Source organism: Lissotriton helveticus, chromosome 11, assembly GCF_964261635.1.
Source record: "Lissotriton helveticus chromosome 11, aLisHel1.1, whole genome shotgun sequence".
In the NCBI taxonomy this organism is placed as follows: Eukaryota; Metazoa; Chordata; class Amphibia; order Caudata; family Salamandridae; genus Lissotriton; species Lissotriton helveticus.
This window is the reverse complement of record NC_136072.1, coordinates 870,669,183-870,741,271: the sequence shown is the minus strand read 5'-3', so window position 1 is coordinate 870,741,271 and position 72,089 is coordinate 870,669,183.

Below are 72,089 nucleotides of genomic sequence, written 5' to 3'. Positions count from 1 at the left end.
TTGGTTAATGAGCCACTTATCTCAATTTTACTCTCACGTGGTCGTATTCGTGGTAGTTTTTGATATATTCAATTCACATTTTCCCAGCACCAATTTTTGTTTGTTCTGGACACTTTCTTATTCTTTAAGGCAAGATGGCTACCAATGGGAATAGCTGGTGAGTACCAATCAGCAAGCTCTATCGGTGGTGCACACGTGAGGTGCCACCTTGCCTGCTCACTATTTTTCTAAGTACACATATAGATTGATGTGACCTGATTTTGATATATCATTCACAGCTATGCTCCTGTATGTTTGATAGGGTTTTTTTTAGCTCAGTGACTGTCATCTGTAAAAATATATTTTAGAAATGTACAGGCAATAAAGAGGGAGGCCACTACTCTGATTGTAAATGAGGGATGTATATGGAGAAAGAGTTATGGAACCCCTACCTACACTTATATATTTTTCCTCAAAAGAGGTGCCTTTGATGAACAGGTCTTGAGGTATTGATATTGCATGTTGAGTGAAGGGTGACCTGTTTGGATTTGTTCGGCTCCCTATTGTTTGTTCACACTATCCACCTGATGAAAGTTGTGGGCCAGCTGTCAGTCGACTGATTCCATGTGCATCACTGTAGATTGTATATCTTTTTCTAGGGTTTTATCAAATAATATCTACAGGTCTTGGCCCTTTAAAATGTTTTAAGACCATTTAGTGGCATCCAACAGTGGCAGTGTTCACCATTTAGAAATCATGTACAGCTGCAAATATTTGTTATCAATTTAACTGCAAGGTATCTGAATGGCTGTGGCCTACAGGTCTCAAAATAGTATATGATGCCACAGACAATGGCAGTTATATAGTCAAGTGGCTACTTCAGGGTTCTGTATTTGGTCCATTGCATTAAACTGGTGGTGCAGTACTTTCTTAAAAGAGAAAACATAGTCAGCAACATTCTGACCACCTGCAGGAGAATCTGCACTCATTTCAGCCATTCTTTTAATGCCCTGCAGCAGTTGCGCATTATTCAGCATGCTTATAGTGTACCAGTTAAAGCCCTGATACAGGAGGTGCCAACCCATTGGACTCGACCTATTACATGTTGCAACAAATGTTTGAGCAGCACAAATTGATCATAGACTATGTCATTCAAAGAGGATGGGATGCAACTGGAAAAGCTATGACCATGGATGCGTGACATAGATGCAAATCCCTTTTGAGGTTTTCACATGGGAAGTTGGCAAGGAGAACTGTATGATGGACCAAGCCATCCCATTGTGGCATCTGCTACAGGAACAGCCAAATAAAGGGGCTCATTAGGATGGCGGTTTTTCCGCATCCTCCGGGCCGGCGGAAGTGTCCGCCGGCCTGGAGGATGCGGAAAAACCGCGGCGGAGACTCCAAAGACCCACCGCCAAATTAGGATGGCTGGTGGGTCTGGAATTCCGTCCGCCGCTTTTCCGCCGCGGTCGGCTTCCGACCGCGGCGGAAAAGCTATAACATGGCAGGCGGTGTCTATGAGACACCGTCCGCCATATTATGATGTTTGTGTAAATATGCTTTTCCACGGCGGCTTTTCCGCCATGGAAAAGCATACGGACATTCACTTTGGGGGCCCGTTGCGGGCCCCCTGGGTGAATGGGGGGTGGGGGGTGCACATGGGGGGTACCTATGGTACCCCCTGCATTTGCGTACACAAAGCAGCAGGCACCGTGCGGTGCCTGCCGCTTTGTGCATGTAAATGCAATACATGCATTTTTAACATTGCGGCGGGTGCAGCTTGAAGCTGCACCCGCCGCAATGTTAAAAATAGAGGATGTGACCGCCACCCTGGCGGTCACATCCTAATTGCCATGGAGGGACCGCCGCTGCCCATGCGGACGGTCCCTCCTACTCAGGGGTGGCGGACGGACGCAAGTCCGTCCGCCATCCTAATCGGCCCCCTAGTGTCTGAAAGGTTTTCCCTGGCAGGTGTGAACGAAAACAGAGTAGCACATGTCTTGGTCTAGAGCTTACTCTTTCGCTTGGCTTCTAAAGGTAGGCTGCAAAATGACATAATCTTCTCCAAATAGTATATCTATGCAACATGGAACAAAAAAAATGGTGCCCACTTTCATTCCTTTTTTTGAAGGGGCTGTTTCAATATACAGGAGGTGGATTTCTGAGCAAGCCGGACACCTGGAAGAAGATTGGCTGGAACTTAGAGCCCCACCCCACAGTTCTAGACTGCTGCCTTCCCAGAGAGGGTAGCCAAATGTGCCATCAACCAGAACATCGGCAACAACAGCAACAAATGGATTAGACCCAAGCTCTGCGTTGTATTGGTATCAAATAGCAGGCCAGTGCAGAGTTGAGGTCAAATAGTTCACAACAAGTGGCAGCACCAATGACCATCCAGAGGATGTTCAAGGATTATCAGTCGATCAAAAGAAGTCTATGTGGAACTAAACCCATTGATTTATTTATATGGGAAGATGTGCCAATGGCCAGAGCTCTGCAGGCTGGCTATAATATATCTAGCTTTCCCTATAGGATCTGTGCCTGCTGAGCATGTTTTCAGTACAACTGGTGCAGTTAATACAGTGAGGATGACCAATCCCTTGCCTCAAAACATGTAGCAACTGGACATGATAAAAATGAACCAACATTTCATACTACATAATTACACCACCTCTGAAATAGCACAGGAGGAGGAGGAAGATTGTTCAGAATCAAGTGTGTTAGGTGACCAACATTTGGGTCAAGTACCTGAGTTTGAGGATGAACTGTACTTCCCGGACTTAGCATGCCAGTGTCACCACAGAACTTTCCAATTATTTCTCATTGAACTTCTTTCTTTGCCAATAAAAGAAAAAAATAGCTTGTGGTACATTATGATTGTGGCAAATGTATTCTGCCTCACCATGTTTAGTCACATACAAGGCCGGATTGCAGTTGGACCAGTGTGCAGTGAAGAAGCCTCCACAATGCCTTCATGACATTGGAGACTATTACTGCCACTCTTGTATGCCTATCCCTTTTTGCATCACTTAGCAAGGCTGCCCCAGTAGATCGTTGATTTACGAGTGCCAATAACAAGTTCCAATGAGTTGCCTGCGTGAAAGAAACAATTGTGTATCTACTATCTAACATACTTGTGCTTGGATTGGAAGAGGTAACTACGACAATTGCAACAATGAGTAAGTGATTGAGAGTGATGATTGATGATTCATGTGGTGGCATACAGTGATGGAGGATGTTCAATTGTAATGTTAGGTGCCTGAATAATCAGTGATAGTTTTAACTGAAGGTGATTGGCCCTTTCACACATACCTAGTGAAAATTGACTGGTAAGGTCCCCTCCAAACGTTTTTTCATCATCTAGAAGGGCTGCCCCAGAAGATCATTATATTTATAAGACTGCCAAATTCCAACCTGTTGCTTGCATCAAAGAGGAGATAAAATTGTGTACCTACCACCGTGCTTGTACTGGGACAGGTAACTTTTGCACCAATGAGTGATATATTATTGAGTGATTGCCAGTGATGATTGACGATTCATGTGGTGGCAGAAAGTGAGGGAGGGTGTGCAACTGTAATTTGTAAAATTGATTTAGATGATTTGCAATGTTTGGGGCCTTAATGATGGTTGATCATTTTTCTCATGAAGGTGATTGGCCCATTCACACTTAATGAGATTTACTTGCAAGGTCCATTCCTTTTTTCTGGTTCTTTAGAGACCAGACCAATCACTTTAGTTAACAAACAAAAACCTATACAAAATACTCCAACAGCAGTGCACTCCAAGCCTATCTTGCTTGGGTCAGGTCAGGATGTGGATGGAATTACTTGGAGTAACGAGGATGGAAGAACTCAGGGCAGGACTACCTCATCAAAAGCTAAAAGAAAGAAGTTATCAGCTTCAAAGAGAAACCATGACTATGGGGCTTAGTACTCAGCTGTGTGCAATGGAGAGAGGTGCGTTGATTTGGGAAATGATGCTAGGTGTGTGTGTTGCACTGGTGGCAAAAGTTAAACTTTGAGTCTTCTTGTTTTTTTATCTGCCTCTGAGTCTTCACATAATTCACAAATTGTTTTTTATTTGTATACTCCTCATGAAGCTTACTTTCCTTGTGTCCTTCTCCTTGACTCCTAAGTACATTTTCTGTTTTACAATCCACAGGCCTTCTCATCTCCTGCATGAAGAAAAGGTGAAAGCTGAGCTCAACACTCCTGATTGTCTACCGGACCAGTCCAGACAAGCACCCAAGAGTGACGGACATTCCTGATGTGAATGCAGATGCTCCACCCAATTTTGCAATACTGTACCACTTTTTTTTAACAATCGTATTTTTAGGACAGAGTTGCTTGCCTCCTCTATAATTAATTTTTTTCAAACCTAGAAGACAGGACATTAAGATATCTGATAACTTGGATCTCTGGGTCAGAAGGAATGTTTGCAATGCATGTAACTGAACTGTGTCATACTCCTTACTTCATTTCCTTCCACAAGAGATTGATGACAGTGATGTTCTGCCTATTGTCCAGATGAATATTGTCCTTGTGCAGTCTTTGTCTTACCTTTCCTCGAATCCCCTATCCTATCAATTTATCAAAACTCTAACCGTGTTCCCCTGAGCTGTGTGATTTATTAATAATAATAATAATCCACATTTGTATAGCGCACAATCACCCGTTAGGGTCTCTAGGCGCTGGGGGGCCGTCGGGAAGATTAAGCAAGCTATTGCCCAGAGTCGCATGGTGCTGGGCTAACCTGCCGCCGGAGCCGGGGATCGAACCCTGATCCCCAGATTCCAGCTTCAGTCGCCCTGGCCGCGGCGCCACACCTCTCCCTCATTTATTGAGGTGTGGCTCATTTTATATCAAAAACCACAAAGGAGTGAGAAGATTTTTTTTGTCCGGGTGGGCCCTCAACTTCCCAAACTCTGAATTCGAAATTGCAAAAAAAAGAGGGTACACCAAATTAGTCCTCTATATAACCTATTGTATTGTGGTGCATGAAAAATGTTCGAATATCACAGGCGAGTGTGCAGCTGGCACCCAGGTAAATTAGTGCCCACAACACATTTCTTGGATACGTGTTTTCATATATATGTAGTTGGGTCCTCACCCACAGGTACCACCTGTGACATGCTTCATCATTGGACCCATACCCAGATCACCTAATGTGACTGGACGGGTCCTGCGCATTTGTAAGTGGAGCTCTTGGAAGGTATCTGCAGGGAGTTAGGTGTGATTAAAAAATGCCTATGGATCCAATGATCCTGTTTTAATGAATGAGGTCTATGGCAAGATGAAAATGATCAGATGTGTTTCAGGATACTATGATCCTTTAACATCTATAGGTCAACATGTTTAGCCGTATGTTTGCCCATAAAGGGTCAGGCTGCTATGTTAAACTTTCGGGGATACAGGAAGACAGACATGTCAAAACAGCAGATTCATTCTCTTGACTAAAGTGTAACTACAGGGACCATCCTCCCCTGTTTCCCTCATGCTATCTTGATAATAATTAAGGTCCCTATGTGACAAAAAGGGAGTTAGGAAGGTAGGAAACAAACAACGAACAATGATAGGGAGAGGGGGTTTCTGAAAAGGGGACAGAACACCCAAAGGATTCCACACCTGGCTGGTTTAGTGGTGTCCCTTGGTTAAAAGATGAGAAGGGTGGGAGACCCTTTTGTTATTATAGCCCTCACTCACTCTAATAGTGACATGCTTCATCATTGAGCTCACCCTGGTTCCTAAAGCTCAGGGTGGCCTCAACCGTTTTTCAGTGAGCACAAAGATATTTTAGTATGGGGATGTAATGTTTAAATAAAATTCCTCTCCCGCTCCTAAAGTATCTTTTAATTAAAGGTTAAAATTGACTGTGGTAGGATGGGAGGATATGATGGCCCTATGACTCTAACTGATCACGAACATCTTTAAAGCCTAATGCTGGCCTATTTATGGTCTTGGGCTTTCATCAGGGTAGGATGCGAAGAGGTCACTTTCACCAGAGACGTGAGTGCAGAGTTATCATGCAATTAAAATGTATCACACTAATATATATGAAGTTATTGTTTAGGGAAAATCTGATACCTGCCACTGTTTTCTTCGAGGTTTTTCCTGAAAGAGAAAGGAAAATGAGTGTTCACACACAGAAAAAACAATTTAAGACTTATGTATAGTTGTGCCAAATGCTGCTAATTGCAAGGAAGCTACATTATTGATGTTCTCCTTGCTGAATAACCTTGAGAGTCACTGGTATGGTATGCAGAGTCCCAGAGGGTAGTATGGTCTGATGGTCACCAATGAGTAATTGTATCTCGGACATACATTCATGGGTTTGTGGTTTTGCCATATATGTTATGGAAATTACGCAGGCAATACTTTTATTTCATTCATGGCATGTGCAATGAGTGTTACCACAACGTGTCACACATACACACACATGCAGAATGTTACCCATATTTGTAGTTGTTTATCCTGTTTAAAATCAAGTTGTGACTGATAAGTAAAAGAGAGTTTTTTGGTGGCAATATGGTTAAGGCGCTCACCCAGGAATGGCGCCTCTTTACTTTCTTTCCGAAGTTTACCTAAGGAGCAAGCTACATTCACTATATCGATTCCCCTGATGAAGTGCCCAGGAGGCACGAAATGCATTGGGAGCATCAGAAAAGTGAATTCAAGACAGAATGTATTGAAAAATGCACTATAATATGTCAAAAGTCAAAAAAGTCAAAAAGTTTTATTTGTATTGGTACTCGACAGAGGACCACAAATATACAGTTTACAGAAAATAAAGCTGATTTCACATTTACATATGTGATTTTCAACATATGCAAAAGAACAAGGAATACATTTGAATATCGTTTTGGGGAAAAATCATCTTCTTCAATTTTCGTTTTTTTTCAAATGGATTAACACTAACAAATCTCAGTTTGAGAGTTTATAAGCAGTGCCCAGAGGGACGAACTCTAAGTTTAGAGGACGCACTCCACAACTATATTTAAACACTTTAAGGTCTACAAAGTGATACCTCCGCGGCACGCTACAAGGTTTGAACTTAATTTCAAAAACATCTCATAAACTTGTGCGCAATCACACCTACGTTTTGGATGCTCACCCCGGTATGACAGGACATAAGGTCCCAAAGGGGGGCATAGAGGGGTAGTGTAATGTGTTAATTGATCACACCGACTCGAATTGCTAAATGTAATTGCCTTTATTTTCCGGAGCGCCGGGAGAAAGCTCCTCTCACTTTCGCGGTCGGCGCCGATATAAAATGGCCGCCTTCCGCTTCCTGTCCCCTGCTTCCTGTTCCGGTAGCGGAACACTAGAGCGCTACCACATATCTCCCCCCTTTATGCAATCAACAATTATTAAAATATAGTCCTTACTTCCAGTTCATTTCATAGTCCTTGAACCTTTCAGGTACCTTCACCATCCTTCCGACTCTGGTTCTCACCACTTCACCATTACCTTCTCCTTCCGGTTCTTCTCTGCCTGAACTTTGTCCTACTTCATCTCTTGTTTTGTCCGTCACTTCCTCATTGCCTTCTCTCTTGTCCACTCTTTGTGTTCTTGCTCTCGTCTCACCTTCTCCTTCTCTGTCTTCCACTTGCTGCACTCCTTCTCCTACATTCTCATTTCTCCGTCCGCTACCTTCTCTCTCTCCTTCTTCTCCTACTTGCTCTGTACTTTCTTCCTCCTCATTTCCCCATCTCAATATCTTGCTGCATTTGGCCATGCGGTCCTGTGACCACACCTTTCCATCGCTAAGCAGGGCGGACCGGGAATATGGTTCCAACACTTGCAATGGTGGTGAAAATTTACTTTCCCCTTTCTTCTTTAGGATGGCCAATTTCACTCTTACCCAGTCTCCCGTTTCTAATTCAACTCCTTGAACGTTGTGTTTCTTGTTGAAGTGCTTCGTATATACTTCTTGTGCTTTCTCCAGATTTCTTCTGACCACGGCCGGTGACCATTTGCTTTGCACCACTAATTTCCTCCATGCCGTGTTGTCCTTCGTGAAGGCTTCTCTACCTCTCAATACCTTAAATGGGCTGTATCCCGTGCTTCCTGGTGTGATGCGATAAGCCCAGATAATTTTTTCCACTTCCTTCTCCCAGTCCATACCATCGTTGATGGCCGCCTGAATGGTGCCCATGATCACCCGGTTGAACCGTTCCACTTGACCGTTACCGGCAGGATGGTAGATGGGCGTATGTTTAACCTCTATGCCGTTCCTTGTCGTGAAGGCTATCCACTTCGCTGATGTGAACTGCGGTCCATTATCACACGTGATCATTTTAGGAATGCCTTCCCTGACGAATGTGGTATGTAAAAATCGCACCACCGCGTCAGTGTCCACACTTTCCATAATCTCTACCTCGGGCCATTTGGAATATTTATCAATGAGAACCACTATATTCTTCGGTGTCCCTTCTTTGTTGAGGACGGGTCCCATAATGTCCACAGAAACCATTTCCCAGGGCCCATCCGGCACCGGAAATTTTCCTAACGGTGGCCTTAACATGCTCTGAGATTTATCAGCCTTGGCGCATGACTCACATCGCCGCACATGTCGTTCTACCTGCGCGTCAATGGCTGGCCACCAGTACGCTTGTCTGGCACGGGCTTTGGTCTTGGTGATGCCCTGGTGTCCTTCATGCAGTAAGTTCATTAGGTGCTCCACTATGCTTTGCGGAGGAATCACCTTGTCGCCTCTGAGCAGGAATGTAGGGTTTTCCGCAAGCGATAGTTCATCCCTTACTTCCCAGTACTTTCTCAGTTCTTCCTTAAGGTGTCGTTTTTCTGGCCACCCATGGACCACGTATCCTTTGATGGCCTCTAGGTCGGCGTCTTCCTTGTATGCTTCTTCCCACTCTTGGGCACTGATCACTTCTTCTGTGTCCTGGATAGTGGCTACCACGTATCCTTCCCATCCTTGTATCTCACTGCTATCCATGTCTTCCATCGCTGCTGCTCTGCTCAGGAAGTCCGCCACTTTGTTCTGCGGACCCGGGATGTGTTCCACCTCGTACACGAAATCCAGCAGTCTAATGGTCATTTTGGCTATTCTGGGTGTTGCGTGAGCATGGCCGCTTGACGTCAGTACTCGGACCAAGGGCTTGTGGTCCGTCCTCACCAAGAACTTCGCTCCCCACAAGTACTGCCTGAATCTCTCCATCGCCCACACCACCGCCAGCATCTCCTTCTCTATGACGCTGTACTTCTCCTCGTTGGACGTGAGGGACCTCGAGGCGAAGCTGACCGTCGTAATTTCTCCGTTGTCCGCCTTCTGCATTAGAACAGCTCCTAGGGCCCGGTCACTGGCATCTGTAGTGAGGATGGACTCCGCTCCCGGGTCGAATCCTTTCAGGGGAATGGCAGTACTCAGTTCTTGTTTTAGGGCGTCAAACTCCGTCTGTTCTTCCTGGCTCAATACGAACTTGTTCTTCTCCTTCAGGAGTTGACGTAGTAGATGCGTTTTCGTAGCAAAGTGGGGAACAAATTTACTGTAGTACTCGGCCATCCCCAAGAATGACCGAACGTCTTCTTTCTTGCTGGGCGTGGGGGCATCTTGAATGGCCTTCATATTCGCTCTTTTTGGCTTGATCCCGTTTTCGCTAACTTCATGACCCAGGTACGTGACAGATTGCATCCCGAGCTTGCATTTTGTCCATTCTGCCGTTAGACCATTTTCCTGGAGAGTCTTCAGCACCTTGTGGAGCTTCTCATTGTGATCCTGTTTGGTCCTCCCCATCACCAGGATGTCATCTTGGAAAAACTGCACATCCTCCACATCCTTCAGCAACTTGTGCATTAGCTTCTGGAAAACCGCCGCTGCAGATGCTAGTCCGAATGGCATTCTCACGAACTCGTAACAGCCGAAGGGCGTGATGAAAGACGTGAGATGGCAGCACGAAGAATGCAGTCGTACTTGGTGGTACGCAGACGACAGATCCACGGTGGAGAACCATTTGATGTCCTTAGTCTTGGCTAGCATCTCATTGATTCGGGGCAAGGGAAATTTGTCGATTACAATGTTTTTGTTCAGTTCCCTTAAGTCTACGCACAGCCTCACTTTACCATTTGGCTTCTGAGCTACAACCAGAGGTGAAAGCCATTCTGCACTTTCTATGGCTCGGATTACTCCTTCTCTTTCCAACCGGTCCAATTCTGTTTGTACTGCCTCTCTGCTGCGGAACGGGATGTTCCTTTCTTTGTGTACCACTGGCTCTGGATGGCCCACCAGGCCGTATGTTTTCCAAATTATTATTGTATTTTTTTTTTTTTCAGTGAGGCCCCTTTGCTCCTCTGCCACGCTCCGGAAGAAATTTTATTTTATTTTATTTTTTTATTTTTTTGGATGTATTCCGATTTCGGGACTCACGTGGTCGCTCCTGTCGTGTGCTGCGCGCGTGTGGTCTAATCCCTGACCCTCGTCGCCATTGTAATGTGTTAATTGATCACACCGACTCGAATTGCTGAATGTAATTGCCTTTATTTTCCGGAGCGCCGGGAGAAAGCTCCTCTCACTTTCGCGGTCGGCGCCGATATAAAATGGCCGCCTTCCGCTTCCTGTCCCCTGCTTCCTGTTCCGGTAGCGGAACACTAGAGCGCTACCACAGGTAGGCCTTATAGTCACACTCTGTAAGTAAAGGGAAAAAAAGACAAAGTTTGACAGTATAGTTATTTAGACATAGAGTCAATGTGAAGGAACCTCCACGTGTTATGATCTTGTGCCAGTTGTTTGGGTGTCAAAAAAAGGACAACAGTTACTTTGTCAAAGGTCCATCCCCATTGGAGACCTAATGCGCTCCGCTCCCCTGCTTGTCTCAGGAGGGAGAGAGCCGGCATTGGTAAAATACTCAGCTGGTGGCCCAGGGAAGGAGGCGTGTCCTAACAGATCCTGCGTCGACCGTGCACCATCTCATTTTGTTATTGGGTGAGGTGAGGGGGCTCGGCACTGCGTTCTCGCCCACGAGATGGAGTGCTGTGATTGAAGTCCCGATTACTATGGTGTGGGAAGGAACACTTTCCATTCTGTTCTAGCGAGGATGCAGATGTGGTTGTGTATGTGTAGAATAAATACAGTTTTTGTTTTAATTTTTCTTGACAAGCTGGTGAAACAGTCCACTCAAATAAAGTTATTCATTCCATCTGGGAATAGTGTGGAAAATTGGTTTGTCAATGCATACCAGATACAGCAGGTCAGTGACTCCTTCCAATTATATTGTGAGATGGAAAACTGGGCATTGTCTTTATTCCAGAGAGTAGTAATACTTGTTATGTTTAGAGAGCGCAAGGGGGCAATAACTTTGAGACATTAAGCTTGATAGTAGGAGGTGGAGGTGGATGGAATAGAGTACAGTAGTGCTATTCCCCTCGGGTAGCATTGTACTTGTGAGTGGTGGACATTATGCGTGGAGTGCCCATGGGGGCAGAAGCTTTGGGACACTTATCTTCATAGTAGCAGGTGGATGTGGAAGTAATAAGGTACTGTGCTGTAATTCCCCACAGGGAGCCACCCTTTTGTATTGCCTCTGTCATAGTGTTTTCTAAAAATATGAACAGGCATACAATAAATCTCTTATGGGAAACCATTAAATATATTTTGGAATCACTTCACATGGCCATAAAATGTGGCACATGCCAAGTATCGATGTTTCAATTTTTTTGGTAGGGGGAGAGAGGAACTTAGGAAAGAATAAAGACGTGAAGTACTAAGAGGTGACTGAGTGGTCGAAGTGAAACACACCTTGTGTGTTTGGTTTGCAGTGCATTGAAAACTTTGTAAAGGCTGCATTAACTGAAGCAGATGCACATTTCACATTCAACACTGCAGTCATGAATTGAGCCATGCCGCACTATGGTCATGGGAGGCAAAATGCCATGGGCAAGGAGGTGACGGTTGAATGATGATGGGTAGGTTACATATATGCCTCGCTTAACAAATACAGTGAGTCAAGGGAATAGAACAAAAATGAAAAAAAAACAACCCCCATTGTTAGCCATATCTTTGATATCCATAAAACAAAGTAAGTGTAGTAGGTGAGAAGCATGCCCCTCTTCAGAAGAGCTCCCCTGCTTATTCATCCAAGCAATCCAATTAGTCATTCATACTTTCATTCTTGTATACCCATAGCCACCATTATTTAAGCTTTAATTTCTCTCAACTAGACTTTCACCACAATTTCTAATCCATTATCTATCCATTCAGTAGCCACCCTTTCAATCATCCTTTCACCCATCTATCCCATAACATTCTGTTCTTTCCTGTTTCCCTCAGGTCATAATTGTTAGCGTTTATTTTGTGAGATTTTGCTGAGTTGCAGGTAGAAGATCCCATAACTCAACCACTGCTGCAGCTTGTAAAGTGGGGGGGTTCTTGATTACAAGTCACAACGATGCCCTTGTAGCTAGTGAGCATAATAGTAATTGTCATTAAATAAGTAATGTGACTTACGACCAACTGTCTCTGCCACTGCTTCTCCCCTCCAACTGACTGTCCTCCTGCAGAGTCACTTGAATTGGCGGCACTGGTGGTCTGCATGACTATAAAAAAATTCTAATTTTTGGGGATGCCAGATATGCCTCCCCTTAATCTTTTTCATAAAATAAAGACAAACGCAATACATCACTTCAGACCCGTTAGCACTGAAGTACCTTTTAACAAACATATCCCTCAGCTATTTTTTTGTTGGTTGACAATGCTAGAAAAGCCAGGTAGTGTAGCCAACAAAAATGTTTCATAATAAAGGGACAGAGCTATAGTCTATGATGATCATGATGGCTTTGAGTAGTTAAAGCAAAATGAAGGGGTGGAATAATGGTCAATGAAAGATACAAAATGTTGGTTTGAAAATGAAATGGGACCTCATACTTTTGAGCCATGTTGCACTGTCATGAAAACTGCTGGTATTCCGTCTAAAGGAATTACACAATTATCAACAATAGGGGCAACCTTGAGATCTGAACCAGGGGCAGACAATAGTAGAATCCTAACAAGAGTTCAAGGCTAACATTTATATATACAAAACATACATCAAAGAAGAATACTTATACTATTCAAAAGGAAAGAATCAAAGAAAGAAAAAAGAATACGTATGTACAATCCAAAAAGCAAATTGCAAAATGCCTATGTATAAATTCAATTCATACAAAATGTCTTAATAGATAAATAATTAGATTTAAAGACATACAAAAACATTGGCGCTAAACACGGTACAGAAACAAAAAGTTAACAATGCTAAGTGTAATCACAATGTGACTGAGGGAATAATTATACACAATGGGAAGTTCAGAACAAGACGAAAAACAACACAAAGCAAAATTGTGTCCTCTCAATTTGGGCCACATGTATGCGTCGATGGTCATCATCAGGACGGAACCACAATTATAGGAGCATCCAAGTTAATTCATGAAAAAAAATTATTTAAAATGTTGATCCAACTGTGATTAACACACACGTATGGAATCCCTTGTATTTCTGTATCTGGGGGAGAGATTTTGCTTGTTTAAAAATGGGGAAACTATTAGAGGTAGGAGCACTTTGCTCCTTTCTTTTATTCTGGACCAGTGAGAGGGGTAGGAGTACGTTACATCAACACTGTTACTAAAGGAGTCCGGACTGAAGAACTATTATATCAATTCAAACACAATCCAGAGGCAACAAAACAGAGTACATGTATGACAGTCAGCACGGAACACGGAAGAAGAAATGAAAACAATGATTCTCTTCTTTCATTTGATTCTGTATATCGTTATTCCATATATTCTGCATCAAATGCAGAATGCGCAGCCAACACGCTTCGCCTGGTTACAGGCTCCTTCAGGGCAAGATTCGGTATCCGGTCAGGCAACTGTATAGTATGGACGCAACGTTGTAAACAAAATGGAAGTATTTCACAAGATCTCTTTTAGCAGTAATCCAACTTTTAGAAAACAATGCAGGATGATGATAGGTAAACGGAGCAGGTCTTATGTCAACTATAGTAACAGATTATATCCATCCAACCAAAACTATGTGGTCTATTATGATGGCGGGCGGACTTTATTCGCCCGCCATCACTCCGGGAAATGGGACCACCCGCTAAGGGTGCGGTGGTCCCACCAGCACAATTAGGATACGCCCGTCACACTGGTGGGTGCATCCGGCATTTTTTGTATTGGGGTTGGTGGTGTTGTCAGCAACACCCGTCGCAATACAAAAAAGGCATGTGTGCATTTGCATGCACAATGTGGCAGGCACCGCGCTATGCCTGCCACGTCGTCCATGCAAATGCAGGGGGGTAACATAGGTACCCCCCATGTGCCCCCCTCACCACCCAACATCCTGGGGGCCCGGAATGGGCCCCCAAATCAGTACACCGCATGCCTTTGCCATGGAAAGGCTGCTTCCCGCTGCCTTCCTAATATGGATGGCGGTGTCCAGCAGACACCGCCACCATTTGAAGCCCCTTTTCCACCCGGTCACAGATGGTCTTTCTGTCCGCCGGGGGCTGTTCTTCATCCACTCGGCGATGTCTTTCATCGCTTCGTGTAGGCTGGTTCTGGCGGTGGCGGGGTCGTTGGTGAGGGAGAGGATCAGCTGGGTGTCATCGGCATAGGAGATGATGTTGAGGTTGTGTTGGCGTGCGATGGCTGCGAGGGGGCTCATGTAGACATTGAAGTGGGTGAGGCTGAGTGATGATCCTTGTGGTACGCTGCAGATGACTTCGGGGGCCTCGGATCTGAACGGGGGGAGTCCCTCAACTGTTTAACATCTTCAAGTGGAGTTGTTTGCGTATCTGAAAACAATTTCTACAAATTCTCCATGCCTCAAGCAGGCAAAAAAAAAGTGCATTTCTATGAGAACTGTCTTCTATTAGAGGACCATGCAGTCATGGGGCTCAAAAAAATGATGGCCATACTAATATGGCGGGGGAAATGGGTGGCGGGCAGGGTATGATGTAGGGTGGATCACCACCACCCGCATGGCGGTGGCGATCTGCCCTACATCATAATGGACCCCTTAGTTCAGTAATGCATCTTCGAACTGCCAGCATACAGCAATCGTGATGTGCGAAAACTATTTTGTAACACTGATAGCAAGAGAGGAGTGATTAGATGAAGAAGGAGGAACAATGGGAAGACAGGGGTGTTGTTATGGTGAAATTTAATCAGGTTTCATTACTGTGGGGCTTTGTGAGGTGTTTCTTTAAGTGAATTTGAATAATTCTATTATGAGATGGTAGAGGACCACCATAAGAAGATCAAGACAAGGGCGACATTTGTAGCTTGAGTAAAAGGAAGATATCCACCTGGCTAGGCAGAATCTTAACACATCAGGTATATGATTATAAGTATAAGATTAGCAATCAAAATATTGAAAACTCAGAATTGATGCTGAAGACAAGTATTAATAAATAAAAGACATTGTGGAATATGGCAGGAAATGAATTAGGAGATGATCCACATTTCACAGAAGGGTACAATAGTTAAATAAGTGATAGACTAGGGGCCGTTTATATAGTTTATATAGGCGATCTGTAAAATAATCTCAACTGTAGACACTAGCCCTCACTTTGGATGGACCGGGAGTTAATTACAACCGGACACAAGGAACATGTCTGTTTTTAAAATTAGAGTGCCTCGTACTACGACATATGTCTATTTATATGACCAGGCAAATTTAGTAATAAAAAATATTTTTCTAGATTGAAGTAAAATTTGAAGACATTGACAGGTATATATACTATAGTCTTAGACCTGAGTTCTCTCTCAGGACACTGGTTTTACTTATTGGGGATCTATGAATAAAACAGACTCCTACCACTGATTAAAATTTTTACTATCAGAAACAAAATAAAATTAATTTTATGTATAACATGACAGGATTACCAAGCTGTATTATTACTCAGGACTAACCATCATTCTGATATTGAAGGACAATAATTATTAATACAGTGTGATTTAGCTCATGGAAATGTGTTTGATATTAGCAAACCCTATGAATGTGCATGAGTGTCCACTGAACAGTCACGGATTATGTATGATTAAAGTGTACAGTAATCGGCCACAGATGTCATCATGTTAAGGGGTTATCAGCAATATTATGAGATGTAACTAATTACATATGAGGCCTTTATCTGTATTCTAGCCCTGATGAAGTAGCGGGTGTATCCCATGCAGTGACGAACACTTGTTGGCTCGGGCTCTGAGGCTAAGTATTAAAGAAACTTGAAGATAAGAAAACTGGAAATCAAAGGATTTTTGTGAGATTGAACTTTGCTATAACAATGTGAAATATTATATGAAATATTGCAAGTGCTTGGGATATAGGATTCGATATCACTAAACAACCAGCCAACAACTACATAAGAAGGAATAGGAAAGAGCTAGAAAATGGGTAACATGAAGAATCAAGGAGGGAACCCAAATATCAGAAGTGAGGGAACATAGGATGTACTGCACTCAAATTATGGCGGATGGCGTATCTGCCATGTTTGCGAAAGAGTAACACATCCCACAAACTCTAAATTACGCACTCAGTGTAGTAGTAGTATATATTACACCCCAATTTCACATCAATTCCTGCCCATTAAATAGGTCCTCAACAGCAGCAGAGAATATTAGTAGGATCTGTTGCCAACCCCCTAATGAGACATGGCTTCATTTTAATCAATCAATCATAGCATTTGTATAGCGCGCTACTCACCCGGAGGGGTCTCGAGGCGCGGGGGGGGGGGTCTGCTACTGCTCGAAGAGCCAGGTCTTGAGTTGCTTCCTGAAGGATAGATGGTCCTGGGTCATCCGGAAGTGGATGGGGAGGGAGTTCCATGTCTTGGCTGCCAGGTAGGAGAAGGACCTTCCTCCGGTGGTGGCTCTGCGGATGCGTGGAATGGCGGCGAGGGCAAGGCTGGTGGATCGAAGCTGGCGGGTGGGAGTGTAGAAGGTCAGGCGGTTGTTGAGGTACCTGGGACCCAGATCATGGAGAGCCTTGTGTGCGTGGGTGAGGAGTCTGAACGTGATCCTCTTGCTGACGGGGAGCCAGTGCAGGTCTCTCAGGTGTCCGGGGATGTGGCTGTGTCGGGGGATGTCCAGGATGAGTCGTGCGGAGGTGTTCTGGATGCGTTGGAGTCTTTTCTGAAGATTGGCTGTGGTTCCGGCGTAGAGGGTGTTTCCGTAGTCCAGTCGGCTTGTGACGAGTGCCTGGGTGACCGTCTTCCTGGTTTCGGTGGGGATCCACCGGAAGATCTTTCGGAGCATACGCAGGGTGTTGAAGCACGACGACGAGATGGCGTTGACTTGTCTGGTCATCGAGAGGGAGGAGTCCAGGATGAAGCCCAGGTTGCGTGCGTGGTCCGTTGGCTTGGGAGCGGTGCCTAGGGCAGGGGGCCACCAGGAGTCGTCCCAGGCGGAGGGCAATGATCCCAGGATGAGGACTTCCGTCTTGTCTGAGTTCAGTTTCAGGCGGCTGTTCTTCACCCACTCGGCGACGTCTTTCATCGCTTCTTGTAGGCTGGTTCTGGCGGTGGCGGGGTCGTTGGTGAGGGAGAGGATCAGCTGGGTGTCATCGGCATAGGAGATGATGTTGAGGTTCTGTTGGCGTGCGATGGCTGCGAGGGGGCTCATGTAGACATTGAAGAGGGTGAGGCTGAGTGATGATCCTTGTGGTACGCCGCAGATGACTTCGGTGGCCTCGGATCTGAACGGGGGGAGTCCCTCAACTGTTTAACATCTTCAAGTGGAGTTGCTTGCGTATCTGAAAACAATTTCTACAAATTCTCCATGCCTCAAGCAGGCAAAAAAAAAGTGCATTTCTATGAGAACTGTCTTCTATTAGAGGACCATGCAGTCATGGGGCTAAAAAAAATGATGGCCATTTTAGCCAAGAATGCAAATGAGAACCAGCTCTAAAGAACGTCTTAAGAAACATACACATACATTTTGAGCATTAACACATAAAGGCATTAGGTCCATCAGTGACCACAAGTTGAAAACCACATCTAACTTCATATCACTGCATTTAAAATGTGAGTTTCTTTCAAGAATCTAACTGCATTTATAATGAACATAGCCAATGGGCTATTACTGTGCAGCCTAAACTTCAGTGGTGGAGATCTGTCCTCATTCGTTAGGGCTTATCCAGTGACTATGTTCTACAAACTCGATTGACAAAGTAGAGGCTTTAACTTAGCAGTGATTGCTAGATTTAAACAAGGGAATCCCAATAGTAGTGATTTGTTCAGATCTGAATTTTTTTTCAACGCAAGCTAGATTAATCCAGTCTGCCATGTCCCAGTATTTTGTCTTGTATTGATGCATAACAGGGACATTGTCAAACTGGATTTTTAAGGAATTACTTTGTACTTATATAGTCAGTGAGCAAAATAAAAACGTTATAGGAATCACAGTAGCTTTTAAGAATGAGAGACATTCATTCCTTCAATGATACAAACCAGACTTTAAATTTTATACAACCTGAGAGGAAGGGTAGGTGGTTAACTGTTTCTATTAGTAGATTGAAATGTCATCTTTGTGGAGAACAAAACATGCTCACCCCTATTATGTTTTACTGCAAAGGAATATGTGACTTGCAAAACAGAAAGTTAAACCCACATCTTTTGGGTTTGCACCTCTGAGAAAAACAGGCAGACAACAATTTTCATGAATCCAAAAATGTGATATATTTGAATATCAAATATACTATTCCTTAACGATTCCAAAGACCTGCACATTTGCCTTATTCAATACAATTTATGTGCTTAATTGTATTTTTGAATAAAGTTTAAATAACAAACATAGTGTTATACTTGGCTCTTTCGAAAGAGTCATTCCCAAACTTTTTGACTTCACACTCCTGTTTTCTCAATCCATGTTTGTTGGCTTTTATGATCCTGTGCACTTTACCACTGCTAACTAGTGATTACGTGATGTGTGCTCTCCTTTAAACATGGTACAATTGGCTTAAAACTATCGGCCTATTTTGTTTACCTGCGAGTCCCCAGTAAAGTGGCACTGCATGTACCCAGGACCTGTCAATTAAATTCGACTAGTGGGCCTCAAGTACATATTGTGCCACCAATTTAAGTATCCCTTTTAACATATCTCACGCCTGCTATTGCAACCTGTGTGCACAGTTTTAACCTGCTGTTTTGACTTGGCAAAATTAACCTTTTAGTAGGCCTAAGCCTACGTTTTTAATATGTATAAGTGTCACATAGGGTGTATCCTGAACAGCCCAGAGGGAAGGGTTCAATGTATTTAAAAAGTTGGACATGTACTTTTAAGTTTTACATGCCCTGGTAGTGAAAAACTGCTATAGATATTTTCAGTACTGCAAGGCCTACCTACCCCATGGGATAACATTAGAGCTACCTTATTACATTTAATAGGCTGTAATTCCAAATGGGAGAATGTAGATAAGTTGAGTTTGTTGTCTAAATATATGTAACTAAAAACCCTCTTTAATGGTAAAGTTTGAAATGTAATCACAATTCTGACAACGCCAAAGCTGACATTTTCTTGTCTAAATGATTTGGCACCTGCAGCCTTATCCTGAGCCATATGACAAGGTACAGGTGGCAGTTGGTTTTCGTGTATTGCTCCCAGACAGTGAGACAAAAGGAAGCTACATGCTAACAGGATGTGCCTTTCCCATTTACATAGGGAGAGGAGTTGTAACATGCCACACTTGCACATCACAAAGACTCTGCCTGAGCACTCTCACAAAGAGTTTGACTTTAGTCTATTGTGACCACAGGCAAGCTGGGGCCAAGACAGTGACGAATGGGATGCCTGACATCTCAGAAGGGTGGACACCTCCGGAAGGTTCCTCTACTATGAAGTGGGCACACGTATAAATGTTGGACATCAGACCTCAACTGCTCTGCTGCTGAAAGGACTGCCACTCTGTTGGACTACAGCTCTGAATGACTGCTGGCCTGCTGTGCTTACTAGTTACCTACTGCCCTGTTGCCTGGGGGCGTAGGATTGGACCTGTATATTTTCAACCCAGAACTTCAGAATGGCTCTAATGGCGTGTTGGCTGGCCACCTGACTGAAGACTCAGGGACAGAAGGCTCTAACAACCTTGAACCCAGCACCTGCACTCTGCTATCTGTAAGTCCTACCCTGCCAAGTGGTGCCACCCCGGTTATGGACCCTTGTAAGGGAGCTTGAAGCTGCTCTGGAATTCCATCTGTGGATCCCGCAGAACTGGTGCATCTCCTCTGCCATGCAGCACAACTCTGAGCAGAACCGACATGTTGCCACTGCTGCATGGAGTTTCTCAATGAAAGGACTTCATAAAGCAGCCCTATCTGAATCGACGCTGCACAATGCATACCCGATGCAGGCCCATGCATAGCAGCCTCGCAGCTCCACAGAACCAACCCTGTCAAACACATCCCAAAGCAGGACATAGCATTGCCTTGGCTGTACAACGCACCCCCGATCCCAACTCTTTGCAATCAGAATTTAAGGTACTCTTCATAGGGTATAGATGGGTCCCTGTAGATGGCCCATTTTCCATTGCAGTCAGCTTGGGCTTGTGACTTTTTCCAAGTGTAGCGCACCCAGGTATCTGCAGATGACATTTTGTGCTTTTTTACATTCTTTTCATGTATATCATTAAAAAAACATATTTCCGGATCTAGTGATAGGATTTTTGTCTTTTCTGCAGAGGTTGCAACCAAGCCCCTGAAACTTTAATTCACATGATTTGTATCCGTTCAGCATCCCTAAATGAGCATCAACACCATTTGCGCCATAGTTTCACAACATTTGGAGTGTGAACATGCCGGCAAACAGTAAATGCATGCTTCAATGGGGGAACCACAAGTCTAAGGGGCATATTTACAAGCATATGACTACGCGCGGTTCAGCCCCAAAATGGCTAGTGCCGCGCTCCGCCACTTTAGAAATTCAGGGATGCACTGTATTTGCAAGAATACTGCATATCCCTGCGTTTCGCCCTGTACTGGTGCTAAATTCAGCTGCCTAGCATCAACACAGGCACCCTTGCACGATTGTGCAAGGGTGCCTGCATTGAGGTAATGTTTGATTATGTGCAGAATGGCAAATCAGAATGGGAATTTGCAACTCCTATGTGTTCTGCATTGTGCAGCACACATAGGAGCTGCAAATCGCCATTTTTAATGATTGTTTACGTGCAGGAAGGGACACCTTCCTACACATAGACAATCATTCATGGTGTTCTGCTGTTTCTATGTGTGCTGTAAAATGTAGCGCTCTTAGAACAGCAAAAACTAGGAGAAATAAAGCATTTCTCCTCGTTCCGCCATGTTAAGACCAGGTTATCCATGGTCTTAATTTCAGCGCTGCCTCCTATTTAAATGGTTTCTTCCATGAAAACAGTGGCTGTAAGGAAAGAAAGGGGGGGTTGCAGGGCCCCTTTGTGCCTTTCACCTTGTGGATGCACACAGTCCCGCCCTGCTGGAACTTCCATCGATGTTCCGATTGCGGTGTCTATTTTATAGGCACTGCCATGGGAGCGCAAAAGGAAAATCCTTCCAATTACTTAAAATGTCATAATAGAGTGTGCAGTCTCTACACGGATTTGTCAGTGTGGCAGCAGGGCGGTCCCACTGCCGCACCATCAAACTCGTAATAAGGCCCTTATTATAGCTTCAACGGGGGCGCTATTTGCAAGGCCACATTAAGCCACTTTAAGTGGCTTACCACCGCATTGTAAATAAAGTGCTTAATACCGCCTTGTAAATAAGGCAAAGTCCCTATTGCCATAGGAACGCCATGAAGAGTGACATTCCTGTGGCGATAGAGGCTTTTAAATATGCCCCTAAATGTGTAGACAATTAAAAAATCGTGACTTGTGTCATACAAGAAATTGCATTGCGAAACCCCGATGACGAAGCTAACTCGCATAGTGAAAACTGCCATCTTCTTCCTGTAACACTATTGTTTTTAATCGTGTGTCTCCCAGATAAAATTCATAGCTTATTATTTACTTTATGTGTATTGTAACCTTTTGCCAGCGACAATGTGCACATCGATAAATGAAACCTTTATAAATATTTTTACTGTCATTTAAAATACAAGCTTTATCTGTGTATTTTATTCAATGGTTGTTAGTAACTAAGCATACAATAAAATTCAAATCAATTTCAATTTGTCATTTTGGTCTTGATTTATTTATTAACACGTCCTCTATCTTTCCAAATTGGTGTGGGGGTTTTGTTCTGTTGTGTTTTCACTTTATTACTGTGCTGCATAGATACTTTACATATTGCCACTCTGTGCAAAGCTAATAGAGGGTTTAGCACACGTTAATTTGACTTCATCCTGACAAGGATTGTGGTTTCTGCTTGTGTAAGGTTTCACCCCCAACTAGTAATTCAGTTTCCTACATTGTGAGATATAATGTGGATGCATCGCAGTGAATTTATTTGAATGTGTTACTATGTCGGTAATTTGGGTTGTTTCTTTGAGGCATATAAGGATATGTTTGAGGATAAGAGTATGTATTTCATCATGGTGGAACTCCATTTGCTCCCCCTGTTGCTGCACAATTTTCAAAAACAGTTACATAATTTATAAAGCCATCACTGCCAGTACCCTGCTTATCTTGCAGACAAGCTCAACATCGCTAGTGGTCCTCGGCACACCTGCAACCACAACACCTTCACACTGCAGACTTAGAAGTGTAAACAAGAAACAGGCATTGGCAAAGCCAATACGTCTCGCATATCAGAGCTACAGGTTTTGGAAGTGTTGGGTAGCCATACTGCACAGCAGCTCTGAAGCTTTGCAGTACAGCTAAAATTAATTTAAAAATCCATAGGACGGACCAGGCCACATACACTTTTTTTTAAGTTCATTAAAACTGGATGCCTCATAGTCCTTTTTGATTATTATTTTGAGCAATGCTGCTACACACCATAGCTACAAATCATTGCTAAAGTCTACAGTAGCCGTTCTGTACAGCATGGACAAAAGGCAATGGCAGAGCCAATAGTCTCAATGGTGAGACCAATTGGCTTTGCTAATGCTGGTTAGGTCTTAGTATAACACCCTTGTGATTCTGAGCAAATCAGTTAATCTCACCCAGGTGTGAAAAAGAAAAGAAAATGTCATTTGGCAAACAATTGTATCACATAAAGAAAGCAATTTTTCCATGTCTTAATGGAAATACATTCGAAGCAGATAACATATGCTGTCACAATAAACATCCATTTCAAAGTAGAAAAGCACTTATTTGAAGTGTGTGGCATAGTTAGCCAGTCACAAATGGCAAGAGGCTCAACAGGGAAGAAGAAAAAATAAAAGTAGAGCCTCAACAGCAGACTAATCAGCTGAAGGACAGCAATCAAGCTGAAGCAACCAGTACTTGGTCTATGCTCCAGCTCAAAGAAGAGGAAGTAATGCCAGCATGCTCTGGCCAATTCGAAGGCGAAAGAAACAAATGATGGACAGAATGCTGAACAATGCAAACATTCACCCCAGTCACAAGGATCTGGGTTTAATCCATATTTCTTTTGCTCACCAAGCCATCCCAGTTTGGACCCAGCCATATGCAAGTTAGTCTTGACCCTGCTGCTATGGGATCAGCCCAGCCCACACTGCCAAGCCAGTTCCTCCCTTGACCAGAAACAAGCATCCTGGGACCAGTTTTGGGGCATCAAGCCTCATCACCCCTCATCAGCCAGGCCAGCTTGAATTCAGTGGCGCAGTAAACATGGGGCCCACGTCTGGGCAGGCCCTTCCTACTTTGGGGGACAAATTCAAAAGAAACAATTGATAGACAAATGACGAACAATGCAAACATTCAACCCAGTTACAAGGATCTGGGTTTGATAAATCATTCTTATGCTCACCACACCACAACAGTTTGGAACCAGCCAGATCCAAATCCATCTTGACCCTGTTCCTTTTGGGAACAGTCCAGGCCAAACTGCGAAGCCAGGTCCTCCCTGGACTGGATGCATAAAAAACGATTGATGGACAGAATGAAGAACAATGTCATATGCATATAAGTCTTGACCCTTCCCACTAAGAGTGACAAATGCAAAAGAAACAATTGATAAAGAGAATGCTGAACAATTCAAACATTCACCCCAGTCACAAAGATCTGGGCCTAAATCCATAGTTTTTTTGCTCCCTATGTGTTAGAAATGGGATTTTTGGTAGGCTAGGGCGCCGGCCAAAGCCAGGCAAAAACCACCGCTCTAGTCAGGATAAGGAAGTTACACGTCTAAAATAACCCCTGCTCACCCCCTGGCAGATTGGCATGAGCAGCCAGGCTTATCTGAGAGGCAATGTGTAAAGCATTTGCACATAACCAACAGTAAGACAGTGTACACACCACAAAAGGACACCACACCAGTTTAGAGAAATATCCAATATTTTTATATAATTAAAACAAGACTAAAAACAAGGAAAGTCCACAATATTATACTTAAAAGTTCACAGTTCAAAAAATACGTTGATTAAAAAGAGTTCCTTGTGTGGATAGCTCCGTCTGAACTTCCACGGTGTTGTGAGCACACAAATCCAAAAACAGTTCTAGCTGACCTCGGGGTCGCAGGCCATCTACGGTGTCGGGAAGACCCGTAAACAGTACCTTTCAGAGATGCAGGGCGATGGGGCCCTTGAAGGCACTCGCGTTGCAGGTCGAGCTCCATTCTGATGGGGTCCAGAGTGCTGGCGTCAACAGGCACCGGGTGCTGTGGTGTGAAGAAGAGCGGTGTGACATGCGGTGCCACCTGGTCGCGGTGCGAGCAGTGTATCGGTGGCGGCATCAGACGGTGGCGTCGGTGAGACCAGGGTCGCGGTGCGAGATGGAGGCGGTGCTCGTCACGGTGCTAGCAGGTCACGGTGCAAGCAACGGCGTTGTCGTTGCTGACGCACTGTTGTCGGCCGACAAATTAGAGTCGATGACACCGGCGTTGGTGGGCCAAGGCTGCGGTGTGGGATGAGCCGTGCCCCCGAACCACAGTGCAAGCAGGTGTGGGATGAGCCGTGCCCCCGAACCACAGTGCAAGCAGAGGTGTTGATTTCGGCTGGAAGTGGCGGCATCAGGAAGGCCACGGCGTCAACGTGTAGCGAGGCGGTGCAGAGTGCAGGCCCACAGGTTGCAGTGTGAGCTGCGGCTCGGTGATGGCATCAGCAGGCGTCGTCAGTGAGACCAGGGTCCCCGTGCGGTGTGGCAGCATTGCCCTCTGTGGTGCCAAAGCTTCGGCGTGAAGCAAGGCAGTGCAGAGTGCGGTGCCCACAGGTAGCAGTGAGCGCAGCGGCTCCCAGGCCATCCCAGGACTAGGCTCCTTGCCTTTCCACTAAGGTCACCAGATTGCCCACTTGCGTCTCTGGCTGCTACCCAGGACCTCAGCGCCTTTTGTAGCTCCTACTTCCTAGTGACGCCTCCGACTTGGACTTTTAGGTTTTTGCACACGGACTTCAATTCTCAGAACAGTGTAGAGCTCCAACCTATCCTCCTCAAAAGCAATGTCCATGGATGCAACGTGTGATGCTATTGATTCCGGCATGATGAAGCAGAAAGTTCACCTGGAAAGATCACAAAAATCGACCAAAAATAAAACGGGTTAGTATGTGGCAAGTAATGGTCTGCGATCGGATGGCTGCCTCATTAAAAATCCAGACCTGCTGCGAGATTGCTGTTAGGTGGTTTCTGCTGCTGTGAAGTACGGAGACCCTGTGCAGTGCTTGTTTCTGGCGCCATGTGGGGACCTGCGGCCTGATTTCAGTGGGATTGTGAGCTGACACCACATTGGGATTGAGAGGAGTGCCCAGAAGGTGGTAAAGATCTACGTGGATCTGATAATGCTGCTGCACTGAAGTGACCAAGATGGCAGCACAGCAGTGGAGGTGAAGGTAGGCCACGGGGATTGCTTTGCGCAACTGAGCTCCTTCAGAGTGTTGAGCGAGGGGGCTCCAGAGGTTCCCAGTGGCTGCTGAGAGCAGGAAGAGCTGAGAGGCCTGCGGCAGTGATACCCTGCTGGGGAACAGCCCAAGTGGAGAGGTGCTGTGGAAAGGGGACAGCATACCAGCAAGGCTGCAAAGAGAGCAGCGCCTAATTGGATTAGCGGTACAGACATTCTGCCTGAACAGGGTGGCAGGGACTGAGCTGCAGGCACTAGATGAAGAGCATATCAGGGAGGAACACCGGAGAGGAGCGACAGCAGAGCTGCAGGAGCTCCGGGTTTCCGGGGAGTTGTGGCAGGGAGTGGCCTGCAAGAACCACGGTGGGGGAGCCCAGGAAACCTGATCACCCACGCAGAAATGAGAGGAGGTTCCTAGGGGACCAGTGAGGCAGACAAACGCCAGCATGTGATGGGCAGCAAGGAAGAGTAAAGACCTCGGAGCCCACTTCAGTGCCCCACAGCTATGATGCATGGGAGACCAGAAATATTAGATGTGGACACGGCTCGCCCATAAAGACACCACTTTTCATAATGATGGGGAGGATGCAGCAGTTGCAATAAGTGTGTGTACAACTAGCCTTCTCTCATTAGTCTGTCCAAACCTGCCATTGTTTGCCATCAATGCTGCGGCAGTCCTGGAGAAATGTGTCATGGGAGTGCTTTTGTGTGTGCGTCTGTGCGTGTATGAGGGGGTGTGTGCGAACACACGTGTGTGTGTGCGCCTGTGCGTTTATGAAAGACTATGTTCACATTTGTGTGTGCTTGTGCTTGTCTGTGCGTGTGATGGTGTGGACATGTATTTGGGTGTTTTTGTATTAGAGCATGTGATTCTATGTGTGCTTGTGTTTGTGCGTGCAGATGTTTCTGTATGTGTGCTTATGTCTGTGTGTGTGATGGTGTGTATGTGTGCATGTATTTGTGTGTACGTCCTTGGGTATTTCTGTTCTGGAGCATGTGATTGTATGTGTGCTTGTGTTTTTGATAGTTTCTGTATGTGTGCTTGTGTTTGTGTGCCTGTCTGCGTGTTTGAGAGTGTGAGTGCATTTGTGTGTGCTTGTGCATGTCTGTGCATGTGATGGTGTTTGTGTGTGCATGTATTTGGGTGTTTTTGTATTAGAGCATGGGATTTTATGTGTGCTTGTGTTCTTGGATGTTTTCTGTCTATGGGCTTGTGTGTGTGCGTCAGTGCGCAAATGAGAGTGTTTGCTCACATTTGTGTGTGCTTGTGCATGTCTCTGCATGTGATGGTGGATTTGTTATTCTCTGGCGGCTGCTGTCCTGGATATTGACTTTAACTGCCAGATGCCTGACCTTAGGATGGCCTCCAGTGTACCAGTGTACAGTACAGTCCGCTGCCTGACCCCAATGATGGCTTCCATAGTGGTCCCCTACACGTTTTTACTTCCCTGGGACAACAATTGGACATTGACCAGACCTTGAACCTATCCTCTAACCTGCCTACACATCAGGACTTGGAACATGCGGAACTTACCCCAGACTGTGGAGACCTAGTGATTTGGCTGATGCCCGGTGGTGCTACCATAAAGCTAAAGAAGAGATGGGTTGTGGACTCCCCCCTGCCGTCACCTACCCAGCCGGATCTTGGGCAGATTTTCTCCTCGTCTCTATGTCCTATCTTCCTCCTACCCCTTTACCCTATCCCCTTATCCTTCCTTGCTCCATTCACCTTGTCCTCTATGTTCTTTAAATGCTTTTCTTGATACTTATGTAACTTTTAACTGATGTAAATTGCAACTTTACTGTTCCTCATGTAAAGCGCTCTGATTCCTTCGGGTCTAGCCAGCGCTATATACTAACTCATTAATTAAATTTGTTCCCATTTAGTACTCTTTCTCTCTTTGTCTACCTTTTAGCTCCTTGCCCCTATCCCCTCTCCCCTGAATTATATCACCTTTCTTGCTAGCCTACCTAGCCCCCTGTCCTTTGTGCCCTTTTGACTAAGCACTCCTTCTCCCCTTGTTGGGGAGGGATCCAATATTTATACTCTGGAGTCTCAGCGAACCCGCTGAGAGAGTCCACTGCGCCAAGGGAGCAACTCACAGCTGAGTATGGTATGGCACCCCTTGCCAAAACACTCCCTCTCCCCTTTTTGGGGAAGGATCCAGCATGTAGGCCTTGGAGTCTCAGAGACCCCTCTGAGAGAGTCCACTGTGTAAAGGGAGCCTCCCGCAACTGAGATAGGGAAGTGATACCACTTCCCCTGGGATCACAGCTTACTGGACTTTGGACGTTACTTTGACTTGTCTACTGGTTTGTGTCCCAGTCGCCCTTCCCCGCTTCTTTCCATGCGGTGTCCTTCACCCTCCCCTCCTCTTTCCCGCCTTCATTACCTGTCTACTTCCCCAGCTCCTTCCCCCTCCCCTGAATCTTTCCCCTTGTGTGCTTTCCCCCTTATGTATGTGTGCTTATTGTTTATCTCGACCTTACAAGTAACTATGTTACCATGCTCTAATGACTGTCTAACCTTTGTAACGATGTAACCTGTAACTATGATCTGATGCTCATATAAAGCGCTCTGATACCTCAGGGTCTAGCCAGCGCTATATAAAACCTTTCAAATAAAATAAATAATTGGCAGTAGTGCACACCAATCACTGTAAGTCAAGTGCAAACGCAAGTCCGATCCTCACCGCTGACAACCAATGTTAGAAATGGGATTTTTAGTAGGCTAGGGCGCTGGCCAAAGCCAGGCAAAACCACCTCTGTAGTCAGGATAAGGGAGTTACACATCTAAAATAACCCCTGATCAACCCCCTGGTAGCTTGACATGAGGAGCAAGGCTTATCTTAGAGGTAGTGTGTAAAGCATTTGCACATAACCAACAGTAAGATAGTGTACACACCACAAAAGGACACTTAAAAGTTCACAGTTCAAAAATATGTTGATTAAAAAGAGTTCCTTGTGTGGATAGCTCCATCTGGGCTTCCACAGCGTCATGAAGCCACCCTGCTTCCTAGCCATCTGTCGTCCAAAAACCAGGCAGGCAATCCACATTCCAGCAGAGGCACGCAGGATGACCGTGCAAAATAATACCCACTTTCTAAAAGTGGCCTCTATGAACGCAGAATGAAAAGGGCACTCTCGCTAAAGGCTGCGTCTTTAGAAGCTGAGTTCAGGCATACCAAACTTCATTCACTTATACTTTTTTGGGCTATGCATGTGGGTGGCACAATCCATGGGATGTATGACGTTACAACGCACACTTTTACAACACACACCTTTACAACGCATTTTTTACAACGCAACATCCATTACAACGCATTCCATTACAACGCATGCCATTACAACGAAAGTTTAAAAACTACATTTACAACGCATTCCATAACAACGCATACTACCTTTACAACGCATACCATTAAAACGCATTACATTACATTGCATGTTTGGTAAGTATTGGATAGTGCAGGGGTATAATTTACTATTCTAAATCCAGGGGGTGCAACAGTAGGGTAAGTGTTGGATAGTGTAGGGGTAAAAATTACTATTCTAACTCCAGGGGTTGCAACAGTAGGGTTAGTGTTGGATAGTGTAGGGATACAAATTACTGTTCCCCGTAACTTACCTTATAATGCGTTGTAATGGCATGCGTTGTAGTGACATGCGTTGTAATAGCATGCAATGTAAAGGCAGTTGCGTTGTGTTGAGTGCATTGTAAATGTGTGTAGTAATGACAGCATTGTAATGGTTGTTTCCCCGGTGACGCTTCTCCGATGTGATGCTGAAACTTAAGGTGGACTACTGGAACAGTCTGGTTAAATTATTTCTGTGATGCTTTGCACCATAAACCACAAACTGCCTGATGGTTTTAGACAGAATATTCGCACCAGATCTATACCACTAGCTGTACCGTCCGTGGCTTGGATGCATTTTGAGTATCAGGATTCAGAAAAGTGTACTTGTTTTGACAGAAACGGCTGAGTTTAAGACACATATTTCAAGCGTTCCCCCCTCTGCTCCAATATTCTGAACCATCTTCTCATTGCAACAGCATCTTAGATTATTTGCAAGTCGTTTGTGAAACAGAAGCATTTTAAATCTTTGCCTTCTAAATGTAATTGAAATTTGATGAGGTTTAGCTGATTTAACTTGCAGTAAATTCCTGCATTAATTTATACTGCATTACTTCTGCAGGAAACCCAGCTACTTGGCTCAGCAGACATTGATTGTGTTCCTTGAGTGTAATAAGGGCACCCAAATTCATTTTACTGCGTGTTAAGGTAAATAGGGTTTAACTAGTACGTTAAATAACAACCCATCACTAATATAAGCAAGCACTGTGCTTCATTGTCTCTCAGTAGCTCAGAATGCCATCGTGAGAAATAAATACAGGACAGAGAAATAAGAACATCTCTTATGACCACACAGCCTTGCCGTTTCATTTTAAAATGTTCTGTCTTACTGTACTTGTCATAGTTTCAAAATGTTGTCCTGTGGGCCGCCGTAGAACTAGAGAAATTAATCCTAAAAGCTTATACTTTACACTCCTACACTGGATGTTAAAATTAAAAATTAAAAAAATGGATGTGTAAACGATGATAAATTCGTCCAGGCAAGACGTGGTATTTACTCTCAGGTCCCAAGCTTAATCATATTCTGGACAGGGCACTCAGATAATGCTGTTCCATTTTACACTGACAGGTCATGTGCCACAGTGTACAGTGTAAGTGCTATAACTCTCTCCAAAACAGGGAGCTTGTTCTCTGGGCCTGGGGGATATCAGTGAGATAAGTAATGCCAATATGCCACAGAGGGGTATTTAGTAAACAGAGACCTGTTAACCCGGTTTCAGTTGATAAAGCATATACTGTGTCTTATAATGATCAATTATATGGGATGGATGAGCGATAATAAGGCATGAATGGAGGGAGTGGGAGTTGTCTCAGAGTACAATCAAGAGAATGGACCATTGTATGAGATGGGGAAAGAGGGTGTGCACATGATCTAAAAGTGGTGACGTACAATGAGTCAGACAGCAGCACACAATCCCAGGCCTCTCTTCTCGCTAGTCCGCGTTCGTTGGCTACTTTCTCCACTCAGTTCAATCCCTAGTTAAGTTCATTCTCATAGGTTTATCCATAACTTGGGGTCTATTGTGCCCCTGAGGGATGTATGACGTTACAACGCATACTTTTACAATGCCTACCTTTACAATGCATTTTTACACTGCAACATCCATTACAACGCACACCATTACAACGCATACCATTAGAACGAATTCTTTGAAACTACCTTTACAACGCATTCCACTACAACGCATACTACATTTACAACGCATACCATTACAACGCATTACATTACATTGCATGTAAGGTAAGTGTTGGATAGTGTAGGGGTAAAAATTACTATTCTAACTCCAGGGGGTGCAACAGTAGGGTAAGTGTTGGATAGTGTAGGGGTAAAAATTACTATTCTAACTCCAGGGGGTGCAACAGTAGGGTAAGTGTTGGATGGTAAGTTATGCGTTGTAATGGTATGCGTTGTAATGACTGAGTTGTAATGGCATGCGTTGTAGTGGTGTGCGTTGTAGTGTCATGCGTTGTAATGACTGCGTTGTAAAAACATGCATTGTAATGGATGTTGCGTTGTAAAAGTTTTGTTGTAATGGTAGTGCGTTGTAAAAGTTGCGTTGTAAAGGTTGTTTCCCGCCCCGGAGTGCCTGGATGACTCGGATCGGGTCCATGGTGATGGGAATCTTCTTGACCTGTGACCTCTGACAGATCGCTGCTAAAAACCAAGACACCCATCACCTGCATACCAGTAGCATCCCGGGAACACTGTCAGGCTCCCCAGCTTACCACACCCATGCAACAAACCACAAAGACTGAGAAACAGCAGAGCGTTATGAGTGAAGCATCGCAGATGGCTGCCATGTTGTACGGATTGCACACAGGGCGACCATATTTTGAGCAGGGAGTTCAGTTAACAAAACAAGTGGCCCTAAAAGCGTCAGAAGCACATCTGTCAAGGGGGCAGCCATGCTGTAAGGTTTGCTAGGGATGCAGAAGACGACGAGTCAAAACAAAGAGTACCTTCCAAATTAATTGTGCTCAACTACTTTACTGTGCCAACTTTTCAGTTTGCTTTTGTTTTACATTTCCATGTTTGAAGTCAGTTTATCTGAGAGAAAGTATGGAATTATATATAGCCAGAGCTGTCGACTTGGGACCTGTAAAAGAAGAACGTTGAGTCCCTTAGCTGAGGGGTCAAAGATCCAACTCATGGTAAGTAGCTGTCACCTTATTTCATACTGAAGTTGATAAACTGAGCACCATTAAGTTGGGTATAATAAACATTTCGAACTGTATCATAGAAGCGCCCCAGCGGTGCAACGGGTATTTGCGCCCGCTTTGCGCACCCCCGGGGCACTTTGCTATTAAGGAAGGGGCCACAGACACTTGTTCGTCCCCTTCTATAATACCCGAAGCACAGGTGCACATGAAGCGCCAGCACTATCTTCGGAGGGCGTTCCCTCATTTGCATGGGGGCGTGCTCTATGCAAATGAGTGAATCCCCTTGCCTCTGCGCCTGTGCGGTATTATGGACGTGGGTGTAGAGGAAAAGAAGCTCTCAGGAGACACACTGATATTGCACCACATGAAAAGTGGCACACTGTTAGTGCGTCCTCTGATGGCAGCCATCTGGAGTGGGGAATGGGGCACATATCCTTGCAGGCGGGTGCAGTCACTCACTGCAATTTGACTGCAACTGCCTGCAAGGTAATCTCTAATCCCCCTTAAAAGTGCAAGCAGGTTGCCCCCTGCACTGTGAAAACACAGAGCGGCTTCAAAGCAGCTGCTAAATTTTTCACATGAATGCGCTGCCCTGAGGGCAGCTCAAGTTTGCGGTTGCCCTGGGGACAACATATTGATCATAATATGGCGCATTTGCCTTCATTGCCGCGGGTGCACCTTTTCAGAGGTGCACCCGGTGCAATGACGGAAAATGCACTGCATGTATCATACGAGGGAAACAATGGAGCATGCATGCATGTTCTGACTACGGAAGCTCAACCACTCTTTCCTTAACCACTCATATGCATTGTTAAGGCAGTGCGCAGTCTAGCTGCTGGCTGCTGCAGGCAGCAGGGATGGAAGCAGGAAACCTCGCCAGGAAGAGAGCAGTTGTGAGGTAAGTGGGGCTGGGCTGGGCAGTTTTCTGGGCTGGGGGGTCAGGGTAGCTTTCTGGGCTTGGTGAATCGGGAATAGTTTTCTGGACAGGGGTCAATGTCATTTTCTGGGCTGGGGGTCAAGGGTAGTTTTCTGGGCAGGGGGTTGAGGGTAGTTTTCTGGGCGGTGAGGTTCGGGGGTAATTTTACAGGTTGGGGATTCAGGGTATTTTTCTGGGCCGGGTGTTCGGGGCAAGTTCTCAGGGCTGGGGGTTGGAGGTAGTTTTCAGGGCTGGAGGGTCGGGGTAGTTTTCAGGGCTGTGGGAGGGTTGTTGTCGTTTTCAGGGGTAGGGGAGGGTTGGGATAGTTATTTTTAATTAGGGGTTAAAGTATTAGGCCTAAGGGTAGTGGAAGGGGATGTGGTAGTTTTAGGGACAGCGTGAGGGTAGGTAGGGGGTCGGGATAGTGTTTCTTAAGAGACTGGGTTTATGGCCTCAGGGCAGGGGGAGGGGAATGGATAGTTGGGGTCATTTTTAGGGCTTAAGGGAGGGTGGGTTGTTTTTAGGGGTCGGGTCGTTTTTTAAAATAGGGGTTTGAATTTTTGGTCTAAGGGCAGTGGAAGCGGTTGGGTTGTTTTAGGGACAGCACAAGGAGGTGGGAGGGGGTCGAGATAGTATTTGTTAAGGGTTAGGGGCAGCCTGGGGGTTGGGAGGGGGTCGGGCTATTTGATCTGCAGGGTGCGATGGGTTGGGGGAGTTTGTAGCTTAGGGCGGGGGTCACGACCTTAGTCTCTCATACCCCTTTACCATTCACGCCGTTACCACGAAATTACGTGGTAAAGGCATGCTGGCTTTATGCATGGTTCAGATGCAGTCGTGGTTTAGGTGCGTGGTAGAGGCACACGTCGTTTAGTCATGCGTGCCTTTATAACACAACCGTAATACGGCCCTTGATATCAGTGTCATAGGGCATTTCTGTTGTGAATGCGTGATTTGTAATTGCAGTGGTTGGAATTTGCCTGCATTTAGCACTACATACCCCTGACGGGTAGTCTGAGCTGATTTTGTGGACAGATAGCAGGCTATTGTACACATTGGACATTTAATTAAATATCAGTGGCATGAAAATGGATTTTAATTCTCTCACCAATTCGAATTAATACATTGGTTGCTTTGTGAAGTGCGACAGAAAATGGTTCCTTCCCTACCTCCCTCTTTCAGGAATGGAGGAGGCTGAAAATCACTGCACCAAAACCGACAATATTCCTAACCCACTGTCGGTGTGCGAATCCGCGGTATGCCAATTTAATTGGAATCAGGGTTCATTCAAATAGACCCTATTTCTCATTTCATTTATGTACCCAGAGCACCATCCGTTACACATAAAAATCGGGCGGCATGCATGGCAACATTTTCTGCCAAATGCTATGTTTAACCTCAAAGCAGCCTGTTCATAATAACACATTAAAGTAAAAGCTGCAGAAAGAGCTTGGCATTTGATCGATAGGCGCTTTAGAACTCATGTGCGTGTCAGAAATGACTCATTGTCTAGTTATAGCCTTTTAACCTGTGAAATATCTTTTCCGAGCACCGAGCACAAAAGGAAGATACAGCACACGGTCCTCCGAGGTGGCAGCCAGGCCTCGCTTTTATCTCTGCCCATTAGCTGAATGCACAATGCAGTGGTAACCCTTTGTTGGAAGAATGCTCCTTTGCGGATATTGTCTTGAGAGATAATTAGCCGCTCCTGGCTGTACTACATGAAACCCAGCAATGGCTCGTAGGATTCCTGCAGCTTTGTCTTACAAACATGCCAGCCCAAAAGCCCGCTTTCTCCAGACTGCCCTTTATGTATGGTAGATCTATCGGAATCCCCAGTGAGTCATCACGGAAAAAACCCAGCAGGGATGAAACCGGCCCTTATGATCCTTCGCACAAACAACATATAAAGATGGTTTCAGTTTTCGCAAATTAACTTTTATTCCAGCGCCAAGCTAATGCTGTCAATTCAGCTCAATGGCAGCAAAGGTCAGACTGCGCGCCACCTCCTATTCTCTGCCCCAGAAGGGATTGTGTCTCGAATTACCCGGAGAAAGGGCCTGACATTGTGTGTGTTCAATGGAAGAAGGATAAACATGGAAGAAAAAAAGGCCGGTTCCGAAAAGTATTCGTTGTTTGATCTGCAGTTTAACTTGCCGTACAAAAGGCAGACATCCCTACTCCTCGAAAAGCAGCGCACACGTTAAAGGGACATTAATTGTCTATTTAGGCGCAAGCCATCGATTTCAGGCAATTTGCTATTATTTATAGCTGTCTTTCGTAGTGTCTTTGCAAGGTAGGCGATGAGGGGGAAGGACGGGTTAATTAAATTAAAATCCTCCCTTAAGATAAGGCAATTATGTTATCGATTGCAAGAAGTGCCTAGTTAATTGAGCGTGCACATTGGCATTTTCACAAATCAATCGACCCTGCACCTTAAAAAAAATCCGGATTTAGCAAGAAAGAGCCAATTTAGGGTGGGAGAGGCAATCCATGTTCAGATCCTTTCATGTTTTTCCAAAAGTATAACATTTAAGTCTGCTTCTCCTTACAGGGCAGGTCTTTGAGCCCAGTGCTACACCGGTGTATTTTCTTTATTGGATGCTCCCAATCTTGCCGGGATGGTTAGTCCAAACACTCAGGATAATTACGAATTACATATTAATATAACAATTAAGAACTGTTGCAGTCTGCACAACTTTTATGAAACTCTCCACGATGGAATGGAACATTTCTCCTGCATGACTCTGGACAGTGTGAGCTCCTGTCTCAAGTTAACCAGAGCAAGTCCCTGTCGGTTTCTGATTTGTTGGTATCAGAATACGTCTCAGTCATTTGTGTATATTGGAGGTCTCTGTGCCATGGAATGCAACCAAGACCAGGGCTCAATGGCCTGAGGAGGCATACAATGTAACCCTCCTTGTCTGAGCATGAATACTGTCTGCTCGCTGGACTGTAGAGTTACAATCTATTGCAGCAGGACAGGCTTTTTTCCTGTTCATGTGAGAGGGCCTTCTGGTCTCACCTATATTTGTAAATTGGTCTGCTAGTCCACTGCAACTGTGTCCCTTACTCCATCCATGGGTGACAAGTTTAAATGTAACATATGCATCTTTTGGAGGATGTGCATGGAATGTGGGCTAAATGTGGCTGTGCCCATCCAGCAATACATTTTGATTTCCTGCGCTAGAGGTGTACATAGAATGGGGGTTGGAGCGAGCTCTGAGAGCAATGTAAAATCCTTTTTAGCAGGCCACACTCTAGACAAATAACGTAAATGGCCTTTGGTAGGTAAGAATAGGGGGTGTCAGGTTGAGAGGTAGTTAAGTAAGGTAATCTCGCTTTCTTTTGCGTCCTTGGTGTGGGTCCCCCCTGTAAAAGAGATTCCAACATCACCCCACCTTCCTGTTCACACTTTGAGACATATAATATGACTGGACCCCTCTTGGAGAAATACAGAGAGGCAGAAGTTACCCAAAACTAATTGCTGAGCCAAAATAAAGGAAAAGATAAAATGGGCTCTGCAAATGTATGTACGAATCAAGCAAAAACAATCAATCACTCGGATCAGACTCAAAGGTACTAATTAGTGGAAACTAAGAAACCCGTGGGTTGGGATGCCAATGACTATCAACTCCATCATGGCCAGAGTAGGGAGCAGGAGCCTGGAAGTTCTACCAACATACCAGGAGAAGAGTTGCCATAACCCTGCTTTGAGTAAAGGACTTAACTGAGGGTGGGTGTGTTGCATGACGATGAGCTTGACTAGAACATGAGGACTGTAAGGTGCTAGGGCATGAGGAGAGGATGATAGCATGCTGCCACCCAAAGAAGGATCTACACTACAAGGTTGTTTGGTGAGGCCTTGAGACCCTGATGCCCCTTCATCATGCCAAAGTGCAGGGGCATATGTGATCAATAGGTGATCATGGAATTCACAAAAGGAACCTGTTATTTCCTCTACAGAATACAAAGTGCCTGTGATGATTGGGAACTAAGAAAATCATGATCACTTTCGGATTGCTCTTGAGAATAAACAAAAGTACCTGGGGTTGAGTGCTCTTCTTTCTTATCGTGCCTTGTAGTCAGTGGCTGATTCGAGCTCTGCTGTTTGATCAAAGCTTAATCACAACTGTAAACAGGTCTGGGCTCCTCTCTTTGTTTGGAAGATGGGATTATATTTCGGCGTAATAAAATGGCCCCTTTGAAGATCTATTTCACCTCAGTTGGAGCAGGAATAGCTCCCCAGTGCGTACGACTTACACTGATATAATATTTGATGTTCTGTTTCTGTACAGCAACTGAATTTCATATTTTTGTATATATTCATGTGTCACATGGTTGGGATAGGTCAGGTTAGAAGCACCACCATTTACATGGTCACATTTCTTCAGTTACCTTCTTTTTTTAAAACAATGACTTTTGATATACTTTTCCATGCGTGACTATGCACGATAACATTCTCTGAATCTGCAATGTTTACATTTCCACTTCGAAGGCACATTATCACAATACCTTGAATAATCAGCACCAGGGATAGAGTTCACTGTGCATATGTTATTTATATCATTGTCCGGTAGGCAATGATGCTATCCAGCTAGAATGAACAATTGTTATCAGACAGAGGCTGTGACATTGCCACACAGTTGCTGTTTATTATGTATACACTGAACCACTTCCTTGTTGATGGAGAGGAGCACTCAGCTGGCACTGTAAGGTCACTTCATCTCAGAATTCCAGCTCAGTTGTATCACGCATGCCAACATGAGGGACCTCCCGCTCCACACCAAAACGGACAGGCTGATGACACTACCCACAGGTATTGAGGAGTTAGACAACCGTGGCAGGGATCTGGTAGACCACCCACCCTAGGCAAGAATAGGTTAGGGAGTGCTAGGCTCAAGTGGTTATGTGCCCCCATATATTCACTGTTTTAGTACAATGGTAAGAATGCTAATCTTTTTCACTATTCTCGTAATGCAAATCATGTGAATCTGTTTACTTCTATTGATTATCGCATAACACATATTCTATACAAGAATCACAATGCTTTAATAAATATTGAAAAGCCTTGCTGAACATTTCTTGTGTACTTCATTGGGTATGCATGAGAGTCCAAACAAAAACGTTTCTAGGTCTGTTAACACAATTATCTTGGGTGATCATTGTTGTCATGTTCTTTTTTTTTTTAATTTGCTTATTGGTTTCAATCATAGCCATACATACATGAATGGACGACTCTTTCAAGGTAATCAACCAGATAATCGAGCAGACAATTAATTCACATTGCATGTTAAACATTCCCCACTTTCCCCGCTTGTCTATGCATCTCTATTTCAACAGTAAGCGACACACAGGGATCATCTCAATATTTATTCCAGTGCGACCACATTCGATCCCATTTCTTGGGGCACCCCCAAACCTTAAAAACCTTGGTCTCTGTCAACATGCATCTATCCATTTCTTTAGCCCACAGGGTGACGAGTGGTGGTCTCGTTCCCCCCATCCGCTAGCCAGCTCTCATTTCACTAACGTGTATCCCAGTGTTGTAAATTGCTGTTCAACTTCCTTGAGATCAGTCGCCTCCCATATGTTCAACATTCCCAGTTGTGGTCTTAATCCTATATCTTTCCCTTAAGCTGTTTGCATGTGGTCTGATGCTCCCTCCCAGAGTGCACATATCTTTTGCAGCTCCACAGGGTATGGTAAAATGTGGCCTGCTGACCACACCCCTTCATACATAGGTCGTGAGGTCTAGCTCCTATTCTCGCCAAAACTTTCCCTGTGATGTATGATCGGTGAGGTATCCTAAGCTGAATCAGCCTGAATCTCTGTGTGATGGCTGCTTCTCGAGGGGACATAAGCGCTGATTGCCAGTCCTCGTCATCTATTGGACCTAAGTCGCCTTGCCACCACTCCCTGAGCTTCAGAAAGGTGTCTGGCAGGTTATTACTCAACTTCTTATAAGTTAAAGATGTGGCCTTCGAACTGAGGGGCCCATCTAGCAAATGGTCTTCCAGTGGGGATGTTTCTGGTATATTTGTGAGAGATGGGTATGCGCCTGTATCACATATCTAATCTGTAAATACCTGTATACTTCTCCTTGCGCCAAGTGGTATTGCCTCTGGATGTCACCAAATGTAAGTATTGCCCCCTTCTTAACCAGGTCTTTCACCGCTGAGACCCCAATGAGGTCCCATTTATCAATCCTGAGCTGATAGCACAGCATGCCCAGCTTCTGGGTGAACCACAGCGGTGTAGCCTGCAAGAGGACGCCCGCCCACCCCAGCCGAAAGTTAACTATATGCCAAATTTACAATGTGTGTTGGGTAGGTCTGAGGAACCTCCTCTTATTCTTCCTATCAGTGGTATACAGGGTCCCCAAATATCCAGAACAATCAGTTTGATATCGCTCCAGGGCATATGAAGGGTCATCCGGGGGGTGGTAAATCCAGTGGTTAACGGTCACTAGTTGCGCCGCCCAGTAGTAACTCTGTAGGTCTGGGAGTGCTATGGCTCCGTCGTACCAGCCTTTTGTCAATTTCTGCAGTGCAATCCTGGGGGCCCTCCCCTCCCACAGCAGCATACAAATCTCACCTTCAACTGCTCTAAAATACGAGTCTGGGGCTCTGTGTGGACAGTTATGCAGTATATAAAGAAAACAAGGAAGGGCCAACATTTTAAAGCATGCCGCCTGCCCCACCAGTGTTAAAGGCAGAGACCTCCAGTGCTTCACATCTGCTCATAGCCTAGCTAAAGGGGGGGGCATATTAGAGTTATAAAACAGGCTGGATCTGAACTGACAAAGATCCCCAAATAGCAAAACCCCTCCGACGCCACCGTTAGACTGCAATCCACCGGAAGGCGGGGAGCCTGGCCCCTCAACATGAACAGTACAGACTTGTGCCAGTTGATCGCATATCCTAAATATTTGCCAAAGTTCGTGAATATGTCTAGCACTACTCTGATTGATTTGTATGGAGATCCCAAATATAACAGTATGTCGTCCGCATACAAGGATATTCGATTCTCCACCCCAGCTGGCCAGCGCATCCCTCGTACCATCACGTCCCTGAGCACCCAGGCTGCCAGTGGCTCCAGCACAAGTGAGAAGATCAGCGGAGAGAGGGGACATCCCTGCCTAGTACCTCTCCGTAACTCGAATGTCCGGGATGTATAGCTAATAACCCTCACCTGTCCCAACACACAGGTATACAGAAGCTTTACCCAGGCTATGAATTTAGGGCACAATCCCGCCTTTCCTAGGACCTCAAACAGATACGGCCATTAAATGGAATCGAATGCCATTGAGGCATCGAGAGAGAGCACCGCCCCGTCCTCTTCAATGTATTTCCTACGAGCTATAACACTGTGTAGACGTCTTATATTCAGGGCCGTATTCCTTCCTGGCATAAATCCAGACTGTCTCGAAGGACCAGTGATGTAAAGACTGTCACCAATCTATTCACCAGGACTTTTGCCGACACCTTTTTCTCCACGTTAATCAGAGAGATTGGCCTATAGGAGCCACATTTATCTGCTGGTTTAACCTGCTTGTGGATAACCACAATGGTGGCCAATCGCTGATCTACCGGTAGTCTACCCATTTCCAGGGTCTCTTCATACATGGCTCTCAAGTGCGGCACCGTTAGAGAAGCAGTGGCCTTCAAAAACTCTACTGGAATGCCGTTAGGCCCCATCGCTTTTCCAGACTTAATCTGTCCCAGGGCCTTGCTTATTTCTTCGTTTGAAAGGTCTGCCTCCAGGATCTCCCGTTCCGCATCTGAGAGGCTCGGCACGCCACTGTTCTGGAGGAGATGACGGGAGTCCTCAGCCGTTTAGTATGTAATAGGAGAGTACACCTTTTTGAAGTGATCAGTGAACTCCTCCGCTATTTCTTGTGGATGTATCACTGTTTCACCACCGGGTGTCGTCAGTTTGTGTACCCATCTGGATGCCTGCTCTCGTCGTTCCAACCACGCCAGTGTCCTTCCAGCCCTATCCCCTAATTTGCAGAGTCTATGGCAGGTGGCACAGTATTTAGCCACCATATGTTCCCTGGTTTTTATCCTGTATTCATCTTGCTTCAGTAGGAACCTATGGCTCGTGTCTGGTGAGGGATCTTGTGAGTGCTCCTGCTCCAGTTCGAGGAGGTCAGACTCTACCTGGCCTAGGAGTGCACGCTTCTTGGCGATGTATCCCGTCTTCAATGACAAAGACTGCCCCTTAAGAACCACCTTGTATCCTTCCCAGATAGTTTGTGCTGAGTCAACCGAGCCCACGTTCTCGGTAAAATAGTTCTCTGATTGTGTGCGGAGTTCCTCCCTAATATCCGGTATTTGTAGGAGCCATGGCTAAGAACAATAGTAGTGCATGCTTGTCGTTCCCAGTGCGTATAGTCCATCCAAACAGGGGAATGGTCCGATATCCCTCTGGGTAGAACTTTATACTGAGCGAAGTTACCTATCGAGGATAGCTGTGTGAGGAAGTAATCAACTACGGTGTACATTAGAGAAATACGTGAATAATTTGCCGGTTGGGTGAAGCGCATGCCCCACATCCGTCAAACCCAGTGCCTTTGGAAAATCAGCCATAAGGTTGTTAGATTTCTCCCTAGACTTGGTGGCAATCAACCGTATCATCCATGGTCATGTTGTAGTCCCCCCCCATGATTAGTGTGCCTTCTCGGAGTCCTGTCAGCCTACTTCCTAGGTCCTAGGCAAATCCGTGAGAGTATGTTGATGTCTCTGCCATCCCATTGGACCTCTGCCCCTACAAAGCGACCCCCCGTATCCGCCCTTGTCTGGTGAACAATAAGGGGTGTACTTTTCTTTACTAATATGGCCGTCCCCCTCAAGCCCATAGTGTGGTCTGCATGTACTAGAAGTTTGTATCCCCACCTAGTGAGGGCCTTGGATTTTTAGCCCACAAGATGCATTTCTTGCAGCAAGACCACATCAGGTGAATGTCTTTTTAGGTACTGCTGCACTATCCCTTGTTTAATCTTATTCCCTACTCCATTGATGTTCCAGGTCCATATAGAAAGCGTTCGGTCTCTATCCCCTCCCATAGCTATGCATCATACAATTTCCCAGTGCTCAGATTATCGCAAATTGAGGAAGAACTTGAATCTGCCCGCTCAGCAGTTCCCGTCCAATATTCAATATGGCTACTTTACCCTTTCGAATCACAGTATCACAGTAGTTACCAATAAAACAACCAAGAAAGAAACATTCCCAAATTTCAGACCCTCTGGTTCCCTCCCCCTTCCTTTCCCTCTGCCCATAGAGCAATGCCCCATCAAACACCCCCAGCCCCTCAACATCCACCCCTTCCCTGCCCCCCTGCCTGTGGATTTAGAACTACCCGCTCCCAAACATGGCAGAGTGCCTCTCTCCCCCCTAAAATGCCGAAAATGCATGGGGTGGTCAGCTCCCTTCCCCGCCCGCTCACGTCAGAATTAACTGGTATTGTAGCCATCCACTGTTTGTCTAGTCCCCTTCAGATCACATCAATTAAACCAATCAGTCTTAACTCTTTCACAGGGTCACCTTTTTGTAAGTCTCACGTCCGATGGGTATATCATCCCCACTAAGCATGGGCGTAAAATCCGTTTCGCGGGCAAATTTGCGAATTTTTGGCAATTTGGCGATCTGCGAATCACGCGAATTTGCCCAAAAATCCGCAAATTCGCAAGGTGCGAAATATTTTGCTTGGTCGCGCTTGAAAAATACAATATTGCGCACACGGCGTTGACTTACCATGATTCTGAGTCCGCCGAGTTGTTTTTCTCCCAGTTTGCGTGTGCTGCGCAATTTTGGATCTTGCTGCGTGATCGCACGTGAGTTTTTCGACCGCAATTACGTCATTGCGGTTTGCCATCATGCTCAGCAAGAGTTTGACAACGCGAGTACGTCATAAGGGCCCGCGATCACGCATTGCGGGAGTAAACAATGCCGAACACGTAGATGCGGCGCGCAGCTGACATCCGGAGGGAGATTTGAACAGCTCGCTTTCCCGAAATTGCAAAAATTGCAATTCTGCACAAGAAATCCACCGCAGGCAGCATAAACCTTCTGAAAATCATGATTTTGATCAGAATAACTCCTCAGATTGAGATTTGGCTGCACTTTTTTGTGGAAGGAGTCCATTTTTGGAAGGGGGGAGGAAGGAAGTGCCCCAGAGTCTCCAACTTCCTGTTCCTGTCCTGCAGGCTCCTCCCAGTGCTTTGTCCATCTCCTGGTCACTTTTCATTTTGGATCTGGAGCTGGAGGGATTACTTTTTGTGGCTGCTGCTGGATATTTGTATTTGAGGACTTTTTGGACTTTGGAGCTTTTGGATCACTTTTGGATTTGAGATTTTACAAGTAAGTTGGTGTTGTTTGTTTGGGGCATTGCAGTTGCTGCAACTACAATTGTAAAACTTTTTCACAACTTTAAACAATATATATTGTGGGTAGCCACAGTATCCAGTAGGCCCAGGGTTAGTCATGGGTGCATGATACAACTGTTTCTGTGAGTTTTGTTGAACTTAAATCTCATTTATGTCATTGAATTTTAGCTCACTATATGTGGATTTTTTTATTTTATTTTGGGGTCCCTGTAAAGCCACACTAGCCAGTAGGCCCAAGGGTAGTGAGTGGTGCATGGACCAAGTCTTTCAGTAGGGCATCTTGAATTTAAACATCATTGAGGGCATGGATGGCATTGGATTGTGGTGATTTGTGTGTGTTCTTTTACTTTTTGGGGAGGTGTTGGGGCCTGGCCATGTGTGTGGGGGCCATTTTGAGGCCTGGTCCAGGCAGGGCCTGGCCATGTGGTGGGGGTCAAGGGGCCATTTTGAAGCCAGGCAGTGTGCTCAGGCCTGCACCCAGGTTGCCTTGCTTTCATCCATTAGGCCCAGGGGTACTCAGTGGTGCATGGACCGAGTCTTTCTGTGGGGTGTCTTGAATTTAAACATCATTGAGGGCATGCGTGGCATTGGATTGTGGTGATTTGTTTTGTTTTTTTACTTTTTGTGGTAGTGTTGGAGCCTGGCCATGTGGGTGGGGGCCATTTTGATGCCTGGTCCAGGCAGGGCCTGGCCATGTAGCTGGGGGTCAAGGGCCCATTTGGAAGGCAGGCAGTGTGCTCAGTCCTGCACCCAGTTTGTCTTGCTTTCTTCCATTAGGCCCAGGGGTACTCAGCGGTGCATGGACCAAGTCTTTCTGTGGGGTGTCTTGAATTTAAACATCATTGAGGGCATGGATGGCATTGGATTGTGGTGATTTGTGTGTGTTTTTTGACTTTTTGGAGGTGGTGTTGGGGCCTGGCCATGTGTGTGGGGGCCATTTTGAGGCCTGGTCCAGGCAGGGCCTGGCCATGTGGCGGGGGTCAAGGGGCCATTTTGAAGCCAGGCAGTGTGCTCAGGCCTGCACCCAGGTTGCCTTGCTTTCATCCATTAGGCAAAGGGCTACTCAGTGGTGCATGGACCAAGTCTTTCTGTGGGGTGTCTTGAATTTAAACATCATTGAGGGCATGGATGGCTTTGGATTGTGGTGATTCGTGTGTGTTTTTTGACTTTTTGGGGTGGTGTTGGGGCCTGGCCATGTGTGTGGGGGCCATTTTGAGGCCTGGTCCAGGCAGGGCCTGGCCAAGTGGTGGGGGTCAAGGGGCCATTTTGAAGCCAGGCAGTGTGCTCAGGCCTGCATCCAGGTTGCCTTGCTTTCATCCATTAGGCCCAGATGTACTCAGTGGTGCATGGACCAGGTCTTTCTGTGGGGTGTCTTGAATTTAAACATCATTGAGGCCATGGATGGCATTGGATTGTGGTGATTTGTGTGTGTTTTTTGACTTTTTGGGGTGGTGTTGGGGCCTGGCCATGTGTGTGGGGGCCATTTTGAGGCCTGGTCCAGGCAGGGCCTGGCCAAGTGGTGGGAGTCAAGGGGCCATTTTGAAGCCAGGCAGTGTGCTCAGGCCTGCACCCAGGTTGCCTTGCTTTCATCCATTAGGCCCAGGAGTACTCAGTGGTGCATGGACCAGGTCTTTCTGTGGGGTGTCTTGAATTTAAACATCATTGAGGGCATGGATGGCATTGGATTGTGGTGATTTTTGTGTGTTTTTCGACTTTTTGGGTGTGTTTAACTGATGTTTCTCCCGATTCCATTGTTTTTAGGTGCACAAGAGAACCACCAGTGCCAGGAAGAAGTCCTTCAGCGGTGTGTGCAGCACAACGTCACGTGACGTCACGTGTGGCCACAGACAAGACAACTCTGTAACTCGTGCAACTACGGCCTGCTGTTCTGACATCTGAAATAGATGGCCAAAAGAAAGGTGACCGTAGCGCCTTAGCGAAAAAAGTTGCCAGAGCCACTGCCCGTAAGAAGGAGCAGAAGAAGCAAGTGGCACCACCTACCAAGGAGACTAGTGTGCCCACCGACACCTTTTTTGGGGGAAAAAACTACGCCTGCAGCAGCAGCGGTGTTCGCCAGGGACCAAGCTGGAAGCAGCACCTCCGCCTCATTGGGCTCAGTGCCACCACGCCAAGTTAGGTCCAAGACCATGAGTGCTGCTGAGGCAGCCACTTTACTTTCTCAATCACCATCGACCAGTGATGTTGGCTCATCACAAGAAAGTACCATCCAATCAACGCCGGGTGTAACTCAGCTGGCGAGTGTTCAACAATCACAGCCGCAAAGATAACCACAAGTGCAACTAGTACAAGCGAAAGTACATGGGCAAGGAGAGGCCAGGCGCAGGTACATGGGCAAGGAGAGGCGCAAGTACATGGGCAAGGAGAGGCGCAAGTACATGGGCAAGGAGAGGAGCAAGTACATGGGCAAGGAGAGGCGGAAGTACATGGGCAAGGAGAAGCGCAAGTACATGGGCAAGGAGAGGCGCAAGTACATTGGCAAGGAGAGGCGCAAGTACATGGGCAAGGAGAGGCGCAAGTACATGGGCAAGGAGACGCGCAAGTACATGCACAAGGAGAGGCGCAAGTAGAGGTGCATGGAGAGGTACAACTAGAGGTTCATGGAGTGGCACAACTGCCTACAACGCTTGTTCCTCCAGAAGTAGGGGCACATTAGGAAATTGATATTCAAGTGGACGTATCATCCGAGGAAGCCACTCCTCCTGAGGATGATCCATTGTCTTCCAGATCCCCAGCAAGAAATAGGTCAAGGAGGGCTGCTACTACTACTACTACAAGTTCTTCTTCAAGCCCCCTTCATTCTGATTACCTTGATTGTGATTTGTACCCAGCAATGCAGTCTGACAGTGAGGCACGCTACGAGCCGACAAAGGTAGCTAAGCCTAAAAGGAAGGTTCCCACAAGGCTTCGACTTATGGGTGATGACGACGAACAAGAAATGGTGTCTTCTGCTGCTGATGAACAGTCTGACGATGACCCAGTCATCACAGATGTCACTCCAGCCCCAGTGGGCATACAGCAGACTGACATTTTCACCCTATCCCGAATGGCTCATGAGCGGGATGTGGGCGGCGTAGCACCAATGCCACCACCAACGCAGTTAGTTACAACACTAACACGACCTAGAGCTTCCATCTTTTTTAGTCAGAAGGGCCGGCAGGGACATCCATCCAGCTCGACCTCCATTACTTCAAGTAGTGGTGCTGTAAGTGAACAACAGAAACAAATTCATCCACGCCCATCCTCCACTTCATCTGGCATTGAAAGTCAAAGTAGCACCTCCACCACCAGCAGACATTTCCAGTCCCCAGTTTGGGACATCATCGTTTGTTCGATTTGTAAAGTATCAGTTAGTCGGGGTAAGCTTGGTACCAACTATGGTACGGGAGGCCAGAGATGTCATCTAAAAAAACTCCACCCTATCCAGTGGTATGCGCACCTAAGTAAGATCCATGAAGTCCAAAGTAGAACTGATCCAAATGTATCCATTCACATTGCATCTGATGCTGACGAGGGGCTGATTGTGCAGGGGGAAGTTAAGAACCCACCGACATTTTTTCTGGTACACCCAGTACCCCTGGCAGCAGTACTGCAGTGGTAGCGCCAACACCCTCTACCCCTGCAACATGTATGAGACACACTAAGAGTCTGGGACAGACACCAATGCAAAAAACTAAATCAATGAGCCTAACTGGTGTGAAGTCCGCATCATCATCATCATCATCACGTAAAACGGTCCAGCTCACCATTAGCAGCATGTTTTGGTCGGATGCGCCATTTGAAGGCAACCACCCAACGGTATATCTGTATAACGCAAAGCTGGCTAAAATGCTAGCGCTGGACCTTCTCCCTTTCTCTTTCGTGGAAGGGGTGGGTTTTCTTGAATTTGTGGCAACAGTCTGCCCTAAATGGAAGGTTCCTAGCCGGTCCTATTTTGCCAGGGTTGCTCTTCCAGCACTACATCAAGATGTGCTGGAGGTGATTGGTGCAGCTTTGCAGAAGAGTGCTGTTCACACTATTCACTTGACAACAGACATGTGGACCAGTTGCCAAGCCCTTGATTACATGTGCATCACTGCACACTGGGTCTCTTTTGCAGGGGTCAACGAACGGTTAAAACAAGCAGGTGTTGACACGGACACAGTTTTTCAAGCTACTAGCAAACATGCAACAGTAGGCATGTTTGCCATGGAGAAATCTCACGCTGCGCCTAACCTTTTGGAGGAGTTTAACAGGAAGGTCAATGAATGGCTGCATCCAAGACATCGCTTAGTTGGTTAGTTGGTTATGTTTCCACGGATAATGGCAGTAATATAGTTAGGGCCATGTCTGATGGTGGATATTTCAGAGTGCCGTGTTTGGCGCACACTATTAACATCGTGGTGCAAGAATTCTTGAAAAAAGAAGACCCAGTCATCAAATTACTGACCATCTGCCGAAGAATCTGCACACATTTCAGCCATTCTTTTAAGGCCCGGAAGCAGCTGAGGAGCATTCAACATGAACGTAAACTGCCAGTCGAAGGACTAATCCAGGAGGTGGCAACACGTTGGAACTCAACCTTTTACATGCTTGAGCGTCTGTCTGAGCAGTGGGAGGTAATAAATGAGTATGTCTATAAACTGGGTTCTACTCAGAAAGAGATGAGGCTAGAGTTGGAGGAATGGAAGCTAATTGCAAGCCTGACAGACATGCTTCGTCCTTTTGAGATCTTCATGCGTGAAGTCAGCAGGGAAGACTGTTCTTTGGGCAAAGCTATCCCATTGTTGCGCATGCTAGAGCACCAACTGAAGGACGTGTCTTCAACGTTCAGAGATGATGGTGAAAAGCGAGAAGCATATGATTTGGCGGAGAAGTTATTAAGGCGCCTACTTCACAATGAAAGGCTTAAAAACATACATACACAACAACATTACATTTGTGCCACTATTCTGGATCCATGGTACAAGAAGGCAGTGGCTAGCAAAGCATTCATTCCTTTTGATGAAGCAGATGTTTCAAAGTACAAACATTGGCTAGCTGTGTCAGCCACTCGGTTCGAAAAAGAGCGGCAGAACCTTCAAGGAGGCAGCACAAGTACAACTGAATCAGCAGGCCATCCGGCGTCAAGTTCCACTTCTGAATCCGTGGCCGAAGGGAGTCACTTTCCCTCACAGCCGTTTACGACACCAGTAACCGTATCATCATCCTCACCTGCAAATATTGTCGGAAGCAGATTGGCTAACTCAGCAAGGGTTTGCTCGGTCCACTGCTGCAAAGGCCACAGTGAAGCAACCCTGGAGAACCTTGAGTCGGTGGTGCAGGCCTATCCGGATGACCCAACAGAGATCTGTCTTAATGAGAACCCATTGGTATGTTGGTATAGGAAAAGCTCTGTATGGTGACTGATCACCAACCTGGCTCTAAATTGTTTGTCTTGCCCACTCGCAAGTGTGTCTTCTGAACGTGTTTTGAGTGCTGCTGGTGCCATTGTAACTTCAAAAAGGATCCGCCTCTCGCCCAAAAATGTAGAGAGGTTAACAATATTCAAGATGAATCAGCACTTCATACCACCCGATTACAAAATACGTGAATGCACGCAGGAAGAAGAGGACACCGACTTAGGTGACGCCGACGGAAGTTCTTCTCTGTCACCTGACCTACTCCCGTCTCAATTCATAGACTTTGAGGATGAGCTCTACTTCCCTGACACCAAGGCCTGAAAATTACTTTCTTTTTTTCGTCCTTAGTCATTTTTATTCCTGTGTGTCTTTCTTTGTTTTGCAACTTTTACCACAACACAACTCTAATCACCTAATCACAACAAGTCCATCATCAGCACTGTCTTCATCTTATTTCCTTATTGATTTGAAGGTGCCGCAGTCTGCATTCCTGATGTTCACAAGTTCACAACTCAATCATGCTCCTCTATCGTCCTCCTCCAGACTCCCCCTATCCATTTCCCTCAAGGCAGATGGATGGATTATGGAGAATGTAAAAACTTTGTCTTCGTAGACGAGTCCCCTCAAGTGGGACTGAAATTACTGACTGACTACATGCTTGCTGATTGTTGACAGACTTACTTCTGAAATTGACAGGAGAGGCTGCCCTGTGGGCCCTCACTTTCCGAAGAAGGTGCGGACAAAAAACAGAACAGGTAATGAGTAGTGAGAAGATGGCGTGCAGTGGACAGCAATGGCTGTCTGTCTCTGTTGAAACCAATTGCTGTTTGTTTTTTGTGTTTTTTGTGAACAGCGCAATTTGCCATGATTTGAATATACAAGTATTGCAGGTTTTTTTTTTTTTTTGGGGGTGTTCTAGATTTGCGGTGCTGGATCGGGGGGTCTTTGAGCAATGCTGGGCATGCCTAATTGTGGTTGCAAGTGGTTTGAAGAAAATGCATGAAAGGGGAGTTAGGGCCTAGCTGCAGAGCGCGCATGGAGTGATTTGGGAACTAGGCCGAAAATATTCTAAGTATGTGATTTTCCATTTTTGCTTTTTGACTGTTTGGGGGGGGTGCTGCTTTTTTGCGGGTGGGTTGGCGGGTCTTGGGGCATTGCCGGGCAGGTCTAATATTGGAATCAAGTGGTTTGGACAAAATCCATGGTGAATTTTGTTTTCGTTTTTGCTCACTTGCCTGTTTTTGGGGGGCTGTTTGGGGGGTTCCTGGTGTTTGGGGGCATGGGGGGTCTTTGAGCAATGCTGGGCATGCCTAATTTTGGTTGCAAGGGGTTGAAGAAAATCCATGGTTGGAATGGGGGGTTAGGGCCTAGCTGCAGAGCGCGCATGGAGTCATTTGGGAACTAGGCCTACATTTTTCTAGGTCCCCGTTTTTGTATTTTGCTTTTTGCCTGTTTGGGGGTCTTCTACTTTTTTGCGGGTGGGTTGGCGGGTCTTGGGGCATTGCTGGGAAGGTCTAATATCGGAATCAAGTGGTTTGGACAAAATCCATGGTGAATTTTTTTTTCTGTTTTTGCTCACTTGCCTGTTTTTGGTGGGCTGTTTGGTGGGTTCCTGGTGTTTAGGGTGGGGGGTTGGGGGGTCCTTGAGCAATGCTGGGCATGACTAATTTTGGTTGCAAGTGGTTTGAAGAAAATCCATGGTTGGAAAGGGGAGTTAGGGTCTAGCTGCAGAGCGCGCATCGAGTGATTTGGGAACTAGGCCTAAATTTTTCTAAGTCCCCGTTTTTGTATTTTTGCTTTTTGCCTGTTTGGGGGTCTTCTACTTTTTTGCGTGTGGGTTGGCGGGTCTTGGGGCATTGCTGGGAAGGTCTAATATCGGAATCAAGTGGTTTGGACAAAATCCATGGTGAAAACCGTTTTTGCTTACTTGCCTGTTTTTGGGGGGCTGTTTGGGGGGGTTCCTGGTGTTTGGGGGTGGGTTTGGGGGTCTGGGAGCACTGCTGGCACAGTCTAATTTTGATTGCATTTGTTCTTAAGGAAATCCATGGTGGAAAAGCGGAGTTATGGCCTAGCTGCAGAGCGTGTTTGGACAGAATTGAAAGAAGGCCGAAAATATTCTAAGTATGAGATTTTCCATTTTTGCTTTTTGCCTGTTTGGGGGGGGTTCTGCTTTTTTGCGGGTGGGTTGGCGGGTCTTGGGGCATTGCTGGGAAGGTCTAATATCGGAATCAAGTGGTTTGGACAAAATCCATGGTGAATTTTTTTTTCCGTATTTGCTCACTTGCCTGTTTTTGGGGGGCTGTTTGGGAGGGTTCCTGGTGTTTGGGGGGGTTGGGGGGTCTTTGAGCAATGCTGGGCATGCCTAATTTTGGTTGCAAGTGGTTTGAAGAAAATCCATGGTTGGAAAGGGGAGTTAGGGCCTAGCTGCACAGCGCGCATGGAGTGATTTGGGAACTAGGCCGATAATATTCTAAGTATGAGATTTTCCATTTTTGCTTTTTGCCTGTTTGGGGGGTTCTGCTTTTTTGCGGGTGGGTTGGCGGGTCTTGGGGCATTGCTGGGAAGGTCTAATATTGGAATCAAGTGGTTTGGACTACATCCATGGTGAAAAAGAGGGGTTAGGGTTAGAGTTAGGGTTAGGGTTCTGAAATCGCTGTTTACACTTTACACATAGCTTGAGGAGAAAGATCCGCAAATTTCGCCCACACTTATTTATCCTTGATAAGGAGACTCAGAGTACGCACTTTCGAAATTATGCTTGTATGTTTTGTAATACTGTCGACTCTGAAACTGAAAGTGTTATTTTTGCACTACACAGCGTACCTTATATTTTTTTCTCTGTGGTGTTTTAATATCACTTCCTGTTTTCTCATCAACAATTACAGGTCGGCTTTTACCCTGTGCAATGACAAAAAGGATGACCTCAGGCTTAGCGACCCGCAATTCAGCATCCGCCAGACAGGCAGTGGGCAAGGTGTCTTCTGGTCCCCAACATTGATCGGCGGAGCGTCAGATGGAATGGAGGAGTACCACGAAAGAGGAATGGCTGGATGCATGCAACTTCCCAAATTCAACAGGACAACTACAACAACATACAGTTACAGTATCCACCTTCATTTCGACTTATCTTTTAAGTCATGTTATTGCTCTGAACTACTGTGAGTGTGACACTGTGCATTTGTTTGCTCTCTGCTTCAATTCATCACTCCAGCCATTGTATACTTTTTTCTTTGCTATTAATTTAATGTACGAAGTGGATCTTCTCACTGAGGGCAGATAGGCAAGTGAAATTGCATAATTACTGCAGCCCTGTACTGTCACATTGTTGTTTCTTCATAGTACATTGTAGAAAGTACTACTTACTTTACAAAAACCTATCCATTTAGCAAACAACTTCATGCATGCAGTAGTGCATGCACTTCCTTTATGTCCCTTAAAAGATTTATGAATAGCTTTGTATCCAAATATTGGTTTATCTTCATTTGTCGTTTGTCCATGCTGTGTTTTTTTTCCTCTCTCCACAAAACTTTACCCACAAACCCCATTCCCATCCATGTTTCAAACCCTAACCCTCTTCCCCCGGGCTGTGTGGTTTTCATTGAGGTGTGAGTAAATTACAACAATAATTCCACACACTTGCTGGGGAGGATAAGGTGCAAGCAACCTCCTCAACTCAATTTTAAGGCAGCTAGATGAATCCTAGGATATTGTAATTCGGGGTAAAAAAACAACAATGAGTATTTTAAAATAAATTTTGAATTTCATGCCCACCATCGATTGGATCCATCGTCAACATCATCCTCCTACATGTAAAGAAGACTTGTTGTGTTACGCTGCTGTGTCACTGTTCTTGTTGTAGCCATAATCATCCATGCAATTCTTTTTCCCCCATACTTATCTTCAGCATTGCTTAGGCTACTGTTCCTTCTAGTACTCTTCTCAGGCCACTCAATGTCTCATTTTTTTACTTTGTTTTTCATATGCTGCTACTGTGGTACCACTCCTACTACTAACACCACAACAACGGGATTTCGGTCCAGGATGGTGTAATTGCCATTTGCCATGCAGCCAGCGCTGTGCCTAGCTCTATTATCAAACACGAATCACAGGTATGATAAGCATTTTGGGGAGTTAGAAAGATGGGCCAGGATGCGGAGGAGAGACTGATAGTAGTACAAGTAAAGTACTAGTAGGCCAATTGAATTCACTAACTCTGTTAGTGGCACTTTTGAACATTTTTGGACGTTTTAGGTAATTCATGCTGGTAAGTTTGAGGAAAACCAAACGTGCCGTAACTCCCGCCCACCACCCCACAAAATAAGATCAAAGCGTACTCTATGTTGAAGTATGTAAAATTAATAATGATGTATTTCCCCTAACAAAAATAAACTAGTCCCACCCCTTCCTAACCCAAACAATTGTTCATTTCAAGTCCAAAAATAAATAATCCCCAACTCCTGATTCCCACCCCCCCAACAGTCTTTAAAAAAGAGGCAAGGGACACAGTCACTTCCGGCGGTGTTTGGGCAGGCGGTCCTTGCGGAGGTCCTGGAGTTGTTTTTCAAGGTTGTCCACCTTGCGCTCCAGGTAGTCCACTCTTAAGCTTAGGCGGCGCATGCGTGCCTTCCAGGCTCTGAGGGGGCCAGCTGCTGATGGTCTTGCAGCTGAGCGGCGGCGGGGAGCTGTCCGAGCACGGCGCTGGGATGGAGGCTGCTGGCTGGTGGACACGGTGACAGTGCTGGAGGAGGTTGTTGATGTTCCCTCTTCGTTTTCCCGAGCCCACAGCCGGCAATATTCAACTCGAATGGCCTCCATCTTCCGGGTCCTGGCCCGGACAGCCATCTCCCCTCTGGTGAGCTTTTTGGGAGCATCTATATGAAGAAAGAAAGAAAAATAATGTAACCAAATAATGTAACCAATACTCTTTAACAATAACACAAAATAATTCAACAGAAAGTTGTCTCACAGTAACACTCTCAATTTGCAAGCACAGTATAACATTTTGGCATGTATCTTTCCGCCGTCTTTGTAGGCCTGTAACAGTGGGAGTTTCAGGAATTCTACTACCAGGCAGCACTATGGACTTAATACATAGTCAGAGAGTACACTAGTATTCGTCTTTTTTTCTCTACTTTTGCGAAAGAAATTACTTGTACGTGAACTTGTGGTAGCCGGCATAATGCCAGCTCAGTCAGCTTGTACCCAAGAAAAAGAGACACAAGCCATGATGACGCAGACTTGCATGCATTACTTTAAGCAGTATATGCAGGTGGGGATAGGGAAGCTCTTACTTTTGTATAGGGGTTGCACTGGCCATACTCGGTTACATCAAGGGCTACTGCTCAATGTAATTTATATTTCGCACTGCCCCCCCCGGGCCTTCAGTACTACAAAAGGAAAATGAAGATTATTCATTTCTGATTGTGTCTCCAGCCGATCACATGATCTCTTTGCTTATGTGATGATTGACTTTAGGTGCTTTATTTTGATAGATTGAGTGAACAACAGCGATAGTCCACCCATGATTAACACAGCAGAAAGAAAATTATGAACATAGGGAGTGAGTGTGGTAACCATAATTGCCGGAGGAAGGGACTTGACTTGATATAATTGTCAACTATACAATACATACACAATATATGCTGTGCTTGCAAAGTAAACTACTGTACTGTTACTTTAGGCAAGGGAGAGTTTCAGAACAATCACAACTTATAGTATTTGGATTTCCTCTGCTTTGCTACTCTGGCACGGACATGCTGTTCGAACAAAGTAATACTCTTCATGCACTGAGCGTCTGCTCGACATACACCTCTGCTATGTATGAGGAAGAAGATACCATCCAGGCTTCCAAAGTAAACCTCTATCATTCTTCTTAATGTCTCAACTGTAACAACTTTACTTTTTCTCAACAACCAAATAACACCCTTTTCATTTTATTTGGTAAACCACCATCTTGACTTACACTTGAGTTTCACCCAAATGATATATTGCAATGCACACCACACATGAATTTTCTGATTAACCCACACAGGCAGTCATTTTTTCTTTCTCCTCCAACCATCCTTGCTTCAAGCAGCCATGCATCTGATTCTTTTCTATCAGCCACCTCTGCCTGCATTCAAAAACACGTATCATTCTTTAGTCATAAATGTTCCGACTCGCTCGTCCTTCCATTGACCCTAAGTTCTTTCCCTTTTTGTTCATCACATCCCTCAAGTTCATCTGATATGACTTGGCTTCACGATAAAAGTTTCCCAGCTGATTTGAAGTCAAATAGAGGGGGCCATTACTTACTCGAGAACTACCGCCGCTAATGCTATTGCTAAGTCAAGGGTGACTGTCTTCTCCGTGATTGGCTAAAAAAAATGTAGTTCTAAATCAGTAATTGTTCTTAACAGTACAGTGAACTTGTAGTAGTGTAATTCTACTGTACAGTACATCATACACTCCTTTGCGAGCCTACTCTAAAATGTCAATAAGTAAGGAGTATAATAATAACTTACCACCGTCCGCCGCTGCTGAGCCATCCCCCTCAGCTCCTCCTGGTGGCACCGCCGCTTTAGTGGACCCCTCCGCGCTGCTGGCCCCGGCACAGGTGGTGGCAAGAGCTGCATCAGATGTTGTGATGCCTTTAACGTGCAACATTTTTATAATTGCAGACAGAACCAACTACTCCTCATCACCACCAGGAGGACTTGAAGTTCCAACAAGGTGAGGGCTCCCAAGTCCCGCACAGTTACTTCTGACTGAGGTATGTGGAAAGTCGAACTGCACCTATCATCAACAATGTCCTATTTCTCTTGTCCATACTTCTGTATGTGCAGAATAGTCCCTGAAACACTAGCGGTATGGTATGTGCTACTATCATATCAAAAAGACAACTACTACCTTATTCTTGGTGGACATTGACATTTTGTTGTTGGAAATTGTCAAGGCACTAACATTAAGAAGACTGGAATAGACAGCAAGGGCAACCCAGAGGACTGCACTGAGTGCCCCTAGAGCTATTGCTGGATCAGAGTTTTGTTTAACACCGTTTGCCGACTAGGCAAGCTTAGCTACCTACACAGACCGACTCATAAATAATAGTAAATAGTAGTAGCACAGAGAGTGATGGTAGAGAGGCAGGATAAGAAGGTAGAAACAGTGTACAAGGAGATCAAAGACTATTTTGTAAAAAATAGAGTTAGGGAAGTATAATTATATTAACAACAGAACTACTTACTGGGGCCAGCAGAAGAGCCTGCAGTGGACCGTTCCTCCTGCCCACTCTGTTCCGCCGGAGTCTGGGGTGGTGCTGTCCTCTTGCCCCTGGGAGGTGCTGATGATCATGAAATAAACACAAACATGGATGATTGTTTTTGGGAAATATTTGATTTCTTTGACCACAATCCTAAATTACCTCGGGGAAACAAATTAGCAAGAATTGCACTACATGTATTGACCTTTCTGATCTGGTCAACTAGGAGGATACTAGTACAGTATTGCTGTATTCGCAGACCGTCTACTTGGAAAGTTATGTAAATCACTAACTAAACCAACAACCAAAAGGTTCTACTACGACTGCCAGCACTCAGCAGCATGCGACGTGACAGACACAGTCCGTCATCATGATTGCAGAGCACTAAAAAATGTCCTACTACTACTACTAATAACAAGTCATAATATACTCAACCTGAACCTATCAATCCATCACTATCTCTTCTTCTTAGTGGCAGCAGGAGTACAAAGGAAGGACTAGACTTGAGTCTCTAGTCTCTCTAGCATTACGCAGTTCTGTAAAGTACTACACTCATACATATTCAGGCCAAATGAGCACAAAGTTGCAAACAAGTAAGCATAGTAGCAACGCCACTGAGCAGGCGAGCACCTGCAATCACAGAAGCTACTTAAACGTTAATTTACCTGCAATGTAATTGAATTGGAAGCATTCTTGCTCTTCGGGAAAAAACATATATTAGCAATATAACACAGAGCAGAAGAAAACAAAGTAGTTATTAAATAGCTACTCACCAAGGCCAGGGATCTCCACACCGAGCAGGTGGAGCAGGTCCTGCTCGCGATCAAGGAGGTCCGACCAACGGTGTGTCGCTTGCTGGTAGGTGCGCCGGACCCCTGACTCCCTCCGCATGGCCCGGCACACCTTTTCCCACAGCGGCGATGCTCCCGGAGGCCATACCCTGCCGCGATCCTGCCCCCTGCTGCCACGGTCTTGGGGAGGTGGCGCTGCACATAAAAGATCACTGCGGCCACCTCCACCGCGCTGAATGTCTCCCTGGCCATCACTTCCTCCCCTCGTAACCGCCCGCTAGGGAGCCGTGTACGGGGTGCGGGACCCTTCCCCTTCTCCTTCCCGGCTCCCTTTGCCATGGTCCTGTACAGCAGAAAGAAAAAAAAGGAAAGAATAGAGAAAAAGTAAAGAAAAAAAAAGTTTAAAAAAGTAGCTTTAAAAGTAACGAAAAGTTGAAAAAAACACAAAATATAGATCTAGAAAAAAAGATGGATAGATATAGAGTAAAAAAGCTCAAAAACAATCCAAATAAACAAAGAATTGCACAGATGAAAGGAGGATTAGAAAGCATGCACAGAATCATAGCAATGAAGGAAAAACAAGATGGCCGCGTCCATTGAGGACCGCGTGGGTAAGTTTGCGCGATATTTCCCGCGCGAGTACGCAAAAACACTCGCAAACTCGTAATAGCGCGCCGCACACAACGCAACATTGCCAATAGCGACCGGAAACGGAAATACGCAACGCGCACAAGATGGCCGCGCAGCGTCCGTTCGGAAACCCCTGTATTGGCCAGTCCTGTCAGAGCGTTCTCGTCTTTGGCTTCCCACCGTGTACCAGCCTTTCATCCAGTCCCAAACTGCCTCTGGTGAGTCAAAAAACCACGATTTGCCCTCCGACTCCACCCGCAGCCTTGCAGGAAAGAGAATTGCGTACTTCACCTCCCGGTCTCGTAGTTCCCTCTTCACCACCTGAAAGCTAACGTTGGGCCTGGACCTTGGCCGTAAAGTCGGGAAAGAAGGCCACTTTGTAGTTATCTATTTTCAGCGGGGATTGGATCTCGCTGTCTGCAGGATAATGTCCCTATCTCGAAAATTGAACACTCGAGCAATAAGGGGCCTTGGGGGTGCTCCCGGTTTTGGTCTACCTCCTAGTACTCTGTGGGCTCTTTCAATGGAAAAGTAGCTGGACAGAGTCTTAGGCTTTAGGTGCTTCGTGATGAGGTCTTCTACATATAGATCTGCTGCCGGCCCCTCAGTTTCTTTGGAAACCCCTAAGATGCGGATGTTATTTCAGCAGGCCCGGCCTTCGTAATCATCGAGCTGCTGTGCCATCTTCTCCTGCTTCTTCTGCATTTCAAACATCTGCGGCTGAAGTTCCAACGTGTCTGTCTGTAGGGCGCTGGTGACTATCTTGAGATCCTTGACTTTCTCGTCCATCTTCCGGAAGTCCACCCTGATTAGAGAGACCCCCACCGTGACCGAGTCTACTGAAGCACGCGCCCCGTTAATCGCCGCCATGACATCATGTAGGGTTGGCTACGGTCCTTGCTTAGAAGCAGCTGCTCCTCCATCTTTCTCTGGCTGCGGCAAACACCCTTTTTCTCCCATTTTGGACCATGCAAATTTAGCCAGCTGTTTTTGGGCGTTTGCCTTAGGCCCCTTCCTTCCTGTCGCCATGGATGCATGTTAGTAAATGACCTACCAGGTGAGAGTGACCAAGTTTGTGGGTATTACTTTTGGAGTCTCCGTCCGGTTATTGCAGCCCCAACACACAGCATATTTTGGCTAGGCTTCTGCACTTGTCACAACTTACGTCAGTATGGTGCAGTCGCCTGCGCCAGTTCCCTTATGGAAGCGTGTCCGTACTCTGGTTGTGACACTCTAGCACACAGCAGGACTGCCGCCTCAACTGTTAATGCCTCTGCTCTGGCGCCTGTGGTCATGTACCTCTCCCCTATCATTCCGTAAGCAGGGGTCTCAATGTAACTCGCTGTGCTCAATCCAGCCCTTGGAGGGCCTCGGCGATTTTAGTTTATCCCGTTCTGTAGGCTATGGCGTTCTGCACCGGGTCCACTGCCCCCCACCTTCCACTGCAAGGGACACCCCTGGTTTGGGGCGTCGCGTGGGCCAAGGCGGTATGTCAGTCCTCAGAATCAATACACCACCAGTTGCGGAGCTCTTAGGCCCCTAAGGCCTTGGTTTGTGACTGACCGATGAATGCAGGGGAGCCTGCGTCATGTTGTAGGGGCTGTGATGAGCTACCTTCAGAGCCTCTTCTGCCGATGCCTGTCGACACCCATGGCGTAAACTGCACAGCCCGAAGTGCCACCCAATTGCTTTGTGTCTGAGCTTCCAAACACAGGGCTCTGGCACTTCCTGTGGTGTCTCAAGTTACTGGTCAGAGTTACATTTTAAGGTCTTTCCATCCAGTCACTTGATATCTGATGCATGCGGCCGCCTAGTATATAGAGTGGGGCCCAGTTGAACCCTTGCGCCCGGGGCATAGGTAGGGAGGGCTGCCTCTTTCTTTCCTTGAGGCTGAACAGCAATGCTCACAGCCAGACCTTTCAAATATTGTCCTTTAGGCACCTTTCCCTCTGTCTCTCCCTCTTTCTGCAATCACAATATGGCGCAATGGGTCCCTTCTCAGCAGCTGGGCTACTTCACCCTGTCCGTCGTCTTGTCTCCAGCGCCCGCTTTCTTAATAGGCCTCGGAGCCGGGGCCTCACCTAGCTCCAAGCAGGAAACCCAGGGCCACCACTCCCATTCCTCCAATCAGACCGCTGGATCGATCGGGCATCAGGATACGGAGAAACTCAGCGCTTAGCCCCCACGTTGCCTCCGCTTTCCGCTGTGTCAGCTTTTCCCCCAGCACTTCAGTACGAGCAGGATGCAGGGCAGCTACCGCCCATGTGCAGGCCGTTAAACCGGGGACTCGGGTAGCCAGCGCACTCACTGGGTCATCCCTTCTCCATCGGCGATGATGGCCGCCAATGCAGTCGGCCGCTCCACTCATAGAGTATAGTAATCTTCCTGGGACGGGCACCACAAGGTTCTTTCTCCACTATCTGGCGGCCAGGCTTCCTCGGCGTCCCAAGGCCATTGTTGCAGTCTCCCCACACTGGGAGAACGCCATTGCCGCCATGCCTGCTCCGATGGGGACGCTCTGGAGCGGGTCGCCCGAGGCACCCCGTGGGTCCCAGCTCCCGTCGAGTACTTCCAGAGGGGTAAGGAGTTAGACACTATGTATTTCTTTTAATTTTTAGTGTGGATGGCATCGGATAATTACGGATTGTAAAGTGGGGAAGCAGGAGCTAACTCAAGCTGCGGCCATTCCCGTTGGCTGCTAGCCATGCCCCTCATTGTTGTCATGTTCTAAGGTTGCACACATATTTGTTACCCTGTAAGATTTGGAGTCCAGATGGTTCACTGTGAGCTAGCAGGGATACAGGCAGACATATCCTGAGAGTGTGCATGGAATCAGTCTGGCACAATCCTGTGTTGTCCAACAAATGCATAGTTTTGCTGAGGAGGTACAAGCCATACAGCACATGTAAATGAGTGCATATTTGTTAGTTATACATGTGTGCTGTATTTCATAACTATATAACTACAAAATACAACATTTACTTTAGAATAATTTGATAGTGCATCAATTGTATATAAATATGATTTATAACATATATAGAATTCAGTGAAGGAGCAACAAGATGAATATGGTAATTCTTGCATTATACATCTTACAGCAAGGGGCAAGCCCTTTTCATAATAACCAGAAAACTCTACTTACGCTTGGTACAGACATTTAATTGGCAGAGAGGAATCTTGAACTTCCCAGGGGTATATATACAAGGAAATGGGATGCATCGTATTTTAAAGAGTTCAACACACCCGTGTTTTCCCTAGTGTAGGTGCAAAATTAGCTGTCTAGCACCAACACAGACACCCTTGTGCTATAGTACAATGGTTCCTACATTGCAAGGATGATTGTTTATGTGCAGGAAGTTGTCCCTTCCTACACATTAGCAATCAATAATGGTGCTTTGCTACTTCTATGTGTGCTACATTCTGCAGCACACCTAGAAGATGATTTCAAAGAGCTTCTTAGGTCAATTTTTAGTGCCGTCAAGCTGAGCCCTGAAATGGTCAGTTTTATCATTGCAATTGGTTTGCTGTAGGAGCTTCTCGCCTTCCTTAACTGCATGAGGCTTTAAGTGGAGGGAGAACTTCTCCAGAGCATCTTTGAAAGCCTAAGTTTGCGATGTTTATCATTAGTAGGCCATTTAACCAGGGTTTGAATTGCATCGTACAATAGTGTCTGTTAGATTTGGGGGTCTCTAGTTGGCACAGGTAGGTACTTGTGACAAATAGGCACCCTTGCCTCTAATCAGGATAAGGGGATTACACCCCCTTGGTAGCTTGGCATGAGCAGACAGGTTTATCTCTGAGGCAGTGTATAAAGCATTATCTGGATATTCCATTCAGGCCCGGGCAGCGGTCAACGCCATTAAAAGACGTATCTACGGAAAAACCATTCCGATTTTTATCCTCCTTCGGTTTCTGAAAAACAACCCTGCCCACCAGAAAATCACACTTTGAGGGGCCTCCAATCTCTAATAGAATTTTACTACATCACGTCCATCTTACTGGAGAAAGGCACTACATTACCAACTTATGACGAAGTAGAAGAACATCCACTATCTACGCCTGCTATGAATATCATTATATACAGAACAATTTGAGGAAGTATCGTTATCCCTTCACAGAATAACTACTGCGTCTCCATTTTAAAGATCAGAAGATTTCTATATCCCTCATAACTTGCCTGTCTTTATATACTCAGGAATCTGTGGCTCGATTCCCAAGAAGAAGGTGCTGGTATAGCGCCGAAACGCGCGTCAGAATTAATCTTAATCTTTAAACACCTTTAACAATATGAAATTAGGCAGTGTCTGAATAATGTACCTTTTAATGATGACTTTTTTATATTCATTTAATGCATACTGTATATTATGACTGAACACTTTATGTACTGCATTTTGAGATACAAAGATTTTTAATCTTGTCTGTTTTTAATACAAATTTCTTTGCTTTTTTATAAATATATAATCAATCAAGAGCTTTTGCATTTAGCTTCGTTTGTTTGACAATTTACTTGCTAGGCCTCTGCATGACATATCTATGTATTGTTTAGACCATCTAGGGAGATACCCACACATTATAAAGCAGTTGGGACCACATACAGTAACCCAGTGACAACACTACTAATGGACACCACACAAGGTTATATATCAAAAATAAGTATACTTTCTATAGATTTACCACAAGACTATAAATGACAAAAATTCACAATACTGTTACTTTAACATGGTTCTCGGTTCGATGTGTGGGACACCACGGCGGTGGGACACCAGCGGCGACACTCTTGTGCAGAAGTGCGACAGCAGGCACATCGACGGCAACACGCTTCTACCTTAGTGCGAGACTCTTCTCTCGATGCGGTGCAGTGCGGAAACTCCAGCGGCAACACCCTTGTTCAGAAGGGCGAGGGCAGGCAGCAACGATGGCGACACAGTTCCTCTTTGCTGCGGCACGCTTCTCTCGATGCGGTGCAGTGTGACAACTCCAGCGGCGACACCCTTGTTCAGAAGTGTGATGGCAGCAGCAGCGAGGGCGACACGCTTCAATCTCATAGCGTCGCGCCTCCAGCTCCTTGCGACATGCAGTTCCTCAGAAGGCCCAAAACAGAAGCAGACACTTCCAAAAGAACTCTGGGGAGCTGGGGGTTAAAGTCTGTTGTCCCTGAGACTTCAGCAGGAGGCAAGCTCTTTTCCAAGCCCTTGGAGATCCTTCACAAGTTGAAAGCAAAGTACAGAAAGTTCCTTTCTGCTTCCTTTGGCAGTAAGGCAACCACTGCAGACTAAACCCCCAAGCAGCACATCAGTTTGGGAACAGTCTCTCCTCAGTTTCTTCAGGTTCCTCTCCTCAGTAAAGGTTTCTTCTTGTAGTCCAAAAGTGATCTAATTTCATAGGGATCAGGGTCCCAATACGTATACCCCAAAATCCTTTGTTCTCTGAGGGTCCTTTGCCCAGTCCAAACCAGTTCTGAAGCACTCTGTTTAACAGACTTCTCCTTTCCTTTCACAGTGCAGGGCAGAAACATCAGACACCCCACAGGAGGTGGAGCCAGCATTGTGGAAGGTAAGTACATCCCTGAAGCACTTTGTTGACAGGACTCCTTCTCTTCTTTCAGTGTGCAGGGCAGAGACATCAGCCGTACCCCAGGAGGTGGAGCCACCATTGTGGAATGCAGGCACAGCCCTATTCAAGGTTCAGGTGCAACTCCTCCCTCCCTTCTAGATGCAGGTCTCTCTATTCATCACCGGGCTGACTCATCCTGTCTATTGGAATCCCCCAGCCCTGTCACTCCCAAGTAATACACAACCTAGCAGAGGCAGGCTTGAAAGGTTAGGCAAGCAAATACCTACTTTCTAATAGTGGTATTTGCCACCACAGAATGTTAAAACCAACTTCACTAAAAGATGCATTTTATCATTCTGAGTCCAGGCATACTAAACTGGAATTTCTACCATGTTCTCTGAGTCAGTTAAGATTAGAAAAATTTAATAATCTGACTGTCCATTCTGGCCTATGGAGAACAGGTAGCCTTGCAATAGTGAAAAACGAAAATGGCTGTAATTCACTATTAGGACATGCCACACACACCAGGGCTTGTCCTTCATACTTACAATGCACCCTGCCCTTGGGCGTACTATAGGGGTGACTGATATGAAGAAAAGGGAAGGTTTAGGGACTGGCAAGTAGATGCACTTGCCCAGTCAGCATGACAGTACAAGGCTGCACGCAGGCTCTGCAATGGCTGACCTTAGACACATTTTACAAGGCTTCTTCTGTGGGTGGCACAACCAGTGCTGCAGGCCCACCAGCAGCATTTGGATTTACACGCCCTGGGCACACTCAGTGCGCTGTACTAGGGTCTGACAAGTAAATCAAATAGTTAAACATGGAACCACTGATTAAGATATCAAGTTACAATAGGGTGCACTTGCACTGTGGCACTGAATAGCAGTGGCACAGTGCCCCAAAGCATCTAACACCAGCAAAAATACATGAGGCAACAGCAAAAATAGAAGGGTGACCCATGCCAATGGTGCCAGGTCTAACACTTGTCCCCTCCAGCTGAAATGTGGGGAGAACTACCCTAACTCCTGAAGGTTCTCAGCACTAAGGTGGAAAGATCTGGACAGACAATCTGCGTTGGTGTGTTCGGTACCAGGGTGGTGTTCCACCGTAAAGTCCATACCCTGTAGGGAAATGGACCACCTCAACAGCTTTGTATTCTCACCCCTCTTTTGCATCAACCATCTGAGGGGCCTGTGGTCTGTCTGAACCATGAAGTGAGTCCCAAACAGGTATGTTCTCAGCTTCTTTAGTGCGCAGTCCACAGCAAATGCCTCATACTCAATAGCACTCCACCTCTGTTCCACTTCTGTTTCTGTGGAAGTAACCTCCTACTGATGAAGGCTACAGGTTGATCTAGGCCCTCCTCATTTATCTGTACCAGAACTGCCCCCACACCATGCTCTGAAGCGTCTGTTTGAACTATAAACTCTCTTGAGAAGTTGGGTGCCAGGAGCACGGGCGCTGTGCACATGGCAACTTTCAGGGACTCAAAAGCTGTGTGACAGGTGTCAGTCCAGATAGCCTTCTTGGGCTGCTTCCTGGAAGTCAGCTCTGGCAAGGGTGCAACAATGTTGCCATACCCCTTGACAAACCTCCTGTGAGTCCTAAAAAGGCCCTCACCTCTGTCTGGGTTTTGGGGGGCTTCCATGTCAGGATGGTTTCAATCTTGGGTTGTAGGCATGCCACCTGGCCGCTCACAACTTGGTGTCCCAAGTACACCACGGAACCCTGCCCGATCTGGCACTTGCTCGTCTTGATCGTGAGGCCTGCCTTCCGCAGCGCCATCAACACTTCCCAGAGGTGGAGCAGATGTTCATTCCAACTGGCATTGAACACTGCAATGTCATCCAGGTAGGCGACACTGAACTCATCCAGTCCAACCAATACCTGGTTGACCAACCTCTGAAAGGTGGCAGGGGCATTCTTCATTCCAACACGGAACTGGAAATTCCCATCTGGTGTGGAGAATGCTGACCTCTCCTTTGCCCCATCAGTCAAGGCGATCTGCCATTACCCAGACATTAAGTCCAACGTGCTGAGGTACCGTGCAGCTCCTAGCCGATCAATGAGTTCATCAGCTCTGGAGATGGGGTGCACGTCAGTCTTCGTGACTGAATTGAGCCCTCTGTTGTCCAAACAGAACCGGAGTTCGGGTGTGGCACCTGGCGCTGCAGCCTTTGGGACCAAGACCACTGGGCTGGCCCAAGGACTGCTGGAGGACTCAATCACCCCTAGCTTAAGCATCTTTGAGACCTCCTCTTTGATGCAAGCACTCACCTTGTCAGTTACCCTGTAAGTTTTATGCTTCACAGGTAAGCTGTCTCCTGTGTCCACATCATGGACGCACCAATCTGTGACACCAGGAACCAGCGAGTACAGATCAGAAAACTGTCCCAGCAACTGGCGGCAGTCATTCTGTTCCTCATGGTTCAGGGTAGAAGAGAGGTTAACACCATCCACTGACCTATCTTGCTCTGAGGCTGACAGGAGGTCAGGAAGAGGCTTAGTCTCCTCCTCCATCCCAGCATCTGTTGCCAAGAGCATGCCCACTTCAGACCTCTCTAAGTGGGTTTGAAGGCGGTTGACATGTAGGACCCTCAAGGGGTTCCTAGGAGACCGCAAGTCCACCAAGTAGGTAACTGAACTCTTGAGCTGCACAATCCAAAAGGTCCGGTCCACTTATCTTGGAGCGCACAGGGCTCCACTTGGGCCATGACCCACACTTTCTGGCCAGGTTGAAGCTCTACCAGAGTGGCATTCTGGTCATACCATCGCTTCATCTCCTCCTGGCTGGCTTCCAGATTCGCCTCAGTGAGTTGCCTGAAACACCTAGTCTGGTTCCTGAAGGCCAGCATGTAGCTATATACATCCTGGGGAGGTTTCCTGGGAGATTGCTCCCAGCCTTCTGTGACTGGACTCAGAGGTCCTCTGAATGGGTGTCCATAGAGAAGCTCAAAGGGACTGAACCCTAGAGTTTTCTGTGGGACCTCCCGGTATGCAAAGAGTAGGCACGGTAAGAGGACGTCCCACTTACACCTCATGAGTTCCTCAAGACCGATTATCATGCCCTTCAGGGTCCGGTTGTACTTTTTATCCAACCCGTTTCCTTGGGGGTACTAAGGAGTGGTGAACTTGTAAGTTACACCGCACTCCTGCCACAGGGACTTCCTATACTTAGAAATGAAGTTGGTCTCCCGGTCAGACACTACCTCATGAGGGAATCCCACTCGGGAGAAAATTGCCATCAGTGCTCGTCCCACCACGGGGGCTGCCACTGTCCTCAGAGGTATGGCTTCCGGGTACTGGGTGGCATGGTCCACCAAGACCAGGATGAACCTGTTGCCCATGGCTGTCTTGGGGTCCAGTGAGCCCACATTGTCAATACCCACCCGCTCAAAGGGGGCACTGACCACAGGGAATGGCTGGAGAGAAGCCTTGTGCTTCCTTCCACTCTTTCCACTTGCCTGGCAAGTCCTGCAATAAGTGTCTGAACTATTGTGCATTTTGGGCCAATGAAAGTGGGTGACAAGCCTCTCAAAGGTCTTGTTCTGCCCCAAATGTCCTGCCAACGGCACATCATGAGCCAGCCCCAGTAGGAAGGCTCTGAAACTCTCGGGTACCACCAGCACACAGGCTGACCCAGGCTCAGCAACCTTAGGCTCACTATACAGGAGACCATTCTCCCAGTAAATCCAATGTGATCCTGACTGATCACCTGCTGCCTGGCTTGCAGCCTGTTGCCGCACGCCCTCAGAAGTAGGGCATTTTCTCTGCTCCCTGCAGAATTCTTCCCTGGAGGGGCCTCCTTTTTGCTGCCAATGGGTCTGCTCAGGCAGGTCCCCCTTGTTCAGTTACCTGCTCCCCGGTAGGCTCCAGGGCATCCCCCTCAGGGTCTACCTCTTCCTGGGCCGTGGGAACTTAGGGGGCCGGTTTACCGCACCCCCACCACTTTTCTCTAAGGCAGGTTCCTGGGCCTCCCTCTCAGGCTCCAGGTCCTCTTGAGCACCCCTACCGGCTGCCATTGACCGGGTGGTCACGCACGCCCAGTCAGGCAGTCCCACCATCTTCAAGTGAGTATTCTTCTCCACCTTCTCCCAAGGTGAGTTCTCTAAATCGTTCCCCAACAAACAGACTACAGGCATGGCGTGTTTCACAGCTACCTGAAGAGTACCGGAGACCCCCCCACTCAAAGGGAACCTGATCCAATGGACAATAACTCTCTGTGTTGTCGGTGGCAATAACTCGGGAAAATGCATGAGGGATAATCTGCTCTTGAGCCACCAGGCGACGGATGTATGACGTTACATCGCGAACTTTTACAACGCGCACCGTACAATGCAATTTTTACAACGCAGATACATTTACAACGAATGCTTTTACAACGCATGACATTACATAGCAGATGCTATTACAACGCATGCCATTACAACGTAAGTATAGGTAAGTATATTATTTAAAAAAAAAATGTAATTTATTAAAATGTAATTTTTAATAAATTAAATTCTTTTTTAATAATTAATTTGTAAATATATATACTTTAAAAAATAGTTTATTTTAAAAAGAACAATTATTATTAAAGACCTAATATTAAAAAATAATACAATTATTAAAATTAATTATTTAATTTATTTAAAATGATTTATTTAAAAACGGAACCCTAAAAATACCCGTTACCCTGAACCCTTAAAATACCCATGTACCCCATAACCCATATCTAGCCCTGAAACCTAAAAATACCCATGTACCCTAAAACCCAAACCTTGCCCTGAAACCTAAAAATACCCCTGTACCCCAAAACCCAAACCTAGCCCTGAAACCTAAAAATACCCATGTACCCCAAAACCCAAACCTAGCCCTGAAACCTAAAAATACCCCTGTACCCCAAAACCCAAACCTAGCCCTGAAACCTAAAAATACCCCTGTACCCCAAAACCCATACCTAGCCCTGAAACCTAAAAATACCCCTATACCCCAAAACCCAAACCTAGCCCTGAAACCTAAAAATACCCCTGTACCCCAAAACCCAAACCTAGCCCTGAAACCTAAAAATACCCCTGTACCCCATAACCCAAAACTAAATATATACTATTACTTAAATTAATTTATTTAATTTACATTAAAAAAAATGATTTAAAAAAATAACATACTTACCAATACTTACGTTGTAATGGCATGCGTTGTAATAGCATCTGCTATGTAATGTCATGCGTTGTAAAGGCATGCGTTGTAATGGATCCTGCGTTGTAATGGTGTGCGTTGTAACGGTGTGCGTTGTAATAGTTGCGTTGTAAGGGTTGTTTCCCCCAGGCGACACCTGACAGCTGTTACACTGGCTCCTCTATCTCTAAGAGTCTCCACCTTTTGGCCATTGATGATCACCCACTGCCCATATTTCTTAGTGTTCCTGGGCAGCTGAGCTCTGAGACCATCTCACAGTCTCCTAAAGAGACAAGGGTCATCTGTGCAGGACCCCACTCACCTTGGACATTAATCTCCTCCCCCAAGGCTACACTAGCCATCTGCCAGGGCGGAGCACCAGTGGGTGCTGGTTTACCAAACAGGCGTCACCTGGTATCATTCGCCTTATGACCCAGGTCACCACACTTGTAGCATTTCAGGGGTCGCTGTGGAACAGGACTACCTGTCGGGACCCCTTGCTTTCTCTCAGGGGGGGCTGGGAACCTTTCCCTTGATTCCCTTGGGGACTACTTTGGGGCCCTTTGCGGAACTCCTATTGTTTACCCTTGTCCCCTCCCACACTTCTGCTGGGGACCCTGCCCACCTTTGGCTGAGTCTCCTATGTGGCCCTTGTGGACTCAGGTGCTCACCCAGCGGTCCGCCTCCTCAGCAAACTTCCTAGGGTTAGTCAGCTTGCTATCTAACAGATGCTGGCGCAGCTCTGGAAAACAATTATCAGACAAGTGCTCCCATGCACAAAATCGAGAAAGGCAGTGGCAGTGGCTCTTATACTCTCCCGTCTTGATTATTGCAATGGTCTGATGGCAGGGGTAAAAAAGCTCACGTTAAAAAAACTACAGAGCGTGCAACACGCGGCAGCAAGACGGGTACTCAAACTGCCTAGAAAATCCTCTGCATCTACAGCCCTTAGGACATTGCACTGGCTGCCTCTCCACAAAAGGATCCTGTTCAAAATCCTTCTGACTACCTTCCGAGCGCTAAATAATATCGGCCCAAGGTATCTTTCAAGAAGATATTCCCGTTACAACCCTACCAGAGTTTTAGGATCAGTAGGCTGTAATTCAATCTGTATTCCCAAATTCCATTACACAACAAAGGGTGGAAAAACCTTAAGTGTCCTGGCTTCTACGGCTTAAAACCTGGATTTTCAATTTGACAGATGCCTACGTAATGGCCGCCATTTAGATCTCACCTTTGTTCCTCCCACTTTTTTCAGCGCCAGGATGCTCCTTCCGGAGCGACAGTTCGCGTTTTATAAATACCAAATACAAATACAAATACAAATACAAATACAAATACAATGCAATCAAATCAAAGACATCTTGAAAATCATTTACCTTGCTGCCCTTCACCCAACCATTCAATGCTCTGCAAAAGAAAGTTACATATTCAACCCAGGTACTGTTTTCTAACTTTTTGCATTTCCTGAACCTCTGTCTATAGAGTTCAGGGGCAACCCATATCTAGAAATTAGTGCATCTTTCATGTGGTTGTATGAATTGTGGACTTCAGAAGGCAAGTCTAGCAGTGTGTCCGGCCCCTCACTAAGGAACCTTCCCCACAACCGCGCTCCCTAATCTCTCTCAGGGACCCGGTGGAAAGACATGGCTACCTCATAGGCTCCGAACCACTGACCAATATCATAATTTTTATAAAACTCCTTCACCACATCTTTGGGAATATATACTCTACTTTCCACAGACACTGATGGTACGCTGCCACCAGAGGGAGTAACCTCTAAACTTTTGGTTTTAAAATCCAACTCCCTCAAAACCTTTTCATCCTCAAACTGTATTTTCTTTTCCTCTATATCTAATCTCCTGTTTTCTATCTCCAGTTGCCTATTCACCTTGAACTTGGTCATCTCTATTTCATGCCTCCTAGATCTCTCTCTGTCCTCCAACTCCTCTGGAGACAGACTCTTGCCAAAAGAGACGCTACCTACAGGGGAAGGTACTTTCCTTCCTCTTGAACCCAATGGCTCTTCTTGTTGTACAACTGTCTGGTCATCCCCCTCCTCAATTTCAGGGGTTTTCCTTGTTTCTACCCAGGCCCTCAGGTGGAAACTTTGAACTTTTTGCAGAAGTACTTAAGGTGTGCGACTTTGTAGCTTTCCAATTTCTCTTTTCCCATTCAAGATCAGCAGAGGCTATGGATTCTGCTCTCTCTACTACAACTGAATCAGGCATCTTTCAAAAATAGAAAAAATCCAAAAAGGAATCTTCCAAAAAGTATGTGGTTGCGTTATGGTCTGCACTAGCTAAGTAGTGTTCAGCAATCACTGTACATGAGTCACAAATGCAAGTCCAGAATCCCACCGCTGCCACCAAAGTTAGATTTGGGGGTCTATAGTTGGCACAGGTAGGTACTTGTGACAAATAGGGACCTTAGCCTCTAGTCAGGATAAGGGGATTGCATTCCTAAAATAACCCCTGCTCACCCCCATGGTAGCTTGGCACGAGCAGACAGGCTTGTCTCAGAGGCAGTGTGTAAAGCAGTTGTGACCACATACAGTAACCCAAGGACAACACTACAAATGGACACCACACAAGGTTTTATATAAAAAATAAGTATACTTTATATAGATTTACCACAAGACCATAAACGACAAAAATACTCAATACTGTTACTTTAACATGGTAGTTTTAGCTTAGTTAAGTTCAGTTCTTAAGATGCAACACTTTGCGTCAAAGTACCTTACGATGCGTTGCCCTTCCATGACAAGCAATGTCGCAGCGAGGGAAATGTGGCAAAGTACGGGTGCAAAGAAATAAAGACATGAAGATCTTCCAGATGTGGCACGCTTCTCCGGGGATGCGAGAAATTCTCGGTTCGATGCGTGGACTGCAGCGATGACACCCTTGTTCAAAAGTGCTATGGCAACAGCTCCAACTGCGACACTCTTCTCCCATGATGCGTAAAGCTTCCGTGCAATGTGACTACTACAGCAGCGACATCTTTGTTCAGAAATGCAACGGCAGCAGCTCTGACGGTCGCGTGTTTCTCAGGGATGCGAGGAGCTTTCCTCGATGCGGTGCGATGCGACAGTTCCAGCAGTGACACCCTTGTTCAGAAGTGCAACGGCAGGCACAGCGACGGCGACATGCTTCTACCTTAGTGCTAGACTCTTCTATCGAAGCGGTAAAGTGCGACAACTCCAGCGGCGACACCCTTGTTCAGAAGTGCAACGGCAGTCAGCAACTATGGCGACACGCTTCCTCTTCGTGTCGAAAATATATGCCACATTGCTAATGTAATGATTAGACAGATCGTCCAGGTTGGTCATATTAGGGGGTGGCTGAAGCCTATTCTTGGTGATGGATGTTAGAACATTAATGTTGATGTCTCTTAGATTGCAAGTCGTTGCTTAGCTTTGAGAGGTTGGCCCTGTCTGTGCGTGATATTTTCCAAGATGTGGAAGGAAATTTGATGATGATCCGACCAGTCACAGGGTAGAATATCAACCAATTGAATGATATTGTCTTTAGCTATGATTAGGTCGAGTGTGTCACTCCTGCTGTGGGTAGATCCCTTACAGATCTGTGTGAAATTGAGAGATTGAGATTCAGCAGAAAGCCTTGAAGGAGAATGCTAAAGGGTAATTTGAGTCATTCCAATGAAGGTTAAAGTCTCTGAGGAAGATATGGCTGAGTTGGTCAGAACAAGAGTTAATATCCTCCTTTATTTGCTCGGTAAAGAGAAGATTATGACCAGGTGGATGATAAATCGTGTGGAGCACACAGACAATCTTGCCATTATTCCAGATGTCTATGACTAGTTGCTCACACGAGGACAACAAAGCATTTTGAGATTGTTTTATAGTGAGGCTGGAGCGATG